The 53,642-nt window shown below is 41.3% G+C and overlaps 1 protein-coding gene across 2 annotated transcripts; it reads right to left on the bottom strand.

Annotated features, from left to right (window-relative positions):
• Nucleotides 1-15,329: 15,329 nt before the first annotated feature.
• BAALC (BAALC binder of MAP3K1 and KLF4) lies at nt 15,330-43,069 on the bottom strand. 2 transcript variants are annotated; one of them, XR_009728447.1, is made up of 4 exons: nt 42,762-43,069; nt 21,888-22,057; nt 16,492-19,244; nt 15,330-16,457 (listed from the first exon to the last, which is right to left on the bottom strand). XR_009728447.1 is itself a non-coding variant. In XM_061373371.1 (3 exons), the coding sequence occupies exons 1-3, from the start codon at nt 42,910-42,912 to the stop codon at nt 19,140-19,142; spliced, it is 426 nt and encodes a 141-aa protein (XP_061229355.1). In that variant the 5' UTR covers nt 42,913-43,069; the 3' UTR covers nt 15,330-19,139. The 2 variants fall into 2 exon arrangements, 1 of the variants encoding a protein (XP_061229355.1); XM_061373371.1 differs by having other exon boundaries at nt 15,330-19,244.
• Between the last annotated feature and the right edge of the window lie 10,573 nt (nt 43,070-53,642).

Below are 53,642 nucleotides of genomic sequence, written 5' to 3'. Positions count from 1 at the left end.
TCCCAACGCACTCACCCGCACCCTGCCGGAGCGACCCCTCCCCGCCGCCTCCGCTGCGAAGGCCGCAGCCGCCCGGCGACACCGACAGAATCCGGCGGCAGGGGCGCTCGCGCGATACTTGCCGCGCGGGGCGGGGCGGCCGCACCTTTCCGTGCCGGTGTGGGCGGAGTCTGCCCGCGGCGGGGCCTCCCCCCAGGAGTGAGCGGGGGTGCGGCCGCCGCCGGCAGTGGCCTGCCGGGTAGGCGCCAGCACCGCCATGGTCTGGGTCTCGAGGCACCGTTTGGGCCTCAGCTGAGAAAGGGTCCGGGGCTGAACGCAGGGTTGCAGACGGCACAACAAAATCCTTCCTTTTCATAAAAATGATCAGTATTAACTCTGTGATGCACTGTGTAAATGCTAAGGCAATGTAAAGAATCGGGAAGTCAACGCTCCCACCTGCTGAGGCTTGTTGCTAAACAAGAGCCTAAGTCATAGCTAGCTGTGCAGCCTATTAGAATCACAAAATCAACTAGGTCGGAAAAGATCATCAAGTCCAACCTTTACCCCAGAACTGCCAAGACCACCACTAAACCATGTCACTGAGGGCCACTTCCACATGGTTTTTGCACACTTAAGGGACGGTGACCCCACCAGTGCCCTAGGCAGCCAGTTCCAATGCCTGAGCACCGACTTGGTGAAGAAATTTTTCCTCATATCCAATCTAAACCTCCCCTGGTGCAGCTTGAGGCCGTTACCTCTTGTCCTATCACTTGTTACTTGGGAGAAGAGACTGACCCCCACCCCATTGCAACCTCCTGTCAGATAGTTGTAGAGAACAATAAGTTCTTTTCTCCAGGCTAAACAACCCCAGTCCCCTCAGCCATTCCTCACCTTAGCTGTTAGCTCTCTGAGGATACTATTAAAGGTCAATGTAAAATGAGTGAATGTAATGAAGGAAAGGGAAGTGATTTGAGGTATTCGACGAGGAAAGGATGCTTTGGTGGGAAAAAAGGGAACCAAGTGTTCAGACAGAAGAGGAGCACCGTGGTGGCTCTGGCAGCTGCTGCCTTCCAGAGACCCAGCTCTAGGATGTGTGAACTGACCTCCTGCTGCACCGTCTGCTGCTGGCTGAGACCACACACACATGTGCAGTAGTGTTTAGACCTGGTCACAAACACACGCTTGAGCTGATGATACCCTACAGAAATGCTGGAGCTTACTAGGCAGAGGTGAGTGAATTTCTCTTCACAGAGCCACCCAAGGTCTCATCAGTCATGCAACTTGCTCCGCACTCCAAGACTGGAACAGGAAACACCAGATGCCGAGACATGCAAACCAGATTTAGGCATGGTTTGACAACGTTCAGGAAGCACTGCCTTTCTGTTAATGAACCCCAGGAGAGTCTGTGCAGTCAGGCACATTTACCCAGAGAGTCTGACCACAGATGGTGCAGGGTGTGAAGCTGCATGTGGTTATTCAGAGCACTACAAGAATCTAGAAGCTGTCTCTTCATGCAGATATTTTGTATATGATTTCCTGTTTTACCTTACAGAAACACGACCCCTTTCCAGATCCCTGCATGAAACCATTTTAGCGCCTCTGTGAATCATGAGGAGGATTAACGTACCTGCCACAGATCCACAAAGCTCTGCCATTTGAGCAAATGGCCTTACTTGATAGCTGGAATTAAATTTGCTGCACAGACAAGCAATAGATGTTAAATGAAATGTCTACAGGTTGTGGAAGTTAATGTGCTCTAGTGTATGACAACACTCACCTACACTGTCCTTTGTCATCCCTGCAGTTTTCATCCTCCAGCTGGCTCTTGTCTTATTCACTCTCAGTAGCTCTTCCCCTCCAAGAAATACTACGTTTTTATTTTTGTGAGCTCTGAGAGGCCCCACACTCTGCAAGTCTGGCAGTGAGAGCAGCAGGAGCAGGCAAGAGGGAGCTTCCCCACTCTGTCTGCAGAAGCAGTTCTAGGGAAGTTCTTGCTCAGCCCTTGATGAAGTTGCTGGGTTGCTCTCAGCTCCAGCAACACCATCATGCGCATTGAAACCTTGCAGGGACAGGTTGTGTTCGGTGCAGATTTACACTCCAGCAGATTTCTACTGAATTCTCTTTGCTTTCTAGTTTCATTGACTAAGTCCATGGCATTTGCATGGAAACAGCAGTAGAGCTATTAGGACTACCTATACCAAGTGAAAAGCCAATGTTTTGCAGTACATAGTCAACAGATTCTCAGACAAGCTTCTGTTATAATTTTAATATGGGAAAACCAGTATGTCTTACATGATTTTCATGAAGACTTCATACAAAATTTTGCTGAAACAACCAGACAAAAATCCAAAGTGTGGAAATTTCAGCCAAACTGCAAAAATTCATCAAAGTCACAAGCACCTGAAAATAAGCCATTGTGGGGAGTTTAGGAGCCACAGCTGTAAGCACTGCTAGTATCACACTATGTAAATATGGCCTTATATAAATTGATGACTTAGTTCCTACCACCAGAATGCATTTTCATACATAAATGAAACCTCTGAAAAACAGATATGACTAAATAACATTGCCTGTCTTCTTTAAAAGACTTGTGGTTTTCTTAGATGAAGGGAAAAGGCAGAGAAAAGGAAGGATGAGCCCTTTCTTCAGTCACTTTATTAATATACTTTCTTTGCTCACTAGTTGCCAAGCAAGTTCTTCCAGAGGCTGGTTCTCAGAGCCATGATCTAAATACATTTGTTTCTGGCTCTATAAGGAATCAGAGTGAGGAATGTGAGCACTCTCACTGGTATCTAGCAAAGCACCTTTAAGTACAATTAAGTATTTTAAGCATGTGCTCAAATAGATTGCTGATTAGGAATGCAGCTACTTAGATATGGAAGTACGTTTCTCACCTGTCACTGAAGATATTGCTAACATTTCAGTTAATGTAATATTAATTTGCTGACCTTTCTCTGGAACTGCTTCAAACAATTCTAGTTTGGCAATTTTTACTACAAAGAGTTTAAGTGATTTCAAGCCTTGTTTAAATCATAGGTCATCTTTAGATGCCTTTCAACAAATGTAGCAGAGGGGGTTTCAGCAGCTACTTGCCAAGCTCTGCTGTCTCCTACCACCCTTGCAACAGATGTGGTAGAACAGATCCTGTGCCATCCCTTCCATGCCCATGCTCTATCCAACTAGCTTAAACCTATCCTCAGCAGAAATATTGACAGCTTGCCTGGACTATGAACTGAAACACCATTTTCTCCAATTTTCTTTTTTTTTGTGGGACATCCCTCCAGGAAAGGCAAACAGCAACATGACCATGTTTACCTGCTGCAAGAACATGTTCATGCCCCACATGCTGATGCACTAGGGAGGAGGGATCTCAAATGGTTGGCAGCTGTTAGGAGGAAGCATATGTTTGGCTTTAGTGCTTGGAGTCTGCACATGAGCAGTTGTATGCTGGCTCGAGCTTTCTCCTGTTGGCATATCTAAAAGCTTCATAACTGAATTATACTGTTGTACCGAAGTTTGACTTAATGTAATTTAAATATTATAGATTTGTCAATTACATAGTTTGATGTTGGATGATTCAGTTATAAGGTTCATAGTGTTCTTATTATTCTGCATGTAAAACACATTATTCATAATTTGGTGAAATTTAAAAAGACTAAATAGCCAGTAGATGGCACCAGTAAATCCTGTTGTGAGATTTCAAAAGTGTAGTTCTTGTTTTATTCTCAACTGCATTTTTGAAATGAAAAAAGCCAAACACCCAAACTAGACAAAACAGCATTACTGATATAATTTATACTTATTAGTTTACAGGGAAAACCAGTTTACAAGTATTAGTTTACAGTCAGGGAAAATATTTAAGTTTGTAAACAGAATGTGTTTCCTAAGTCAAAACTCCACCATTTAATTGTACACATAAACTCATGAGAAAGCCTTGGTAAGAACACACACAGTAATTTCCTAGTTATTTAGAAGATGGAGTCTTTGACAAGTTAATGCTTTCCAAACACTTCTCCAATCTCATGCAGCTATATCAGCTTAAACTTTTCTTTATAATCCATTTTTTTCTTTTCCATAAAGCCTTTAAACTGTAACAGCCCCACCCCTCAACTTCCCCCCCCAACCCAAAACAACAATGAGAACATGAGAAGGAAGCACGCTGAGAAAGCCAGAATGTTGACGCATTGCCATGTGCTAACTGTATTACTGGATCCTTGGAGCCCACATCATCCTCTTCCCTGAACAAAGTCTGACCTGTTTAGACATATTATAGCTATGTGGGTTGTGGTATCCACACATAAGAAGATGTTGATTTCCTTTATGCTAGAAGGATCTCATCTTTCATTTCTCTGTAAATGACAACACTGTGCCTTCATAGCATTGCTTTAATAAAACAGTGATTATGCTAATAGTATTCCTTCCCAACAGGTTACCTCACCTAGCCTTGGATGTTAAGCATAATGTAAACTAAACAGGAAGTACGCTTGTAAAGGGTAAACTTTCCTAAGAATGATCAAGGATATTTCATTCCTTGTGGACTTTTAGCAGCCACCTTCACTCCTGATAAATCTGCAGCCCCTATTCTTGGGTGACAGTAACAGTAGCAGTGATGGTGAGTGGTTTTTCCACTGCAGCCCCTCTTATCTCACTGGTTCTGCAGCTGGGGCAGTGCTTGCTTTAGCCAATGTTGCAAATGCTGGGGAAAGGCAATCTGTGATAGAGGGCATAAGACGTTTCTCATGGAAAAGACTGACATAAACCAAGTACTCTGTTAGAGTAGACAGCCAAGATGCTGATAGCAAAACAAAGAGTCCTGACTTAATGAGGTATGTTGTAGTTCCATTCTTTGATCCCTCCAAAACACTGATGCATTAACTTGAGTTGAACCGTCTATATCGATACACTGTGCAATTACAAAAACGGGATTGACTTCTCATACATTTTGAATGCTGCTTATTAAATTGGTAGTTTGAGATATTTGTTGAAACATGAGGATTCCAGGAATATAAGAGCACAACAGTTTGGAAGCTCAGGCACTACTACAAGGTGGTTCCAAAGGTACTAATGAACATGTTGGAGGCAGACTAATGAGCATCAGTGGCACTATTGGTAATTACACCCATCCCACAGCCAGCTAATGCATACTGTCTTCCCATCGTAACAATCCTGTGCTGCAAGGACTTCCCAGATTCTGGGGAACTACATAACAGTGTACCTTATACAAAACCACAGATCTGTCTGTAAGCCCATCCTCACAACTCCTCCTAATAGGATTTCTGGAGTGGCCAATTCACTATTTGCTGAAGTATGAAGGAAGAAGTTCAAATGGAAAGTAAATTTTGTTTGCTGTTAATTACTTCACAATTCCAGATTTGTCTTTAATAGCATTTTTTTGAAACTCTGTGGAGTAAAGTTATTGTTAATATGCAAAAATTAAATAGAAAGTACCATGATGGCAGTATGCATCATCTTTACAAATAGAACAGCAAGTTGCTTTCTGACAGTATTTTTGGTTAGTGTTTATGATAACAGTAAAATTATTTCAATTGTGGTTTTAATACTCAGGAACAATGAATAAATCTGCTTTTCCTGAGCTTCTTCACAGGTACTCGCAAGCTATTACAAAATGGAAACATCATGTAAAATATGATGAAAACATAGAGACGTACAGTTCCACCTGAGATCAATGCGGAATACAAAAATGAGTCACACTTTAGATCTTAGGTAACTGCAACCACATAGCAACTCATTCCTCAGGTTACTAAAATCTGCTGCTCTCCAGGACTTGTGTCAGCATTACTGGTTTAAACCAGGATTTGCAAAATATGGTTATGGAACCAGTTACACCACATCCAGTGAGATAGTGCTGACCACTGTTAAGACTTACAAATTATATGAACCTCATTTTCTCTGTCTCCTTCAGTGTCTTTTCATTCTTGCTGTTTAGGATTAACCATTATATTACTGGTCAATGACTGGAAATGAAGCCTTTCCATCCACGAATTTGTAGTCGGAAAGATTATGCAGCCAATCATGTGTGACAGCATCTCAAATAGAGATTATGACAGAAAAAATGAAATATTAAACAATAACAACAAAAAGAATAGACAAAGCCAATAATGATGAGAAAGGAAAGGCTTTGGGATGTGTCAGTAGTAATCTGAGTAGGTCATAAACAGAACAAAACAAAAACAAAACAAATGCTTCATTAGCAAGGAACTGATTTTAAGCACAAAAATATATTTTCTTGACTACATCTAGTTAACATTCAAATTTTCTTTCCACCTGGTTCAGCAGAGTTTTGGTACTTCACAGCTATCATCAGCTATGATTGACAGATGATTTGAGAGAAGGGGAGTCAGAGAAGGGGTTAACCCCTACTCTGCTATGTTTTTTATATTATTTTTGTAACAAAGTGTACTGGTTCCATACTTGTGCCTTCATTTTATTTCTCGGACTTTCTGCCATGTAATTGAATGTGTTCAACTTGAAGGGTAAAGAAGAGGCCAAAAGCCAAAAAGTAAAACTTCAATAGAGAAAGAAGTCCAGGAAGCAAGCAGGAAGGGACAGAGGGACGAGGTTCTCCAAGGCAGTGGGATGAGAAGCACAGGAGAAAGGCCAGGAGGCTCTTTGCTTCTCTGATCAGGGCAGACAGGAGGCTGGGCAAGAGTTTACTTGTTGGGTGGAGATGGAACTTACAAAACTTAGGTCTGGGCAATTGCTAAAGATCTTGTGAAGCATCCCGAATGGCAAAGCAAATAAAAAATGCAGCATATAAGCAATAGGAAAAGCGAACCCTGAGATGTGAGGTGGGATTTATGTGTACCCATGACATAGGAATCATAACCCACCTTTCTCTGAGCACTGGTTCATGGTCTGTGGCCTTGGTTTCCAAACTGTGAATATGGCTGAGAATTACCCATAAAGCATCCCCTCTTACAAAGGGAAAGTGGAAAGCACTCATACCATGAGCTACTAGATCCCAGAGAGCTTCTGTGAGACAGAGAGACACTTGATGTTCACAGGAAACTTCTTTGGCCTTCTTTGCCAAGAGCAGTCTAATGATTGTGGTTTTCTTTGTCCTCAGAGGACCCAAAGTGCCCTTGAGGGATAGGGATGCCCATGTCTCCTTCTATGGAGACACTCATGTAGATTGGTACGATGTCCCTGTCCCACGGCAATGGCTAAGTATTCATTATTGGTTTTAACTGTCTTGCAAGTCTGCCTCAGGGCCTTAATTCCAGTCCTGTGCTGCTATTAAGTTGCTTTTATACCTGTGCTGGGTCATCTGGGCACAAATAATGATTGTGAGTCATCACAGGCACCTGTGGTTACCCTATGCACTGATGATCCTTTACTCAAGCTTTCAGGCAGCTTAAGGCCCATCTGAGAGATTCAATTGGGATCATGATATACTAGAAGTTCACTTTCTCTGGGAGCACTGTTTTTAATGGTTTCATTAGGGATAAGTTTGGGGTGAGATTCTATGTCTGGTCCAACTCTGCAGTGGTACCGTACTGTAGGACCAATAGCTTTCATAGTGAAAGGCAGATAAGCAAAAGAATCCCAGCATGATGAGGCCATAGGTCTACTGAGCATCTAGAAGGAGAGGCTGATCATGGCTGGTAGCCTATACAGACCTAAAGATACCAATAGCACTTCAGGGACTAGGCCAGCTGAGCAGTTCATGCCTTTAAAAAGGGGAGCAGGGACATCTGGGAGTGGCAGCGTGTTTACAGAGGTCAGAAAGAGAAAGGATATTCCATACCAGAAGTACTCTAACGCAGCTTCCAGGACCTTTTCAAAATGTCAGCAAAGCAAAATGGATTGGTAGGACCAAAAGCAGTTTAACTCATCCAATTCAATTTCTATAGGAAATGCAATTGGAGTAATGTAGCTAGGATTTTAGTCTGGCCCTTGGATTCATAAATCCAATTGTACTGTCTCTTCTTTGTCCATCAAATTCCATAACAGCTAGCATAGAGTAAGACCTGAAAAGAAGTATGGAGGAACTTCATTCTTCACCAGAAAAAGCAGTAATTTGCTCCTGCGCAAAGGAGGACTGAAAATAAATTCAAATCAGTAACAGATGATAGTTGTTTCTTTTCTCCTTTTTGTACTTGCATTATACTAACAGATGCCTCCTATCTTGCACCAGATTAGTTCAACTTCCTTTGCAAAACTCAGATGAAGGTGTTTAAGCAAGTGTTGTGGAATAATTTGTACTAAAACCAGATACTAACATTTTTATTAAAAGGCAAAGAAGAAATTCTGTTATCGTATCAAAAATGTTAATGTTTTCATTGATTTGCACTGATATAACTAGGTGCAAGGATTTAATCAAATAGACTGACATTTTCATCATTCCATAACTCCGATGTTTACCTCCTTCCATTCTCCTCTCTGTGCCTGATTTGGCAAGGTACATGTTTCTGCATCTCTGCCAATTGCATTGCGTCTTTTCTTCAGCCCCTAGCAAATACAGGGTTTCTACTCTCCTGGGAGTAAGAGAATAATTCAGCTAAGGTTTTGTTTGAGCTCTACGTGAGCTGTCAAATGCCAGGAAAGAATTCTCAAATTTCGACCAATTAGGAAGACTCTAAAGCTGCTTTATAGTCAGGATCTCTAGCTGTGTCAGTTCAAGTGCTGGTTTTAACCTGTTTCTGAATTTGAAAGCAATAAAAGGCCGGAAAATCAAACCTGTGTTACTGGAGCTTTCTACTTTCATACTAACTCATGGTAAAGCAACATGGTTTCTGGATTATGAGCTGTTGTAGAAAAACAGCAGCAGCATAATACATGTTGAATTAATAAAGAAAGAGGCTGTTTTCACTGTGAACACATACAGAAGTAAATTATTTTTATATTGTATAAAATTACATAAACAAAAACCTTGGAAAAAATACAAAACCACTGATTTTCACCCACAGTTGAGTCACCTTATACCTCATTGGCAATATAAAGGGATTCATGAGAACATGCAATAAACACTAATTTTAAAGCCTTTATTCTAATAAAGTAGACAGCATGGTATGCAGTGGTCTTAGTAGAAGTGTAGATCAGCGTCACTTGAACCAAAACTTACCTTTGGTAGTTGCAACTGAAGATGTCAGTGGAGGAAGATGTCACTTAGACCTATCCTCACTGAGTTTTAAACTGCTATTTTAAATATATGGAAGAAAATCATAGAGTAGAAACAATTTATACTAAATTGCACTGGTGTGGCTAAGCAAAGCTTGTCTGTCATGTGAAGAAGGAAATCATCATTCCTTTGACCTCAAAGACACCCCGAATACCCAGCAGAAGTGGAAGGTGCTATTACTTTTTTCTAAGAGTCCAACAGGCAATCTGAGAGTAGTGTCAAGATGTATTTATTCATTGTACTACAAAAAGCGGTCACCTGGGTTTACTCAAGCAGATCTCCAACAGGTGTTTGACAGGACAGAAATACATCTCAGAATTTAGAACCACTGACTGTTCAAGTATGTGGGATAAATGCCATTTGAATCTGAAGAGAAACACTTCAAGTGAGAAGACATGAATCAGAATATCCTCAGCTAATAAGAAAACATCATTAATTTACCGCTGGAGAAGTCTGCAAGGTGATAATAAATGTGGTGAATAAGAACCAGAAGAGCTTCCTTTTAAAGAACGGCCTTCCAGCTACCACAAAAGCATACAAAATAAAAAAACCTCAGTTATTAATACCTGTAAAGTGGACTTCCAGGATACAGTGTGCTTGAGACAGTAGTAAAGACTTCATTAAACTGAGTGGATAACCACAACTATTCAAATGCATTTGAGAAGTTACCACTGATTGGTTCTGAATGAGAAACCTCCCACTTGAGACAAGGTGACTGACCATCCCCAGTCTGACTGACCATCCCCGGTCACTGGAGGAGAACAACCTCTTAGGCTGGGTTAAACCTGTTTTAGGGATAACAAAGAGAACAAATAATGAGCCTCCAACATAAGTAAAATATGCTGTATAAAGTAAATTCAGACTAACACTGAATTGCAAATCAATGAGGAAAGAGCAAGTAAGCAGACTGTGTTAGGAAACATATAAAAATTACTCCAGACAGACCCACAGTGAGGAGGAAAAAGCCCTCCAGCATCAGTCATACTCCTGGAGAAGATGAGGTGGAAAACTATGACCATTAACATATTCCTCCCAGGCTCCCCACTTTCTTCTTGGAGAAGACCAGTGCCATTGACCTAGGATGCAAGGGACCAGGCAGGATAAGGACAGCCCCAGACAGCAGGGTAGGTACTGAGAGCAGGTATCTTTCCTGGGAAAGGGCTGTAATAACTGCACTGTTTGGACTATCGGTGTATCACTGTGTAACTGGGCTAACAGTGATTACTTTATTGGACCATTAACATTTTTATTAGGCTAATTAATTAGAATAATACATTCTTGGTTGTGTATTTTTTAGCCTCTGTAAGCTGTACTGACTGTCCTGGAGGACTGGCAGTTACAGTTCTGTACACCCACTGACACAGAGAGCCTTCAGAGAGCCCTGTGGAGTTTTGTGAACAGCCCCTTGTAGCCCCAAGCCTGCAGTAATGACACGAGATAACAACTGATTTTACCCAGACTGGAATTTCTGACACAGTGGGGTAGTTCTTGAAACTTGGGCACAGTGACTGTGTATCTGAGAGCACCTGGGTATATAGGTGGACAGAAATGTGTGATGAAAGAAAGTGGAAAGAGTGGTGTATCGCAGTGAAATGTGTGTGAACAAATCCAAGATCCCAGGAGGGCTGAGCTAAGGAAGAAACAAGGGATGTGTGTGTGGGGGGGTGTTCTACTTGGAGGAGGAGGACATAAATGCTAAGAGCTTGGACTGCTGTTGGGCTGCCCAGGTGGTGTTCCCCAGGAAGCTGGAAAGGAAGAGCTGACAGGAACTGGCTCTCACAATCTGTGAAAACGCCTTTCTCAAGAGTAATTAAAGCATAGATCTCAGAAGGTGTTTATAACGTTATTCTGATGCTGTGTGAGATGTGTCCTTGGGCATAATGCAATGGTGCCCATGGGTGTGCCAGACTGGGAGGCCTGTGGGGTGGTAGAGGTCTCTGTAGGGCAGACGGGGAGACACAACGTAACCCATGCTGCCTGCAAGTGCAGCTCCTGGGCCAGCCCGGCTTTATCACAAAGGGAACTGGTTTTGTTTCCCTGTTCACCGAGAGTGAACATGCACATTTGTGCGGTGCAAATGGTCTGGGACCAGCATCCAGGACCAAGAATTAGAGCTAAGTGATTTGGCAGCATAGATTTGCCCTGTGATTAAAATGCATTTGTAACATGAAATACCAGTGAGAGCTCATTAGAGGAAATTGAAAAATACCTATACAGGGCAGGCGTAAGAAACTGCTTTCTTACCGTGGGTACAAGTAATAAATGCATTGCAAGAAAACACAGCATACAGACAGGTAAGCAGTGATGACAGCAATTTCCTGCTGGAAAATGTAGCCTAGTCTATATTCTGTAAGTTATTCTGTTGTACTTATTAATTATTCTTCTTAACTGTCAAAAGATTGCCATGATGTCAAGCACAGACAAGGGACAAAAAAATGCTCATTTGTTAGGTGTGAAATCCCAGCTAAAGCAGTGAAGTACTACATTCCAGAAGTGGGTGTACTCAGCAGTGATTTTAAACATGTTAGCTCATCTTAAAGATGGTTTTGAATCAGAAACATGAATAATCACAGAATGGTTTGGGTTGGAAGGGATCTTAAAGATCATCCAGTTCCACCCCCGCTGCCGTGGGCAGGGACATCTTCCACTAGACCAGGTAGCTTAAAGCCTCATCCAACCTGACCTTGAACTACCAGGGATGGGGCAGCCACAGCTTCTCTGGGCAACCTCTCCCAGTGTCTCACCACCCTCACAGTAAAGAACTTTTTCCTAATATTCAATCTAAATCTATCCTATTTAAAACCATTTCCCCTTGTCCTATCACGGTGAGCCTATGTAAAAAGCTCCTCTTCAGCTTTCTTTTGGGGCCCCTGTAGGTACTGGGAGGCTGTTATGAGGTCTCGCCTGAGCCTTCTCCAGACTGAACAAGCCCAGCTCCTTCAGCCAGTCTCCATAGGAAAGGTGCTTCAGCCTTCTGATCACCTTGGTGGCCTCTGGACTAGCTCCAACAGGTCCACATCCCTCTTGTCTTGTGGGCCCCCAAGCTGAATGCAATACTGCAGGTGAATATAATTTCCGTAGAACACTATACCTGTCCATTAATATTGAACTCCCTATGTCCCAGCAATTCCCAGAAGTAATGATACTGCTTGCGTGGGGTAGTGGCTGGACAGTGAATCAGTGAAAACTAAATTTGCTTCTGTGCTTGGCAGTTTTGATCATGAGCTTTAGCTTCCCAGAGTCCTTGTTTGAATCAGTAAAATTAAGCTCTCTACAACGTGTCTAATAATATGCTCAAAAAATTACGTCACATTAATACTCTGAATGAAGTGGAAAAATAAGTTCTGGAGAGGGAACTAATTTGAAGGTAAGGTAGATGCCCAGCACTGTAAAAGGGCTGGTTTAGGGGTATGGGCAAGACTCAGCACCTGAACATTTTACGTTAAATCGGCCTTTCAGCCCTTGAGTCAAGCAAACTGAACATTAAGCCACTTACTAAAGCGTGCACTGGATAGTTCTATCTGCCTTACGTGAATAAGCCCAATAGCTTTACTCCCTGGTAAGAGCAGATACAAATGACCATACATATTTTCATGCATTTTGCATTTGACAGCTCCTCATAGCTGATAAATTATAGGCTGCTGATTAGCTAAAGTGCCTGCTCTTAAGTTGCTTTTGACTGTGAGCAAATTGTTCTTTCTATGCAGCAATGCCCCAGACATATTTTCCTGTATCCAAACATGTGGGTGTTTTGCAAAGGTTAATGGAAATTAAATTAAAGCTGAATAATACTGATTATAATGCAGGAGTGTGCAAGCAAGGCTAATTAATACAACTGGCAGCACAGCTCAGTCCTGACCTGTGACACCACTCTTTCTTTTCCCTCAACCCTGTTTGTTTCCTAAGTGGCACCCACAGCAATCTAAAACTGCTTGTTTCAAAGAGTCTATCAGGGACAGATTTACAGAAGCATCCCACTTTTCTCACTCTGGTCTTAAGATTATGTTAAATCATCCAGAAAGAAAAGCTATTACAGTCTCCCTTCTTCCTTCTTGCTTATGAGAATCCTAGTTCTACCATTAAGATCAGAGTATTTCCCCTGTTTTAGTGTTCAATGAGCTTTTCTATACAAGGAGCTGTTGCAAATAAATTTGAGGTTTATCTTATGAAAGTGGCATAAGTCAACAAATGTCTTTTCTGGTGAATCACCTCACGTTTTATCCTATATTAATGATCCAACTTTGCCATTAGTTTACTCATGAGCAGGAGAATGACTTTCAACTCTGGATAATATGCATAGGCTACCTAAAAAGTAAAATCTGAAAATCAGACCCAAGGACTTGACAACCCCAGGATGAAAACAGGACAGATCAAGAGGTCTTGCACCCCTGCATTTTAGACCACCACATCTTATTCTTTCCTGGTACCTATTCCACATTCTTCACTGATTAAATGTGGAAAGGAAGCACCAGGAAGGCAGTAGTTGAATGGGGAATGCTTGGCCTAAGGACAATGAAGGTTTAGTTTTGAAAAACTGCAATGTATTGAGTTCTTCAAAATATGAGGCCAAATTTGCCCTCCTGTGGAATGAAAATGTACTGTGGATGCACTGTGTATACAGTGTTGTGGATCATGTAACACCTCCTAAGCTTTACTTTGATAAATTCCACCTTGCACATATTCACCAGAGGTGAGAGAGGAACAGCGTTCATCAAATCCCAACTGCTTTGGTGGCTTGGCTTGCAACAGGTTTCCCCCATCCATCACTGCCTGCAGCAAAAAGGGCTCTGCTTGCAAGGCAGGCTGCCCTCTGAATTTGAAGGGTCCTGTTCACAAGGTCCTCATGAGGTCTTATATGCCTGACTGCTGGACTGTGGCTTCCTTGGCTTCCTCATGTTCCCAAATCCTTTTTTTTCTGGCACATCTGAACGCCGTTCCTTAGATACTATTCTTCCTTTTCCACAGGAAACAAGCCAGTTGCCATGTCAGCATCTTGGCCAGGAATCAAAGAGAGCAAGCTACTTGTCAGACAACACCGGAGGCACAGGCAAATTAGGATAGGGATGATATTTCAGCAAGAGTAACCCTTTCTGGCTCTAAGGAAAAGTTCAGTGTAATTCTGGGGGAAGGAAAGTATTTTTTTTCTGTGGCACAGGTTCAATAACACAGCGGCTACTTTCTCCACCCTGTGCTTCTCAGTTCAGGCAGGAGTATTTTATTAGCTGTGTATTTTAGTTGCCTCATGCATTTACAACACCTGGACTGAATAAACAGGGAGAATAAACCATGGCCTCTTTACTCCCAACCTTCTCTGATTCTCCTGCTGGATGTGAACCAGGCCTCTGGCTGCTAGTCCATTGCTGCTGGAATCCTGGAGACCGTGGATCTTCTCAGTAGGCAGTTAACAGCTTTGCTGCTAACATTTGCCATTTTCTGTGGCATTGTACTTGGCTGCCTTTCTTTCCATGTACTGGATCTTTTCGCTTTTTTAATCTCTGCACAGTTACTGACTAGAATTTGTCACCATTTCACCGACTTTTTTTGTTCAGTGTCACAGAAAACTAAACACCACACATCTTGCCTTCAGTGGGGCCCCGATCACAGCCCTAAGTAAAGTCTTATCTATATTGGTATGTCACTGGAGTACATATGGCAGAGCTGTTTGCACCTCTGTGTGTAGCAGTGAAGCCCTCAGGCAGGATTCTCTTTGTGCTGTCTCTTAGGGTACCTTTTAATCCTCCTCTCACATTTGTCTGCTTTGTAGCCCTTATTGCACCCCCTTTTCCTTTCTTTTTCTCCTTATTTTTTTTTTTTCCTGCTGATCTACTCCGTTCCCATGTCTTGTCTCAGAGAGCACTCTGTGTCTCTCAGCCTGTGTTCAGACACAGTAATCTCAGCATTGAATCTTCTGGGTGCAACTGGTAAAAAGTGACAAGAGAGGAAGAAGGACAAATAGGTATCATCACCACCCAAGAAGCCGGGCTTTCATTATATGGGCATGTCATGCCTGATAGGAGCATGTCATGCCTGATAGGAGCATGTCATCCCTTGTCCCACAGTCATTATATTTGGATGAGCACTGAGTAGCACGAGAGTAATACTGTGTATGAAATGCCTTTTTTATTCTCAGGTTACCTCAGAGTCTTAGCTCTTGAAGGGAAATCAACAACAAACACAGGGATGTAAAATGCATGGAGTAATAAACAGACACTTTAAAAATTGTCTTTATTTTCATTTTCAGGTTTGAGGTCGACCTTCAATAATTTGCAGATAAAATTAGAGTACAAAAATGCTCCTGTTAGTCGAGTTTGAATTTAGGTAGGTTATTAATTACTTCCAAAGAAAACTAAGCTTGCTTTTTCAAACACCATTTCTGTGCACAAGTTATTTAGCTCATTCTTTTCATAACATAGGTAAACCAGATTTCAGTTCAAACATTAAAACATTTTACACTTGGGTGTCAGAATTAAAATCACAAGTAAAAAGTTCTCAGAAAACCATGCCTGAACTGCAGAACAGAAATATGCACTAAAGACATTCCAATGTACACATGCAGAGACATGCGCCTGTGGATATGTATGTATATGAACATACCAGGAAGATCAAAAATACCTGTTTTCTGGTTTGTATGCAATCTCAGTCATTTGGCTAACAACAATGCATGTTTAACCCAATATTCATATATTGCTTACACAATAATTATACTTCCCTATATTTTCAGTATCATTGCTGTCACACAGTAAAATTGTGTGCCTTCCAGTTCATGTCCTGCAGAAATGGCAAAACGATGAAATACACTAAGGAAGTATAAGGGCAAAATGAAGGAAAACTAAAAGAGAAAATTGCACTGAGTCTTGGGAAGATAAATCTAACTAACATTGTCTATTGGTAACTGTAAATTCTCTTCTTTAGCTAATGTCCACTTTCTTTTGAGTGATTATATTTCTCACATAGTGGAAGAAAATGTATTTTGCATGTATATTCACATCAGAGGAAAATCCTATCTGTATGTTGGACTGGAATTATGGAAACATGATAAAATAAGTTTGTTTCTGATTAAAACTTGGACCCTTGTAAATGACAGAAGCTCACTGGGTGCTAGCAAATCACTCCACCAGAAAGCATGCTGTTTCAGTGTAGCTGTAGAAAACCTCATGTGCAACCAAGGGACATTAAACAAACTAAGTGGTATAATCTTTTGGGGAAAACTACATTTCAAAAATTCATATAAAAAGACAGAGATGTCTGCAAGTCAATTATCTAAAGGTCTGTGTCTCGTGGTTATTTCCTGTATTTAAGCTGCTTATGTTTAAAAGATGCTACTCAAAGAACAGACCTTGTAAATAAGACTTCACTCTTAGGAAGCCCACCTGCAGTGAAAATGTCCAGGTGATCCTTTGAGCTTGCTTCTTCCACTAAAACCAGTGCAGGGATCTATTTTTAGGACTTTAAATTGTCTTAAGCAGTATGGACTACGTCCTGTCACCCTTAATTATACAGTGGTATATTATCTTATAAAAAAATTAGCTGTTTCTACTAGTGTTTCACTCTAGCAGAAGGAAAGTAAAGACAACATGAATATAACCCTATCTATGTATAAAGGCAGGATCCACATCTCCACAACATGCTCTTAGTTTTGTTAAGGTCACTGGAAGGTTACACATCAAGAATTAAGAAGCCATCTAAGAGAAAATGTAATTTCTTTTCAGTTACCACCTAATGAATAAGAACAGCAATGTGTCACATGAGAAGAGTGCATAAAGTTGCTTTTCATTAGACATGGTTTGTACCAAAGCAGCTGGATCCAGCCTTTGAATGCCCTACAGCTAGGTTTCAGGATATAGACAGGTTTAGGGGATCTTGAAGTATCTCAGGAAAGTTATCATGAACAGAGAGAGAAGTCATAGAGGGCAGTCAGACTTCACCACTCCACAGTTGCCACCCTGTGGGGGAATGTGGTCAACATAAGCAAGGTCTGTAGCATTGCCCAGATAATTGTGTACCAAGGCCATCTCCTGCTAACCATCCTGTCTCATCTCTTTCTCTGGATACAAAACTCCTGTCTGCTGACTGCTGACATGCAGCTAGGGCTGTTTCACGTACCAATGTGCTATGCAGCATTGCAGGCTTGCTTCTGTTGTGTGACTCAAGACATTGGATGCATCTGGTCAGCACAACATTACAAAATTTCTTAGCTAATAAATAATCTCACCATCAGGACATCTTTGTTTTGGCATCCAGATGCCCTAAATGTGGTATCCACCCAAGGCAACTATCTGTGGAACAGCTTTTAACACAATGAACCTTCCCTTCTGCCTTCCTTCAAAATTCCTTCTGCTCTTTCATACACCAGCATCATCAACCACTTTCTGTAGCTTTCCTGTATCATAAAGGTTTACACTGCACTCTCTCTGCCAGTAAATCCTTTGAAACACAAACGGGTTACAAGTCTGGCACAGATCTGAAACAGTTCATCTTCTGTTATATGCAAATGATGCAGGATCCTGACCATGTGCTTTCAATTAGGTCAGTACATGGCCACCAACAATGGCTATCCATTTCTAAATTAATATTGCTGAGCTGCTACAGCCACTGTTTATTGTTAGAGGGAGTCAGGTCCCTTCCTGTCCTATAATGTTGCTAGCAAGTTGGCAGAAAGCCACAAGTTGGAAGGACGTGTGCAGACTGCCATGGTCTTACCCATAGAGCACTATTTTCAAACTCGTTTAGATCTTCAGTGGAAACTTACAGCACCAGATCTCCTACCAGGTAACACACTGACCTGCAGAAAGCTTACCCTAAATTTTTGCCCCTTTTTAAGACATCTAAATATAAATATTTCTCAGCCTATATCATTGTATGCAGCAATCTCACTCTGACTCTGGATTTCAATTTGCATTTTTGTTGGAATAATTAATAAACGATTCCCTACTGCATAGATACGTTGCACTCCAAGGAAAGTATTAAGTACTCACACACCTAGCAGCAAGTTATTGAAATGATCCTAATATGGAATAATTTATGATTCAGGCCCACATTTCTATTTATGCTTATTTACCTAGTGTGTAAAAAGGACTTTTTACAGCTCATACATGGATTTTCTTCCCAGTGTCACCTGTCTTTTATGAACAGCTTCTGAATAGTTACTTTAAATGGCCATCTAAGGATATTCGTATGTCTAATGGGGGAGGCAAATAAATTTAACTCTTATCTTCATAAACATACAAACTCACAGAGAACGTGTATTATTACTTCTATACTGAGAAGCAGTAAATTGAATTAATTCCTGGTCTTTGCTACACTGAACATTGATATTCCTTTTAGCTGTGTATTTATGATAAACATGAAGTACTATGATACAGGTAAGTGTCTGCATAGCAAATCCGCTATGTCTGATCAAGTAAAGTTAATTTTTGGAGCTGTCATTGCGATATGAATGATACTGGGTTTAAGACCTAAATCCTGCCAATACAGAAAATAAATTAAAACTAAGTAATGAAAGGATTAATATATAAAAAGGTTATTATATGACTTCAGTATATATAATCAATATATAGTTTAAAGGAGATTTAGTAGGAATGGCCTTTGTGTCAGTTTCTGGGTTTGAGTTTTATGATAGTGAGCAGTTTAAATTAATTTTATGACTAAAAATGCAGATTAATTTCTTCATTTCCTGGCTTAAATTGCAATGAAGTGTACCTCTCATCCTCCAGCCTCATCCTAATAGTAATGAAGAACAGGATGTACAAGGAAATAACACAAGACTTAGTAAAAACCAAATGACACAAATTTTGTCACATGTCTGCGCAGTGCCATTGCTTTAGGCAAATGACATCCAAATATCCTACAGTGTCTGCAGCTGGCTTCTACACGACATGCTTCTGAGGGTGCTCAGCAGCAGCAGCATCCTGCTGCATTCAACTTGGAACATCTGGAGATCTTCGTATCTTCAGTGACTGATGACATTTAAATTGCAGTGAAGCCCTGTTAGGTCCATCCTCACCTGTGCTTTTCCTTATTAATTGACACAATTCTTTGTTTTCCTTCTGTCGCTTTGTCTGATGTTTTTTGTAACATTAATGGCAACTTCTTTTGTGGCCATTTTCTGTGTGTCCCATTTACTCTGAAAGTTTTAAAGAGTACAGTGAGTTCCACTGACAGCACAAAGAGTCATTGATGATTACCTCCTAATTTATGAGAACAGTTCTACTTAATCAACAGAATGCCTCCAGCTTTCTTTACACAGTATTGTGATGCAGAGCAACTTTCTCATTCAGCATGGATGCAAGCTTTTATAACTGCTATAAAGGCTGCGGGTGTCAGTAAGCTTTGGATCAACCCTCTTGGCTACAATCATCATCTCTGCACATGTGTATTCTAAAAGCAAATAAATCTGGTTTTAGTCTAGAAGTGGAAATTAAAGGCTCCTTTTGATGTCATTGGGAGTTGAGTGTGCCTAGCCTTCTCTACTTTAAGTTTCTTAACTGAAAACATAGTTTCAGACTGCAAGACCCACTTAGAGTATATACCTTTCAGAGTTTCATCAGATCATTTCCAAATATTCAGAAATTGTCTGTCTTCTTGTTGCCATAAGCAACGCACTGTACTGGGCACTAAAGGGCATAGGTTTAGCAAAGGACGCTCAGAGCTAAGTTAGGTGGGTTTGATTATTGCAATTCCAGTGTTTCATATGGCAAGTTATAAGTGTAAAGAACGACAGGTAAATTAGGCATCATTTATATGGTAACAATACCAGGTGGAATAATGTCTGGTAAACTTCCACTGACATAAGTGGAAGGTACATGTTTATCTGAGAGCAAAACTTGGTGTTTATTTGCTGCTGTGCATTACTTTACATTTCTGCATCCTGAATACCCCTGCTCCTTTTCTGTCTGCTCCCCCAGTACTCCTGTCCACACAAGGACTCTCCAAAGACTACACAAGTCACGAAAATCGAATTAGGTTATTGTCAGTCAGTGACATAATCTGGATACCACCTTTGCTTTTGGGATGCCTGACCATTCTATTGCCTTCACTGGTGTTAGGAACCCTTCAGCAGCAGCATCATTTACTTCCAAGTCGTTTTGAAATTACCCTTACGAGAAGATACTAGTTTCCCAGATGCAGTCTGTGTCAAACCCTTTCTGTTTCCATACCACAGATTGTACCTTGTCAAATAGCTGATGCTAGGGGGAAGGCAATAGGACGCTTTAGAGCTTGATGCCTGAGAAAATGAGAAACAGAGAGGTAAAGCAATTTTCTCCCTACTACCCCACAGGCTGATGGCAGAAGCCAGGTCTCCTGAAAGCACCATGTGCTGCACTGCATTGTATTCTACAGCCTGAAGAGATAAAAGAAAACCTGTTGTCAGTGTGAATGTTCAGATGAATAAAATAGGCACATTTTGAGTTAGGAGGATAGTCACTCAACTCTAGGCACCCAGACTTTAGATGTCCAAATTGGAAACCTGCTCATCTTATGCTTCCCTGAAAAGTCAGTGGAAAAACAGCGATTCAGAATGGCAAACCAGAGCTGGAGCCTGACTTAGATACTACACTTTCAGTGTATGAAAATACTTTTTTTACTATAAGAACTTTAGACAGCTTAGCTTCCTTTCTTAGACATCTGCACTAGATGCATAGAATAATGCAAATGCCCTACTTATCAGAAATTTTCTTTTCGCTGGGTTTCAACAGTACAGATATGTTACTGAATCTATCTTAAGTAGAAAAGGGCAGGAGGATACATTCAAACCCACAGGTCTCCCAGTCAGGCACCTACACTTCATTGAAATGTCAGCAGGATCCATGTCACTGAGGAATATTTCTGTATTACAGCAGTGGAGAAAATAATAGAGTGAAGGTATAAAATAGACATTGTACCACTGTGCTATGTGTTAGCAAATGCAAGGTAAAGTTAAATCCAAATTCCCTTTTTCATTTACTCTGTCCCCTGCATCTAAATTTGCCTCTCTCAACGATGTAATTCCCAAGAGGAGACAGCTTCTTAATGGGGTGGATGTAGCAGTTCCACCACATGCCATGCTGGGAGGTATTCCCATCTGAGAAACCAAGGAAGCAGTAAACCAACTGTAGTTTTTGGATCACTTTAATCTGCAACAGCTCAGCAGCTGCTACACAAACAGGGCAGCAGCTGGAAACATGTGAGAGACAAGCAGGTAGGCAGCTAGGATAGAATTTTGGGCTTTGGTCTAGCCCAAAGCCTTGTGTGTTCATACATTAATGTTACACTGGATGATCCTTCTACAAGACATAGAACGTACAGGTGAGGGGGACAAGGGAGGAGGGTCTGATCCAAAGCCTGCTGAAGTTATGGTAAAGACTCCCACTGACTTTTTCAAGCCTCGCATCTAGCTCTAGGTGAACCAGGCAGGGTTCACGCAGTGCACATAATATAAGCAAAACAGCAATTAAGGAGAAACCCGTTCTCTTTCAGGTAATCTAAACAGTTTGCACAATAGATGCCACAGCTGGACTGAGCTGGAAATATATGTGTGGGGTTTTTTACTGTAACAGATGTGTGTATTACTTCAACTGCCAGATAAAACATCAAGTTTGTGGCCACTCGGTGATGAGGTGTTGTCAGAGGTGGTAGGCTCAATCATGCTCTGGTCATGGTGCAGTCATTTTTTCTTATCCCAAGGCATTAAATACAGTTTGACTGTAGCAAGGAAGACTGTAATGAAAATAAATTTGACCTGGTTGAAGCTACTGCTGAGTGTCAAAGAACATAATGATACTCTCACCTCTGCTGTCTTGAAGCCGTTCTGTCTCTGCGTTGTAGCTCCCATACCATGGACCATAGAGTTCACACACTGAGAACCACAATTGTTCTTCTTCTCGGTGTTCAGCGTTCCAGCTGTGGCTGATGCTGCAGTTACAGCTGTCTGTGCTGATTTCCCATCCTCCAGAAGACCTAGTAGGTACACAGGAAATTGTGCTATTAATACAGATGAACGATTTGTAACTGGCTCTGGATTTCCCCTGTTTCAGCACGTTTTTGTGATAGCACAAGTCATGGAATGTGTGATATGGTACTGCAGTGAGAACAGTTTACCTCCTTTGCTTAACTTTACCCTCACACTTTCCTTTATTTAGTTTTTCTCCTTTAGTCCACTGGCCTGTGAAACACTGGCTCAGAAAACATGCAAAACTGGTTAACGAGTGAAGCATATCAGCCTTTTGGTCACTTGCAGATCTCCATTGGCTTCTTCACACACATAGCTGCTGGCATGACCAGGGTTTAACTAAGGACGCAGAGAGGCTCCCCTTTAACCTGTTTCTATTCTGGGAAATTAAGAAGTTAGATGTGAGCATGACAGATGAGATTGATATGGATAGACATACATACTGCTCTGTTCAGGGCCTTGAACATTTATTTTCATTAGAACTTGAGGAAAGAAATTCAGAAATAATATATTTCATATAGTTTCAACTATCAGTAATCAAATAAATGAGTAATTCACTTTCTGCTCTAGCTATGTGGATAGGTCATGCATTGCACAATATGATATTGGCCAGACTAAAACAATTTTCTCATCTTATTGCATTAACAAAAATCAGTTGTCCTTTATGGTGGGTTCAGAGCACTAAACATCTGGTTGCAATGCTGGGTCTGATATTCAAATACGAAGAGCAAGCAGGATGCATGACTGTAGCTGTCTTTTTTTTTGTATTATTTATTTTGGCAAAGCTCACTTATAACAAGCTTTATGTTAAAATAGAAAAAAAGTCAGATTTACTAACTGGCAATGCAGGTATCAAAACAGGAAGAAAAAGCGAGGATTCACAGATACTAAGTGAAAAATAAGTGTGAGTAAAACCAAAGACAACTCATTGCTACTTGAAGTGTGCGTTGTGTCATCATAACCTTTTGCCATGAATCAGGTGGGAATTCAAATGCAGTACTAAGAGGATTAAGAAGGAAGGAAAGTCTTGAATTATTTCCCATAAATCTGTAAGAAAGGCTGCTTTATCAGTAAAAAGCAACATCAGTAGCAACTGGGAATGACTGAAATCAATAAAGCTTCAACCAAATATTCAAAGTCTTGATATTAAAATATCTAAAGTTGTGCAAGACTCTAAAGACAAACTAATCCCTGCATTTCCCTGAGCAGTCAGGAGATGGTGTTAGTTTCCAAAGGCAGTTTAACTTGTAGTGGTGGTGACTAATAATGCTAAATCATCTACTTTTCGATAGAAAAAAAATGAGTTGTAACTTCAAAATATTAAATTATAGTTTATTTAAAATAATATTTGTCTCTGGAAGCTGCCTTTTGTGCTAGATGTAAAAACTAATGCTGTTCTCCCATGTAAATCTACAGGCAACTTCCCTGTTGGCAAGAGTAAATCTCACCTCTCCTGCATCTCCCAAAAGTCACACCTACTTGTGTTTTGGCTCTTACCTCTTCCTAACACTCCACAGTGCCAGACGAGAGGCAGAAAAATGACTTGCTGCAGAACAGTAAATGGCACAGATTGATATCATAGACAAAATCAGTTGTTAGGAAAGGAGATGGAGAGACAGTTAGCCATGTGTGAGTCAGAGCTCTAAGCCGGGAGTCACACTGTAGTCTACAGCTTCACCTCGCACTGGAGTTGTGAAAACAAGCTTGAGCACAGCTTAGAACAGTCAAAATGATGTAGGCATTAAACAGGAATTCCATTAATTGAAACTTGGATATTTCAAACATATATGAATTACAAGTTTTTCCTTCTGTGGGCTCATCCTACAGAATTACTTTCCACCATGTGTCCCTTTGGCCATCTGGCCTCTAACTAAATTGGTGAAACAGCTGTGAGCTGAAAAGACACTTTGTTGTTAAGCACAGTTGTTCATTTATCAGATTACATTGCATCTTTTGGTCTCACACAGAACAATTTTTCTTACATCAATCCATTTCTGAAGGCTGATGGAAAATCTCAATCCTGAAAATGGTGTATCTGGTTCATTTTTTGTTCTCTGTTAGGCTGCAGCTCAGCATCCTTGTTGCATCCTACATTGCAAGGGTGAGACTTTTTTTTGCACCACTTGTCAGAAACAAATCAGGTATTGGTATCTGAGCATTCAACTATCATTCTACTATATTTTTGCATAGCTGATCTAGTGATCACCATTACTAGTGGAAAAAGCAGTGCTCCTGGTCTAATGGGCAGGTCCATGAGGATTGGAGGTTGCCCAATGTGACACCTCTCTACAAAAAGCAGAAGGATGACTCTGGGAACTACAAGCCACTCAGCCTGACCTTGGTGCCAGGAGAGGTCATGGAGTAGATGGTCCTAAGTAAGATCATAAAGCACATGTGAGAAAACACAGGCATCAGGACCAGTCAGCACGGGTTCATAAAGGGCAAGTCATCCTTGACCAACCTTGTCTCCATTCTACAATAAGGTGACCCGCCTGGTTGATGAGGGAAAGAAAGGCTGTGGACATTGTGTATTTGGACTTTAGTAATTCATTTGACACTGCCTCCCACAGCATTCTCCTGGAGAAATTGGCTGCTCATGGACCTGGACAGGTGGATTCACCACTGGGTTGGAAAGTGGCTGAATGGCAGAGCCCAAAGAGTGTTAGTAGATGGTATCACATCTAGTTGGCAACTGGTCACTAGTGGTGTCCCTCAGGGCTCATTGTTAGAGCTGATGTTGTTTAATGTCTTCACTGGTGATCTGGATGAGGGGATAGAATGCACCCTCAGTAAATTTGTGGATGACACCAAGCTCGGCAGGAATGTTGATCTGCTGGAGGATAGGGAAGCTCTGCAGACAGATCTGGACAGGCTGGATGGATGGGCTGTGGCCAATGGTGTGAGGTTCAACAACAAGGCGAAGTGCTGGGTCCTGCATTTGGGCCACAACAACCCCATGAATGCTCCAGGCTTGGGGAAGAGTGGTTGGTAAGCTACTCAGCAGAAAAGGGCCTGGGGGTGCTAACTGACAGAGCTCAACACGAGCCAGCTTGTGTCCAGGCAGCCAAGAAGGCCAATGGCATCCTGGCCTATATCAGCAGTAGTGTGGCCAGCAGGGTCAGGGCAGTGATCATCCCCTTGTACTCAGCACTGGTGAGGCTGCACCTTGAATCTTGTGTTCAGTTCTGGACCCTCATGACAAGAGAGACATTGAGGTGCTGAAGTGGGTCCAGAAAAGGGCAACAGAGCTGGTGAATGGTCTGGAGAACAAGTGTGATAAGGAATGGCTGAGGTTGGAGAAGAGAAGGCTCAAGTGGGACCTTACCTCTCTGTACAGCTACCTGAGAAGAGGTTGTAGTGAGGTGAGGGTTGGTCTCTGCTCCAATTAGCAAGTGACGGGACAAGAAGTGATGGCCTCAAGCTGTGCCAGGGGAGGTTTAGACCAGATACTGGGAAAAATTTCTTCACAGAGAGGGTAGGGTGCTCAGGCATTGGAATAGGCTGCCCAGGGCAGTGATGGAGTCACCGTCCCTGGAACTGTTCAAATAATGTGTAGATGAGGCCCTCAGTGACATGGTTTAGTGGTGGACTTGGCAGTTTTGGGGTAAAGGTTGGACTTGATGATCTTAAAGGTCTTTTCCAACCTGGCTGATTCTATGATTCTATGAAGAAGCTTTTTGATTTTATTCTGAAATGTTTGGTATTCTGAAGTTAACAATTAGTTAGAATTCTTTTTCATTGCCAAATAGATGATTTAGAGAGTGGACACCAGTTTAGACTTCAGTGATTTGCTCTTGATGTATGAACACTGAGCAGAAATTAAAGTGAGAATGCCTGAGCAGTGGAAGTAAGAGCACAAAATTTGTTGGCAATTCATAAACCGACACCTATTTTATAGACTATATATTTTGCAATTAGACAAAATGCTGATTGCAAAACAGAAATGATGCTAAAAAAAGATTCCGAACACATGGTTACTTTAAAGATAACAAATATATTTGCATTGCTCTGCAAACAGGTTCAGTAATGTTGTTTCCATTCTCATGTTCTCTGCCAGGACAACCCTGCCAAAAGTCTGTGGGCCTCTTGAGACCAGGGAAAACAGCAGATCCTATCACAATGCTCTGTCAAATACACATGCTTTACTTCCAAATGAACTGGCAAGCCTAAAATATTCCTATGACTCACTTCCCAAATCTGAGTTCCTGGGTGATTAGCAAACACCCACCAATGTAATGGTGACCTTTCCCTCAGGAATGGTTAGCCAGTGTTTGGGGAACTGCCAGGCTGTTCCCATTGTGGGGAGGAATGCATGACAAGAGGCAGGTATTTCATTGCTTGTAATCAGGTTTACGTATAAAGAACATTCATGAGTTCTCTCTCAGTGGACACAGAGAGAATACCCAAGCAGCAGCCCCATTACTCATAAAACCAAGCCTATCTTTCCAGAATGAAATATACCTAAAAGAATTTGTCCTCCCATGGCAGTGCTTACTGTTGCCTTCCTTTCTCTAGCTTGCTAGGCTGCACAGGAGAGCTAATTCTTACCTTTCTTACCAGGCCAATAGAAATCCCTTAGGCTGCAGTTTGACAAACACTTTTTTCATCATCATCAGGGAAGAAAAGGGTTATGTTAAATTGAAATTGATCCCTAGACTTTACTCATAACCCAAAGATGCAAGCAGTCAAACTGGCACAACCTGGGAGGTAGCTCAGGAATCAAAACAAGCCACAGAAAGCAGCTTAGGTTGATGTGCTATCCAATGAAGCAGAACAAAACCAAACCGCACTCATCTGGCTACCCTTGTCCTTCTCATTGAGTTGCCTTGTTGAGCTACCTAAATCCTTCAGAGGTATATTCACATTGCTCCCAACTACCCTTACGTCAGGAGACATACATTTGTTTTGTCCATTTAACCCAGATTCACCAGAGATTCCTATTGTGTTACAGCAAAAGCAGTGTCCCAGAGCTGCTGAGCCAGCCGATCCAAAGGAGATGACTGATACAAAGGAGCTTTTCTGTTTCCCTGAATTCTTTTTCACTAAAAGTCTGATGATTTACACCAAATTATGGCAGATCAAATAGTCTTTTTGTATATTTTCACATGCACCGTTTGAATAGTTCTTGAAAATGTAAATTTGCCCAAGTTTGGGTGGTTGGTTGGTTGTTTTTTTCCCCATTAAAATGCTGGCATTAAAGTACTGTCTTTTGTTCAAACTACCCCAAAATATGAAACTTTGGGAAAATTTGGATATGAAAAAAATTTAACTCCAGTTATTGAATTTTACAAATCAAAACTAAGAATCAGTCCCAAAGATATCTGGGTATGTTTTAGCTGTTCCATATTATTTTTTTTTAAGTAAGATATTTAAGAACAGTTTCACCATTGTATCAATATGTAATTCACAGAAAGCTACTTAAAATCAGAGGCATCTCAGAATAAGAATTAAGACCAGCAGGACAGGACAAATCTGTCTGAAACATATCCTGTGTGGAGAACAACATGCATATTAAAGGTAATATAAACTAGAAGAGTACAAGGAGAATAGAACAAGACAGTTGTCACTTCCAACACAAAACAAGGCACTGGTATATTTATGATGCTCATATACACGGTGCAAATAAAACCAGCTCTCCCAGAACTGCTGCTACTCATAATTAATAGTTTATTGTAACACTGAATATTCAGACTGCCAGTAATTTCCAAGTTTTTCCAGTATTTTGGGGATAGCCTCCTACTCCCTTTGCTGCAAATGTAATAAAACATTCAGAATATCCAAGCAAACATCAAAATTAGTTTTTTAGAAGGAGGGCTGAACACACAAATGCTTTGTTACCTTAATTCTCTAAAATTGTTTTTACTAATTAACCATAGTTATTATCACCACGATTTTGTGTTTCAGACTACAAAATTGTGTATTATCCCAGGTACTACACGACAATTTTGTACAGAACAGAAGTTTTCTCTGCAAGAGAATTGTAGGCAGTAAACTGTCCTGTACCATTCAAAGGCATCTTTAAGTTCATAAATGCCACTTGGAAATCTGATGCAAATTCATCAGTGCATTCAAAGAAGTATCTCCATGATGCCCTTTTTTCTCTGCTGGCTGTAGCATACTTATGCCCTAAGTGCCCTTCTCTCAACATCTCCCTCTCTGCCTCATTTACCTTCCTGGCAGGCGGCACCTCACTTCTCTAAAAGCAAGAGTCACCAAGTCCCATCTCCCACCATGTTCTATGAGACCTCTTAGTACATGCTAACATGTTCTGTTGCCTACAGTCCTAACGAGTTTTAAATTTTGACTGAGTTTTCAGAAATTCTCAGATATCAGCATCCTTCAGGTATGTTGTAATTTAAGAGCTACATACTTAAACTTGTATTTTTGCTCACAGATTTGCAAGCTTGTGTCTATTCAAAATAAAGCATGCTTAAAACATGTTATAACTCTTAAAAAAACACCATTTAAATGGGGAGAGGGGAGGAGCAGCCTAAGAACGCTTTTAAAAGGATCAGCAGTGAACAGGTAGTCAAAGAAAATGTAAACCATACAATGTAAAATTTAGACATTGGACCTGTATTTCTCATTTCTTCTGTTATAATGGCAATCCTAGTGATAAAAAAAGCCCCGAGGATAAACAATGTGCAGGTGCTGCTGTATTTCTTCTTGCAGCCTCGTTACACCTAACACTTCAAATGAGTATCTCATGAAGGGGAGAGAAAATATTTATTCTTAATATTTAACTCTTTCTAACCAGATTTTAGTATGGAAATAAATATGGGGGGGAAAGACCATTAATTCAGGTTGGGATAGTAAAACTGGGGTAAAAAGCAAAATAGCATCACGGATTGACAGCTGGCACGGAGAGACAGAGATAAAAAGGAGAACTACAGAGACAGTTTTGTGCATGACAAAATATAATGCTATGATTTCCTCAAGGCTTTTTGCTACACTTTACTTGCATCTTAGAAAGCTAATATGTATTTGCTAATGACAAGGGGTAACGGGTTAAAATTTAAAGAAGGGAAGTTTAGACTGGATATAAGGAAGAAGTTATTTCCTGTTAGAGGCACTGGAATAGGTTGCCCAGGGAAGCTGTAAATGCTCCATCCCTGGCAGTGTTCAAGGCCAGGCTGGACAGAGCCTTGAGTGACATGAGTTAATGGGAGGTGTCCCTGCCCATGGCAGGGGGGTTGGAACTTGATGATCTTAAGGTCTTTTCCAACCCTAACTATTCTATGATTCTATGATTAAGAATGATTTGCTGATGATTGAGAATGAGAGAAACAAACCAGATTGTGAAATTCAGAGATAGCCCTTAATTATCAGGGCTACAGGAAACTTCTCAAACCATGGATAGCATAAAGCTGTGTCTGCCTGTACCTGTTTGCATAGACCTCATCAGAAGAGCAGCATCAGGTGAAATGAAGATTTCTGTGACTAACAAAAATCAACAATGCTGTGATAGCCAATGCTGTCAATGAATTTGGGAGGGGTACAAAGCCTCATAGTACAGAGGCAAAGTTAATCTTAGACAAAAGAATTAGGTCTTTGTGAAGAGAATTATTCCACATGTGCTTGCCACAGTATTCTCCTACCTGATTTTAAAGCAGCAAGTAGTGGCCAAAATTGAACATGAATTCTGACTCAAATAATCTATAGATCTGACCCTGAACGGTGGACCCTGTGCTGTCACATTGAATAACAAGCATGTAAATGTTTAAAGTGGGTAGCTATTGATTAATATGCTAAACTTACATCTTTGGGATTTGTTCGTAACAAACCAGTGAGGTTCAATATTCTTTTTCAGCAGCACCCTTTTTTAATTATTGTGGCTGTTATCTCATGAATAATGCAGAAGATGCTGTTTCAACAAATGCGTGCATAATAAGATATTGCACTGTAAAAATGGACTCTGAGATAACTTACAGTAAATACAAATGGAAGCAACATGCAGTTGCTTCCATAGGAAATCTGTATTTGTCACCATTACTGAGCTGCTTTTAATGCTACTGAGTGATAATAAGTATAGAGATCACTGAAATACTTGTTTTCATTATCTGAAACTTTTCATGTTAGGGAAAGCTACAAACTGGAGGCCTGAGTGCTGGTATGTACTTCTGCTGCAGAAATAACAACACACCATGGATCCCATAAAAAATTAATGGAGTGGAGGTGATGACAAAAGTCAAGTTTAAGTCATCTCCTCCAAAGCAGTAGCCTCAGGGATGAGTCCAGATGCTCAGGAAATCTGCAATAGCTTTTTTTTCCCTAACAAGAAAGCATTTAGAAACTTTCAGGCATAGCAAAGAGTGGGTTTGAAAGCCAGGACGGAGAATCCACAAGATCTATGGACTGAAAAGGCAAGAAAATGTCATCAGAAACGATGTTTTGCATTTATTGAATCAGTAAGTACAATAACTCAATAAGCTGTCTAGACATTCAGAGAATCCAGAATGATTTATCCGAACTCTAGTGTGATACGAATTTTAGACAGTGAAGCAAAACAAGCTAAATGTATTTGCATCTCCTATACATTGCGTATCAGCCATCAAAGCTCTGTGGAGTCTCTCTTTAGAGGTGCCACAGAACTGATTCCCGCAGAGGCTGGGGTGAAGGTAAGGGAGGACATCTGTCCTCCTTACACGAAGTCCCCACGCAGGCAAGGCAAATGCCTCCCACAAGCTGACTCCAGCCAGGCAGGGCTGAGCCATGTCCCAGCACACAGCAGGCATGGGGGAGCTGCAAGAGCTTTGTGTGCCTTCCTCCCAGCTTCCATGGGATGCTTGTTTGAACTCGGCTCGCCCTACACCACAAACAGCTTATTCATTCTCTGTTTAGAAGGTATCGCTTTTACTTTCAGAGGTAAGAGAAGTAGGTGATAAATAAGGGGAAATTCCCTATTTATGAAAGACAGCAGGGATCAGATAATAGCTGAAGGCAAATCAGACTCTGAGATCCTGATCTGGTTTTCTCACATTCAGGAACCTTATGGAATTATGTTTTTCTGTAAGATTATGGTATTAAATATTTAATCCAGTACTAAAAGAACTGACTTACAACTAATATATTTAATGCTTTTAAATGAATATGTGCACATTGGGGTCCTGGCAGAACTGAGAGACCAAGCATCACATCTTGTGAGAGTTTTGGCTGGCAGGTTTGCTTATTTTCCTATCTCCTGCCACTTCTTTTCTAAACTTAAACAGTCCTATAGATTTCTGTATTTCAAAACTTCTTTTACCATTGCCATTTTGAAATAAGGCGAGAGGCTCCTTATGTTAGGTAAAAGGATTTTCTAAAAAACTTTAAAACTGGAATTTAACAGAGATAAATAAGTGTACAGTGAATAGCTCTGAAAGTCTGATCAGATTTGTTACTGTAGTATGACATTTTCAACTAGAGAGTATTCAAGGGGTTTAGCAGACAAGTAGAATATAAAACAGGCAGCATTAAAGCTGCAAACCTTGGTATTCCTTACATGGCTTATTTTCCCAGGCACAAGCAGATGCTAAATCTTTGCCTATTGGTTTATTTTTATTTCAAATTATGATACAGAATCATGGTACAAGTACCTTTAAACAGACTTAATAATGTTGCAACTGCATTTATGAAATGAAAGGTGAATATAAAATTTGTATTTATTCCAAACATTGCAACACTTGTAAACAATGTGTGGTCATTCCAAAGCTCAAGACAAAGAATGCTATGTGGAAAATAGACTTCAGAAGCAGAATAAGGGGGGATTGGTCTGACTATGGAGGGAAGATAGAAAAGGTAAATTTGTAACGATGGTGCAAGGGCAGCACTTAATATCAGAAAGACTGCAGAATTTGGATAAAGAAAAATTTTAATAACCGGAACAGGAAAGAACCACCGCATTTTTGCTATATTATGGAATAGCAATTGGCTACATTTTGGAAGACAGTGAAGGCTGAGTATATTTTATGCCTCAGAAAATCATGAGATGGAATGGTTTAAGCAACTTACCAGTGCCACATGATGTGCCAGAAACACATCACTCATCCCTCCAAAGTGAAAAAAATAACCTACAAATAGCAAACCTCTGAGGTGCTTTTCATAATACTGCATTTTTGGACAGGCAGTGCAGGGATCTGCTTTTCTACGTGCAAAGATACAGGCTGTTTCAGTGCTGCCCATGAAAAATTCACCTTGAAAATTATACCCTCCAAGCGCAATACTTTATATCATGGGTGTCCAAACTAAGTCAAGTCAGCCTGTTTTCCAAAGGGTCTTACTTTTGCCTCAGTTCCTGTTTGACCTTTTCCTTTAAAATACAGAGAAAGACGTTCCCATTACAGGAAAGCACTGTTCAAGGTGGAAAACAAGCTGGCTGCCTCTCAACCATCCTTCCCACAGCTGTACCCACCCCTTCTGAAGACAGGTTCTTAGTTGTGGCTTAGATTTGTAGATGTTCACATGGCCTTTCCTCCTCTTTCACGTGGCCTTTCGTTCTCATTCAGGATGTGGTTATGACACATCACTCATGTTTTAGAATAATTTCCAATCCAGAAATGGAAAGTAGTATTATTATTCTCATTACCTAGCTAATCACACATGAAATTTTAAGATGAGCAGATAGTATCATTTCAATTAATCACACTAGGGAGCAGCAAAAATATTTAGGCAGACCAAACAGAAATCCTTATGAAAAACATCTGAAAGAAACCCAAGGTTCTGAAATGGTTCAGCAGCTGTAAATTGAAGCTAAATGTTCCATGTAAGACAGCAGACATGTATTTTAACAATGAGTGATTAGCTACTGGCCCAATTTACAAAGGCTTTGCTGAAATGTCAGCCACTGGAAAGCTGTGAATTAAGTGTGCGAATGTCCCAAAGGTATGCTCCATACAGGAATTAATTCAGGAAAGAATCTTTTGCATCTCTTCCACAGGCAATGTAAACACTCGGAAAGCACTCAGGCACCAGCTTTATCCAAGTGGCAGAAATCCATGCTTTTAACACTGCAAGTGCTTGAAGCAATTCTGATGGCCCACTTGGGAAATACTAGCAGTTTACAAGAATGACAATTGGAACATGAGGACAATATCCATATGAAACAAAGAAACACAACCATATGCATTGCTAGGAAACTGGTAAAAATTACATATATACATATATATATATAAAAACCCAAACAGTCAATCAGTGGAGTATTGCTTGATTATTTTGCTCTCAGTAGCTAGCATCCATCCGAACAGGCAAGCCTGAATACATGATCTTCCAGGAGGCCACTTAAAATGTAAGGCTCAGTCAAGCAAACAGCAATGCAGAAACAATCTGGAGGGCATTGGTGGATTCAGGAAAACCTTAATGGAAAATCCTACCTTGCAGACTACTGCTGCCCATGCTAGTCAGTAAAATGTCACTCCCCATCTACCGGTTTTACTTTTAACCTCTATTTTTCCTAAACGGAAGAGGAAAGGCAGCATGACAGTCTAGGGAAGAAGTTATGCAGGTACTCATCAAATAAAATTGAGGTAGGAACACGTCATTTATTTGCATGCTATGAAGAACCAAGGCACTTTTTCATGCGAGGCCATTGCTGAGAAATGCACACAATCACACAGCTTTCAGAACATTATCCACACAATCTAAAAGAGAGTGCTGCTTTATGTGAGTCAAACAAAAAGCCTTACAATAAACATGAAAAAATGCCTGAAAGTTCCGTACCTGACCACAGGTACAGAGAAGACAGATTTCTGTCACTTAAATGCTACATTACTGCAGTATGTGCTCTGTGGAAATTTTTTGGTATTTTAATTAACAGGCAATGAGATAAACCGCACTCTGAACTGTGTTTCCTGTATGAAATACAGCACACCATTACGTCACACTGGCAGGAACCTTCACTTTAAGCTAATTCCATTTGTAAGTGTTAGTTTTGAACTCTACATTCCTAAATTGGAAAATACAGGGTTAGAACAGACCAGAAAATGTAAATTCACTCCTGAGAAAAAGAAACAAGAATTTTTAAATGTCCTGAATTGGGATTTAAAGGGAAAAAATATAGAGCTTTTTCCTCAAGAAAAATAATTTTGCAGAACAATTTATTCCTGAGCATCCTGCAGGCAGGAACTGCCATTAACAAAACCCACTGCTCAGGTTTCCTGCTCAAAACCTTTCATTCAGACACCATCCCTCCTCCCCACTGCCTGCTGCCCAGGCAGAGGGCAACAGTTCTTCCTGTACTTAATGACAGCCCTTTGGCACCCAGCAAGTTTTTCTCACTAAAGCTATCAGTGCTGCAAGAAGAATGTTTTCCACTGGAAGCCATCTGGAGAGAAAGTTTCAAAACACCTCTGCTGCCAATCATCTCCATTGGTGCTCAAAAGCCTTCCTCCTTTCTGGTCCTGTGGAGCTAGGAAAGCCTTTCATCTAATTCAAGCATTAATGCACATCCTATTGTTAGTGAATTTATTTTATCACTGAGTAAATGATTATACTGGGGGAAACCATGGGCAATCAATTCTAGTAGGTCTGCTACAGACTGCAGGAGGGTTTAGCAGGTTTGTTGCCCATTAGTCAAATGGGAATTAATCAGAGATTAAGAGGCTTTGTGGGAAAATTATACTGTATTTTAAAATGGGTTTTTTCAGCTTTTGCAGTTTTGAAAGCATCCTAGAGGCAAAAAGTGCAGTGCTGAGGAAGGAGCAGGCAGCTGGAGAGCCCTGCCAGCCCCTGCCCTACCCTCCGGCTGCAGGGCTATTGGGGCAACTGCTCCCCCCCTTGAGACATCAGGACCCTTCAGGAAGCTTTGTCCAGTACCTGAATGTCACCAATCACCTACCATTAAACAAGATTGAAGTTTTCCCAGCAATTGAGTCTAATACATCTCACAAGACAGCCTTCCAGTATCTGAAGGGGGCCTATAGGGATGCTGGGGAAGGACTCTTCATTAGGGACTGTAGTGATAGGACAAGGGGTAATGGGTTAAAACTTAAACAGGGATATAAGGAGGAAGTTTTTTAATGTGAGGGTGGTGAGGCACTGAAATAGGTTGCCCAGGGAGGTTGTAAATGCTCCATCCCTGGCAGTGTTCAAGGCCAGGTTGGATGAGGCCTTGGGTGATATGGTTTAGTGTGAGGTGTCCCTACCCATGGCAGGGGGGTTGGAATTTGATGATCTTAACCCTAACTATTCTATGATTCTATGAAAATAACTTGTCTATCAATTATCTTATTATCTTATTATTATACTTTCAATAAAATTTTGCTTTCGATGGACTCTTCCTTGTTGTACAGCAGTTGATGTTTATTACTAGAAAACTAATTTTAAAATACTTTTAGAGGTGGTAGAGAGAGGTTGCTTAGTATGTTGTGATGGGCAAAATAAGTATCAGTGACATTTTTCAACTGAAACAACAAAATAAATACAACACCCACAAAGCATATAATTACACAGAATGGCCATAATGCAAAATGGCAGCAACATTCCCATCCAAATTACTTACATTCCCTATACATTATCTGAAACAGTATTTGCATTTTGTAACACTTGTACTTCCATAAATTAACAAAAAGCTTAAGCATAGGTGGTCTCAATATCAATAGGGCTTTTTTCCATCCTTAAAAATAGATGTTTAGATTTGAGGAGTAGGATGGGAAGGGGTGGGATGACTCGGAGATATAAAATGAAATGCCAAATTTATATGACAATATGTTGAAATATTTTGTTGGTTCCAATCTGCATTTCAGCTGTTGTTCTTAAACGCCATCTGCACCTATGTGAAATTAACACAGCATTGAACTGTCAAGTGACATCAAAGAAGAAAATGCATGGCTTGGAAGAATTAACAGCTGTGGTGGGCTGGAAAATATGGTTATTACAGAAAGCTGTATTTATCAGCTTAGTCTATTTTTTCCAATAATTTCAATGCTCTCTTGTGGTGGAGTAAATACTGGTTTAGGCCAATACTTCAATCTTTGACTGTGTTCGTGTTGAATGAGGAATGGCAATGATCAGTAGATTTGGGTCAGCAGATTGACAACCATAATTTATTACAGAGATTATCCATTTAATTTTATTATTTTCTTGTTCTGCTATCTAGGGTTATTTATAATTCCCTGACCCATAGACTGATGACGAAATGTTGGGGGGTTTCTGGCAAAAATGATTATTTTTCTGTTCCCGAGGGAGGCATAAGTCTGGGTGGTGCATCAGTGTTATTTCCCTTCCATCCCGCAACACTTCCCACTGCTCTCCGGCAGATGTGCTGTGATAAGATTGACTAGAAATCCCTACAGCATAAGAGACTGGTTAACTCCTCTGAGGCAGCAGGGGCTCTGGCCTTTTCTATTGCTTTGGCTTACCTCCACATTTGGTACTGAGTTTGTAGATCCAGTGCTGACACCAAGGTTTTCTATTTATGTGGTTTTCCAGGGTGCAGTGTGGTACGACTCAAAATGAGGTGCCACTCAGAAAGAAACCCTCTGAAGAACAGCCCTACCAAATCACGCTATTAAGAACGTGACTTTCAGAGGCCTTTAAACCCAATCTTCTTGTGCCGATGGAAGCATCTACACAAACCCCTTGTACAGAGGCACTTTCCATGTTTAAGAAGTTTATCAAACATCCATGTAAATGTTAACACAAAAAAGGTGGTGTACAAAGTAGAAAAGACACATAAGAAGGCCGCTTTCTGAAAGCTAGGTGGTAAAATACAGATGCAAAAGCATTCTGCCCCTACTCTATGAAACATCCCACAAGATATTTTACCTGTCTTCTCTTTTTGGGTGGCTTACAAAGATTTCCTTGGTACCACCTTCCATATAGAGGCTTGTGACAACTGAGGCAGATATCACATAATTAAAATCCAGAAATGATATTAAAATGCGATGCTTCAGCAAATATCATTGTGGTGGCTTGACCCTAGCTGAACGCCAGGTGCCAACCAAAGCTGCTCTATCACTGCCCTCCTCAGCAGTACATGGGAGAGAAAAATATATCAAAGGGCTCAAGGGTTGGGATAAGGACAGAGACAGACCACTCACCAGTTCTGTCACAGAGAAAACAGACTGGACTTGGGGACATTAGTTTAAGTTATTGCCAATCAAAATCAGAGCAAGATAATGAGAAAATAACCCCCTTAATTCTTAAAACACCTTCTCCCGCCCCCCTCTCCTGGGCTTAACTTCACTCCCTATTTTCTGTGACTCCTCTCAGTGCAGAGGGACAGCGAATGGGGGTTGTGGTCAGTTCATCACATGTCTCTGCTGCTTCTTCCTCCTCAGGGGAGCACTGCTCACACTCTTCTGCTCTCACAGGAGGCAGTCGTCCATGAATGCCTTCAATGCGAGTCCTTCCCATAGGTTGCAGTTCTTCATGAACTGCTCCATCGTTGATCCCTGTAGGGCTGTGGCTCTCACATATTCTCACTCCTCTCTCCAGCTGCAGTTTCTCCTGTGCAATAACATTTCCCCCCTCTTAAATACATTATCCCAGAGGTGCTACAACCGTCACTGATGGGCTCAGCCTTGGCCAGCAGTGGGTCTGTCTTGGATCCATCTAGCATTGGCTCTACTGAACATGGAGGAAGCTTCTGGCAGCTTCTCACAGAAGCTACCCTTGCTACCAAAACCTTGCCATGCAACCCCATTACATCATTATAGCCAAGGTCTTGGCTACGGTGGGATATGGAATTACTGTAATATGCCTACAGTCCAGACAGAGTCTATATTTATTCACTTTTACTGTAATTCTTTACTGTAGTAAGGTTATGTCCTGAAAATATAATATCCTGAAAATATCAGAATAACTGTTAAAATTGTTTCTTAAACATACCAGATTTAAAAGAAACCTGTTAATAAAAGAATAGTAGTAGATGGACATAAGAGCAGAAGGAGATCCTGATATACCAATGTTACACACTAGCAAAAGTGATCCCTCTTTGGCTCTTAACCTAAAGTAGAGTTTTTATTAAATACTTCTCTGCAGTCCAATTTGCAAAGAGCCATCTGCTGCACCAAGTTCTTAATTTACAACCTGATGCTTGCTTACTCATTCCTGCTAAGGTTTTACCTTTACGTACACATGGTAAATGCAACAACAGATGCCTGCAGCTGTGGTCCAGACCAGCACCAGCCCCTGTTGTTATGGCAACTGGTGTGCGCACAGCCCTGCTCTTCCGCTGTGCTGCTCCCAATCCTGCTACTGTGAAGAATGGAAAAGCAATCCTCAAAAACTTCCTGAAACCCTGTATTCTGCGCCCTGAGTCTTGGCCAGAGCCCAGCTGCAAAGATTAACCTGGACTGTAAAACTCCCCACAGCTGTCAGAGACCAGAAAAGATTAGAGCAGCAGCATAAACTGGACATGTAACCCCAGAGAAAAGAGCAAGAATTATTCATAAATGCACAACTATGTTTAACTATGCAAGATAAACTGTTAGCCAGCCATATTGCTACGACACAATAAAATTTCTCCTGTATTCTGCTAATTTTCTTTATTCATTTTACAAAGGACTTGATTCTACTCCCATTTCATAGTTATTTTGTAAATGTCTTCACCAGGGGATGAACTGATCCTAGACGTCAGATTCCATTCCTGGGAGACCCCTGGTTGTAGGTACATTTGCTGATGACATGAGCAAGTTTTTCTCCCAAGTCCCAGGTGAGTGTGTGAAACATGGATAACGTTTTTTCTTAATATGCTCCAGGAAAAAATGACTTTAGTGTAGAAATAGTGCAAATTACAAAGAATAAACAAACAATATCTGTTTTTAAAGCATTAGCCAATAGTGAGAGTCAAGTAATGATACAAACCAAATGTTTTATTAGCTGAGGAACTGAACAAGTGAGCCCTGAGGCAATCAATATGCAGCTTTTCAGTTCTGATTTGAAAGAATTATTTTTCACTTGGTTGTTGCACCATTTAAAACGTAATCATTATTATTTGCATTTCAGTAACAATGTCTAGCCTGTCTTACTGTGCTGGTTGCTGTTGGACAACAGCAAGGAAAGATCCTGTCCTAAGGCATCTGCAGCCCATGAGGTAAATCATGATTATAAGGTCTCTCTGACCATGAGGCAACATGCTGCTTTATCCACTGAGGCAATTTCAAGTATAATAATAAGAAAAACGAATACACTGAAAAATAGAAAACAATAGAAATAAAATGACCTAAAGCCTGCTTTAAAACAACGTCAAAAATATTTTGTTATAGTTGATACTGAATGGGTCTTGTAAAGCACTTTTACAGTACTGGTTTCTGGTAGGAAATTGTGCACCTGAAGTTACACACACACACACACACACACACACACACATCAGCAAGTTACCCTGATGTAACACAGCAGGCAATGCAAATGTGTTCCGAAATACTCGACAGGTTCTGTGCAGTTTTTGTTAATTGAGCTTTTCCCCTGCGGTTTGCTGTAACCTGTGGTGACTGCCCCGGGGACTCTCCTGCTCCTGCAGATTCTTACTTCCCCAGGAAGTCATTACTTGTGCTAACTCTTCCACTTAGCTGAATCAGACCCTCTAAAGAGAAGGCAATTTGTGCAAGGGATTGCAAGGATCAAAGAATGGTTACTAAGCAGAAATCTAACCTATTATTTTCCCCAGCTATAGCAGTAGCCGAATCCTGTGAAAAGTTGTTCGCTCACATAGCAGTGGATGTTCTTAAGAGAAATCATACTATTGTTTGGGCTCACCGTGAGTCTTTCCTTTTTCCCCCTTCATGGAAACCACCCAGCTTAAGAATGGAAACCACCCAGCTTAAGAACAGTACATACGCTTCTCTCCTAGATGATGTCTTTCAGTTTCACCACCAGCAGTGCTTCATGAAGGTACATACTGCTCTTCTACCCCTCTTCACAGGATCAATTTACTCTGTTCATCACTGTCAAAGCCTCAGCAGTGTACTGCAACAAGTTGCTACCACCTATATTCATGGCTGTTAGTGACTTGTGAACCTAGGAAAAGTTGTCTGTCTATATTATACAGCTATATTATAACAACTGATGCTGCTCTATATATCTTCCTGTAAAAAATAGGGAGCTTGCAATACACTTCATTAAAATTGACGTAAAAAAATCAAGTAGGGAAGTGAAATAGGATCAGTTGAAATAGGAAGGAAGGAAAAGCAAAGGGAAAATTAAAAAAAAAAAAAACCCACACCAAACAAACCAATCTCATTACCTCCTTTTCAATTTAAAAACAGTTTAACTTGTAGAATGCTTTAGTAAAAGTACAAATATTTGGCCACACAAATACATACAGCTCCAGTGAGCAAACACAGAAAGGCAGATGCTGGCTGACAAAAAGAGAAGGATATAAGGAAATTTTGGGGTGGGATGGAATTACTAAGATTAATATATGGTAATTATTAACACTTTATGATCCTGTATACTATACATTCTTTCACCCCCAAGTGATTTACTCCTCTTTCCATTTTGATGTCCAGTGTCTGGTGGGAAATCTTTTTTCCCCCACTTAACTGAAAGATGTTGACAATCACAGCTTTTTCCTCAAATCTTTCCTTCATCCTGTCTCCACTTCTCTCTCTTAACAGAATTTCACCATTTTTTCCAAGCAAAAGATGACAAAGAACATTTTCACTCCTTTCTCCCCAGCTGCCTTTTGGCTGGTCCCCCCTTTCTATGTTCCAGTTACAGAAGTTTCCTACCTCTGCTTATGCCAGTGTCACATTCCATCTTCTCATCTCCCCCATCCTGCTCTTACCCCTCCCTCACTCTTCCCTTTCATCTCTCACTCTTAGGTAATTTTCAGTTCTCACAATAAATCCATGTTTTCCTCTTCACATCTTAAACTCATACTTGACCTTATTTGCCCCTCCATTTGCTACTTCCTCTCCCTTTCATCTGTAAATTCACTGAACATTCTGTTTCTAGTCACTAGAGTACCTCTCCTTACTCCTTTCCTTTCCTACATAAAGCCTTAACCCACAGCAGCTCTCAGTGAGGTACTCGATGGTACTAATCAGGACCTGTGTGCAATCCTGCCACCACAGCTGTGTTGAAGAGTCAGTCTCACCCTTCCTGAAGTCCTACTAGTCCTTCCTTTGTTCCTGTCCTCATTCCCTTCCTCTCTAATCTCTTCTGCAAAGTTTTCTTGTAAAAGAGTTTCTCTTACCCTAATCAGTCTCTATTGGACTTCAGTGTTATCTCTTTTTATTTCTGGTATTCTCATCTGTAAACACAAACTCAAGTATCACATGTTTCTAGGAAGAATACTTACTGGTCTACTTCTTTATCACTTCCTGTTCAGTATCAAATCTTGAACTAATTGGCTTCCATTTATGTTTAGGCACCAACTCCAAGTAAACTTAGAGCAGACAAGTAGCTAAGCAGTAATAGCTAAGTAAACTAAGGAGCACAGGTAATGCTAAGTGTGCTACAGAGATAACACTCCTTGTGTTTAGCCTTCATTGCTGGAGCTTTCTAGATATCACTGCAATACACCATAATTCTAAAATATTTTAAACCCCCTGTCAGTTCAGAGCTCCTCATTCCCTTCCCCATCTCTGTCCCTACCATAATAGCTTATGTGCGCAGCTCAGAATGAGAAGAACTGGGAAATTCCAACTTGTAGGTCAGCTCCGGGGCAGCCAACCATCTGATTAGTTTTCTGTGTATCATTCTAATTTGAGGTGGTTCGGAAGAAGGCTGCATATCACCACACCTTCCTTGTTCTAAGCCTATTTCCAAATGACTTGGTTTGCAAAAAAAGCCTTAGCAAGAGCCTCAAAGACCAAGTTTACCTCTGGTGATGTTACTGCATTGCTGATGGCATGTATATGCTCTCTGTCAAGCCAAGCACCACCGGGAGAACATCTCTAGATATTGAGCAAGCTCTTAAAGAAACGCCCAGGGGCCAATGGCCTGAATCTTGCCAGGAGGCTGGGGACCGGGAGAAGCCCGGGGTGCTCAGTGGTGCCGCTAGCAGCCTGCAACGTCTTTAAGCACAGACCTTGGGGCATGCAGGTTTCTTGGTTGGGGTAGAAAAAGACGTTCTCTGCAAAGCAGGTGAAGTACATAGATAGGTGGACATGCACACCTACATGTGCTATCTATAGGTGGACATACATCCCTACATGCACTATCTACAGGTGGACATACACACCTACATGCACTATCTATAGGTGGACATACATCCCTACATGCACTATCTATAGATGAACACACACACCTACATGCACTATCTACAGGTGGACATGCATCCCTACATGCACCATCTATAGGTGGACCTACATCCCTACATGCACTATCTATAGGTGGACCTACATCCCTACATGCACTATCTATAGGTGGACATACACACCTACATGCACTATTTATAGGTGAACACACACACCTACATGCACTATCTATAGGTGAACACACACGCCTACATGCACTATCTATAGGTGAACACACGCCTACATGCACCATCTATAGGTGGACATACACGCCTACATGCACCATCTATAGGTGGACATACACGCCTACATGCACTATCTATAGGTGAACACACGCCTACATGCATCATCTATAGGTGGACATACACGCCTACATGCACCATCTAAAGGTGGACACCCACGCCTACATGCACCATCTAAAGGTGGACACCCACGCCTACATGCACCATCTATGGGTGGACATACACGCCTACATGCACTATCTATATATGTGTATACAGGTGTGCATCACCGCCCCTCCCGCCTGGCCCACCCGCGGCGGGGCCCCACTCACCGGGGCGCGGGCCGCTCGCCTCGGCGCTGCCGCCCTCCTGCGGCGGGCTCTCGGAGTCGGTGTTGGTCAGCCAGGTGGACTCGGTCTCCCGCGTCCAGCTCTCGTAGTAGCGGGGCTCGATAGCGTCGGCCCTGCTGCCTCCGCAGCCCATGGCGCCGTCCCGCTCCCCGCCGCTGCCGCCCGGGCAGCACCGCGCCACCGGGCACGGCCCCGCAGCAGCCCTGCTCACGCCCTCCTCCCCATCCCCGCTCGCCCAGCTCCGCTCGCCTTTCTCACCCTTCTTCCCGGCTTTATCATCTCCTCAGCTCCCCCTCTCCCCTCCCTCCTGGCTGTCCCCTCCCCTTCTCCTCCCTTTACCCCTTTCCCTCCTCTCCGCTTTTCCCCTCCCTCCATCCCGCCGGCTCCCAGCGCGTCCCCGATCTTTCCGATCCCAGACTCCCGGGTAGACCCTCCCATCGCTGCCCCGTCGCGGTGCTGGCTCGGCGCGCAGAGCCCCTCGGCGGGTGGGCAGCGCTGCCTCTTCCCTGCTCTGGGTATTTACACATCGAGGACTTGCACATCTATGGGCTGGCAATCAGCCACAGTCAGCACTGTGTAGCCGGTCTGCACCCCCTTTATGTATTCTGATTGGGTCTTGCACCCCATTTCACAAAGCCATCTCCCCTTCCCTTGATTTTGCCAGGAGAGCCTGGCTTCCACCTTTCTTGTTAGCTGATTTACTGCTGTATAATTGGGAATTCAAGATGCAATACTGAGTGCTCTACTCCAGAGAAACTTCTGTTCTTCCCTCTTGGATATACACTTTGGGAAGCAACTGAGAACATGAAATTCCTGCAGAACAGACTATAATTTATGCTAATGCAGGTAATCTAAATGACAGATGCAGAGGTTTGACACTGTTTTGAGTCACATTGATGGTGGCTGCAGTTTGTATTGCAACAGCTGCTTCCCAAGGCCGCAGCCAGAGCTTGAGCAAGCCTCATGAACGCTAGGCACTACGTGATTGTATCATGAGAGGAAGACTTTATCCCAAATAAATGTTTCTCTCCTGTCATCATTTTGTAGCAGAGCAGCAGGTATGACACTCCCCCCTAAGGCAACTTAGAGCGATACAGAGGTCATGTACTGCACACTTCATGTCATTATACAACACAGCTGTTGGCCAGAAAGGATGTCCCCAGTGAAACTGGGAGAAACTCAGACTGTCCTGTGCTAATAGAATTGCAAGTACAAGCACAGCCGCTCTGCAGGTAAAAGCTCCTGTTCCTAAAGGCTGGTACAAGATCTTCAAGAGCATCCAACATGCCTTAGCTTTGTATCCCAGCCAGTAGGTCCTGCATGCTGGCTCCAAAGTGATTCAGGCTGGGGTTGCTGAATCACCCATTATGCTTCCCGAAGCAGATGACTACCAAGAGGTTTCTAAGCATCTTCCCAGCCAAATACTGACTCACAATGATCCTACTTTCCTACTGAGACCTGCTGAGTTCACTCACACACAGGAGTGCTGCTGACATTTATTGCCCACGTAATTGTGCTACCAAGGTCCCAGGATCAGCGGGGCAGCGATCTTAGAGGAAGCAGCTACTTTTTCATAGAATCGTAGAGTAGTCATAGAATGGTTTGGGTTGGAAGGGGCCTTAAAGGTCACCCAGTTCCAACCTCCCTGCTACAGGCAGGGACACCTTTCACTAGACCAGATTGCTCCAGGCCCCGTCCAGCCTGGCCTTGAACACTGCCAGGGATGGGGCAACCTGTGCCAGCGCCTCACCATTTTCATCATTGTAGTAATGTTTTTGTGGATTAATAAGAATTTTTTTTTTTTTTTAATTTTTTTTTAAAAGAGGGTTCCAGCAGAGGTTTTTGTTTCAGTCAGGCTGCCCACCAGCAGATAGTCCCCAGGGCAGTGGAATATAGTGGTGCCTGAAGCCAACAAAGAGGTCTGACATACATCCCACTTCCAAGGAATTGTGTGCACCCGAGGTGAGCACGTGGCTGGTGTAATTTTTGATTGGTTTATTAAATCAGTTGGGGAGCAGTAAGACCTGATCATTTTCGTTCTCAAACGTTAAGGTTTGGCAAGCTTCAAATGAACTTTAAAAATACCTCAAAATAAAAATGTTCACATGACTATTACAAACAATTAATTCTTTTGTATCCCAGGGACCATTACTGCATGTACGTTACCTTTGATATTTGCTTTCAGTGTTACAAGCAGAAGAAGCAATAGGGAGGTTTAGGCAAAAGATGTTCTGCCTGTTTTCAGCTTTGTCAGTGGTATCTCAACTTGCTGTGTAAGATGGAGTTTAGCCAGTACACCAGTTAAATCTGAGCTTAGGCCCCAGCTTTTCTCACAAACCTGTTTGCTTCACACCAGAAAGCAGAAAGGAGGTCACTTACTGAGGGATTCCTGTGGTTCCAGAGCATCATTAGAGGGCAGAGAGGAGTTTGTGTTTCAGACTTGCTCTTTCTAGTCAGGTGTTTTGTGTATCTGAGGAGAAATAAAATTAATTAAAATGTTCTATCCATTTGACATCATCACTCCAACTTGTAATAAGCCTGGAAGCAAGATTGTCTCTGAAGATTTCACTCTGTATATTTGAGTCAGCTTTCCTCCTGACAGCAGATATTTACTTCAGTGAATGATAAAACATTCATCTTTACTGTTATGAGTACTCAGAAAGTACAATTTTCTTGCCTTGATTGCTCAAATATTTCTCTCAAACCATTTTCAAATGTATACCATATAATTTCCACATTGCTCTGCATTAATTATGCCTTTCTTTCTACAAGGAAATGATAGCATGCATCTCATACAGCCACTGAAACCAAGAAAGTTTTCAATTTAATATTCACAGCTTCCTAAACATGTATAGGTGATACTCCATATTAGCTACAGATGAAGGTTTGTTAACATGTCTCCAAACAGCTCATAAATAGGAAGAAGTTAGTTGACTTACTTTTCTACTGCATCTTCTTCATGTTTGAAGAGGACTCTGAAACAGAACCTCAAATCCTAACATTCACATAGCCAGAGAGCAAGGCTTTGAATTCCCCCATCTGAACCTGCCAATTTAGTTTTAAATTGGATTAAAAAGCCCAAAAGAAAAATTTCGAGGTTCCTAATGGTAAATAACTGTGCCACATGGAAATTTCCTGCAACGATGTATGATCATGAAAATTTCATGGTCATTTAAGCTTTCCAGCTCTCCCAGCTGGGCTTTAATGCTGCCTTGTACTTTGCAGTGGCCCCGTCTCCTTCTTCTGTTGAATAGCAAATATTTCCTAATGAGCCAACTGTAAGTTTTGCATAAGCAAGAGGTTTAGGATCAACACATGCATATTCACTTGAGGCAGATGTGCATGTTTGCACAGTGTCCATCCTGCTTTTTTGGTGTGCTCTGTGCAAAGACATCTTCAGTATGGGTGCATGGAAAGACAAAATCTTAGGTTTGCCTCCATCTAGCCTCTAAAACGTTGGGAGTTCAAATGTTTTAAAGTTACACCACAATATTTGCTTCATTTTGTGAAGTGAGAGTCAACACCTTCTGCTGCACTTGGAGCAGAGCATTACCCTGTTTGCAGTCAAGGATGGAAAATGGATTGCAACCACTCAATAGAGTCAGAGATGTGTTGAGTGATGGTGGATACTGGCTTTTTGGGAAAGTGGGATGCTACAGGGATAGCACACTTGCTAATGGCAAAGTGGAGTCTCCCACATTGGAGATATTCAAGGCCCGCCTGGACAAGTTCCTGTGTGATGTACTCTAAGTTACCCTGCTCTTGCAGGGGGGTTGGACTAGATGATCTCTTGAGGTCCCTTCCAACCCTTGGGATTCTGTGATTCTGTGTGATTCGCAGGGAAAATATCTTCTCAAATACTTCCCTGTGAATTCAGCCAAGCTGAGATCTCCTTCTTAAAGAAGGTAGAAGGTCTTGCTCCACTTCTTCTGGGTGACCCAGACCCATCCAAATAGGCATCTCAGGAAATAGCATTATTTTCTGGGAAAAAAACTTTGTCAGCTGCGCTGCAATTTATTTGAGAGTCTCTAAGTATCTATTTGCTAAGGAGCCTGAGAAGAGCAAATCAAGTATAATACCCAGCCAGGATATTAAGTGTAAGTGAAGCAAGGATAATAAGGAAAGAGGCTTGAAATCGTTATCACAGGGAATTTGTGGGTGGCACTCCCCAGAGGAAAGAGTTGTCGAGTTTATCACTAAAAGGTGCAAATCAACGGCTGCTGCCTTGCAGAAGCTGGAAACCTCAGACTGCAAACTCAGTGATAGCACTGGGTGGTGATGGATTTTTTCTCATTTACCCAAGTCTCCAAAGAGCTCCTCCGCATAAAGTCTTTATCTTGTGCTCTGCTCCAAGACTACACTTTGTCCCTGATGAAGAAGGTAAATCATAAAACTCAGTTATGAAATCAGTATTTCATGGAACTAAGTATCATACTGGGTAAACAGTTATCACTCAAGATGTTCCTGGCAGAGTGAGTCTGAAATTTTATGGCCCTAATACCTAGACCTTAATCAAAATAGATTTGACTGTTTCTTTCACATGCATTCTTTTCTCTGAGGGTATTGCAAGATTAAGCAGGTACTGATACATTTTAATTGTTTATAGGTAATTCATTTGTTTTGTTATAGACTAGATAACAGCCTAAGGCAACAGTGCAGGGAAATCTAAACGCAATGAGAAAGGAAGCAGGCAGGCACTCCATTGCTAGTGTACTGCATTAGGAAAGCTCTGCAAGTTGAGGAATTGCTAATTCTATACGTACAGGGTCCATGCAGTCACATATAAGTCTGATAAAATATATTATTTTGCCCTTCTCTTAGACTTTTTTCCATTCCCTACTGTGTCAAGAGTCTGGAAAATAAGGAGAGGGAAACTGGCAGGGTTTGATTCCTGTAGTGCAATCGGTGTGTTAGGTAAGAGTTCAATTAGGAGCAGTCATACTGAATTCTTAAATTATGTTTAAAATATTTAAATGTTTTAAAATGAGAAATAAAGATCTCAATTCAATAAGCACTTCTGAGTATTTCTGAGCTTCAGTACAACACTTTTGTTTGTTTGAGTCTTCTTTTGAGCTCCAGTGCTTCCGCTGAGGTTTTTTTAAATTAAATTGAAAACCTACCTCAATACAATTGTTCTGAATTCAACCTCATTCTTTATAAATGTTAATTCTGAAAGAGTCTGTCCTCCTGTTCGTGTCCTCTTCTATTCTGTCTAAACACTGCAGAGTCTACAGCAACTTCTTCCTAAGGCTCTTCCAAAGTTTTGACTCCTTGGTGATGTGGTCAGTCCCAGGGGTGACCAAAATAACGATAGCACACCAATGCCCGCTCCCAATGCCTTTTTACACTGAGATGTGAAATGCAACTGTAAATATTTTGAGGTTTCAGTGCTTCTAGGTCGGTACACAGCATCTGACTCACCGACTGCTGCACAGTGCCTGTGTTAGCTGTTGTGTGTCAGTGCAAGTGGAGAAAGCAGATGATACCGTTATTATGCAAAATCACTTCCACCCACCCTAGTGACTCACCAGCACGTCACCGAGCAGGATTTACATCAATTTAAAAATATATCTCAGTTATCTATTCCCACCTCAGCAGATTATTTATTTCTTCCTTCTACTCCTTCTCTGAATGACGACAACACAGCTATGCGTTTCCCCCTCAGAAGCAGAGCAGGGCTGGTGGCTGCTCCTGGCCGATTCAGGTCTGTTTGACGAAAGCAATAGTTTCTTACTTACAGATGAAGCAGAAATGCTGTGTTGCAAGGGCTGCATCTTCCCTCTCCATTGTATAACCGAGCTTTTTCCTGAGATGGAGGTTTTCTTCTTCAGCTAAGATTTTTTGCCTCTATTAAGAGCAGGTCCATTCATTTGTATCTTAAAGAGTTGACTCATCTGTGAATTAACATAAGGTAGCACTGATCTCCACTTGCAGTGATGTGCGTGTCTGTAAATGCTGACGATTCAAAGGCTGCTTAAGACAGACTGATTCGCCTCAGTTTAAGTTTGCTACAGTTTTTAACATCTTAATCAAACAAACTACAGTGGGAAGTTAGTCAATCCAAGAAAGGAAAATGAAGATAATTTCTTTTAGAATAGCTAGCTATTCCTCAGTGGTGACATGCTACCTCTATATTATGGAAACACTGCAACAGATTTTGACCTACGAATGGTATTAAATAATTACTTGCTTTCTTTCGAGGTTTTGTTTTTGTTTGTTTTTTTTTTTGAGGAATTCTATTAAGTTATTAATTTTTTGGTTCTCTGCTCTACCATACTTTGTGGCAAAATGTGAGTAGATGGCATTTAATTGTATTTGAATATTTGGGCTTAATTTAAATTGTGACAGGATGGATTTACAAATCTGAACATTTGGAGGTTTAGCTCTGTGCCTCATTTCTCAAACCCACAAAAAGGGAATTCCGGCCTTTGGGTTTCTGCTAAAGTAAATATATACATATTGAACCGGATACCATGCTGGTACACAGACTAGGATGTAGTGTATAAAAGTGAAAAAGTCTACCAAGAAGATCTATGCTCTGAAGGAGCCCAGCTGCTCTCAAGGAGGCAGGGGCACATGGAGCCAAGGGAGCATTGCCCTCCATGGTGGCTGCTGAGCCAGAGCCATTTGGCATGCTCCAGGGACCTCAGGGCTTCCCGGCTGTGTTAAAATTTGCCTTCATCAGTTTTCCCCATCACTGATGGAGCTCTCAGGTCTGGCTCAGTCTGAAGGTCCAAACCCAAAGAAAACCTCACCAGAAGCAGCTTCGATCACCTGCCCTAATAATAACAAAAACAACAACAACAAAACCACCACCACCCCTATTTATTGCTCTTATTTCAAGAGCTTCATCACCAGATATTATTAAGGTATGAAAACCCATTTCAGTATAACTAACTTTATTTATTAATGAATCATCCTCAGTTTGAAAACAATGATTTACAACTTTGTTGTCATGATGTGGTTGAATGATGTGCTGAAGTTTCTGCGGTTTTACACATGGCAGCAAAACTGCAACTTAAACAGTTACCAGATTTCACTGTAAGACATTCCTAGTGAGTGCTCCTTAGAGCACTGTAATATTGCTGTTCTCTTTCAAAAGCACAAAGCAGAGGTGCTATACACTGAATAAAAATCTGTTATTTTTAACACTGTGGTTTTCCTTTTAGGTTTTCTTCCTATCTACATTTTACCTTTTTAACCTGGCAAATCCCATCTGATATCTTTTATGTTCATTTTTAAACAGAGAGGATGGCACTGCAATCATTGAAGTGTAATGTTTATGAAGGTGATGTTTAAGACTATGTGTTTTACCAGCAAATAAGCACTAGATCAGTGAGGCATTTCGAGCCAGCAGCAGCAGCTGAAATTCTGTGAGCTTTGCCAGGCATGACTGTCCTGTTGGGCTTAAAAACATTCACACTCCAGTCTTCATTAAAAGAAATCTATAGTCATGATTGAATACAACATAAATGTTATACAAAATCTTGACAGCTGTGAATTATCCCTATCTTCTGTTGCTACTTGGTTTTAAGAGGGAAGTGGTTTGTACTAGCTGTGTACAAAACACTCAGGGAGCTGCCTGGGGAAAAATTGTCCCACCATGAGATGAGAGTTTCATTAGCTTTGGTTTTCCTGCTAGTCGTCTCCCTTGGTTCATGAGATGAACTCACAACACTAGACCTCTTCCCTTGAGAGGGCATCAAGGACTCTAGATCAAAATACAGTTATTATCTTCTTTTGAGTTATTCTATTATTCTATGACCTCCTTTATTGCTAGCCTAGTGTGTGAGAGAAATGTAAAACATTGTAGAGTCTGATCAGACCCATACTTCAAGGAGAGGGAGAGGGAAAAGTAAGCTCTGGTGATTTCTGTCAGTGAAGATCCTCATGGAATCACAGAATGGTCTGGGTTGGGAGGGACCTTAAAAACCATCTGGTTCCAACCCCCCATCACATGGGCAGGGACACCTTACACTAGATCAAGTAGCTCAAAGCCCTATTCAACCTGGCCCTGAAACTCCTCACGTGAAAACATGAAGAGAAGAGTCCTGCTCAAAAATCCCCACAGCTGTGAGAGGAGGTTAGTAAAGTCAATTCTGTCCCTGCCAAAGGAACATTTTTATTTTCCCATCCTTCAGAAAGAGAAGAGTCACAAGTTTGTGAAGATTGTATGCAGGTATTGCTGTGTGCAAATAGCATTCCCTTGTGAGAAATGATCCAGAAAAGGCAGGAGAAATTCACACATGACCTCAATGTTAGTCACAATTGAACAGGCTCGAGGCCTACTTTTAAACATGATCCTATGAGCATATTGTGTTGGTCAACCATATAGCTTTCTGTAACTGCAGCCTGGCTATAACCCTGTACTCACTAATGCCATTGCAAATCAAAGAATGGGAGAAGCCTAATTGCAGATAAAATCAGTATGTTTCTTCATCTTCACTGAGGAAGCAGAAAGATGGGGGTAAAGAGAGGACAGAGAACAACAGCTGTCATCCCAGTATAGTGACAGAAAACGTATCTCAGCCATAATTGTGAGGTTAATCAGAGCACAGTGAGAAGACAGATTAAACAGTTATTTTGGTGAAAGATCAGCCTTCTCCAGATGTCACCAAGCACAGGCAAAGTCCGTTCATTCAAACTGAGAACGTTCCCTGAATTTGGATTTATTCAGCTGCAGTTTCCAGGAGTTGTGCTACAGACCACAACACATCTGTAGGGCATTGCCTCGCCTGGCTGTTAAATCTATCCACAGCATCACTTGAGCTCAGAGATTGTTTAGTGCCAGTTTTACTCTGCACCTGAGAGTCCTCACTGTATGCCACGGGGTTATTGCACTACATCTGTGCAAGAACAGCCTGAGTCACCTGGCCTCAGGACCATGGGCCAATAGCAAGCAGGGCATCAGTTGTTTGCTCTGTGTTCCTGAAGGTAGACAGTCATGAGCCCAAATCTGCTGTCACTGATCACAGCTATATCACTGGTACCATATCAGCATGTTCAACGTTTGTCTGGGTTCACACACAACAGGATGGCAGCACCTTTGTTCCATACCCCATGCAATTAATCATATGGATAGTGATTAAAACCACAAGTGTAAAATACTTCAAGAACATCTAAAAAGCAACAGCAAAATAGAAAGCTTGAAGCCACCTGGTATAACACTGTGATTTGCAGAGAGATGTGTAAGAACTGCAGCTAGCAATGGGAGGTTGGAGACATTGTAGTATGGAAATGAAGCCCTTGGTTTTCAGTTAGAGATGAAGACATCTAACTCTGTCTATGTCTATGTCCTGTTACAGTTGGTGGGGATCTAACGAATCGCTTGAAAAGCAGTTCAGCTGCCCAGCCACAGAGGGGTCAAATCGGGTAGACAAGCAAAGCACCTAGTGATCCAGGTAAGATCCAGTAGGATATGGGCCTCCCAATGGCCCCTTGTCTTACCTTCCAGTCCCGTGGCTGGACTGAATGACTAAAGGTCTTTTTCAACCTGAATGATTCTATGATTCTACCAGGGTATTTCAGCTGCCTTACATTGTGTGAAATGGCACTGGACACCTCTGTTTATACAGCTGTGGCAAACTGTGCATCAGGCTGTCTATGGTGAGAGCTTAGACATCCAGCTAACATGCAGACAACATGATTTTCACTGTCTAGAGCTGAATCTCACACCTCCTCGTGCTTGCTACCTTCTGTCTGCTAACTCTGCTCCTCCAGTTCTTTCACAGGAGATTCTCACACATCCTGAATCCTCTGGCATCCAAAAAGGTTGGGTAGATAAAAATTCATTGCTTTGAGATATTATCATTTGCAAAGGTTTACTTAAGATACGGCAATTTGTTAGTAATTACATGAAAAAAAGAATATAGTTAGTACTGTAGAGTAGCTGACCTGCTTCTAAAGGTTGCTTTGAAGTTCACAATTATCTCATTCTAAAACTCAAATTTCACAGTTGTGGGGATTCTCTTGTGTGGTTTTGTTCATTTCTAATTGGGAAATAGTTCAAGAGGAACACAGTTCTTGCATAGTTATTTTAAAACATAAATGGATTTTGTATTATTGTTCCGGTTTGTCTATTAAATTCTTGGGGTCAGTTGTGTGAGAGCTGATGAGAGATAAGAAGGCCTCAATGAGGAACCTGAACTGTCTTCCAGCAAAGCAAAGCAACAGGAAAATTACAGGTTTTATTCAGCATTTTGACTGTAATTGTAATTCTAGCCTGATGGAAACAAGTAACAAGACCATCATTAACTGAAATGGGGACAGTATTTAACCCATTCATTTTAGCTTTGTCAGTTTTGAAGCTCTAAGAGTTGAAGCACTTGTATATTTACATGGGAAAGGTAACTTTATTATTACAACATCTTTTTTCCCCCAAGAGAACCCTTTTCTACCTGCCTTAAGTAATACCTTCTGAGAAGGTCAAAGTATTTAATGAATCTACAGCTGCCTTTTAAGAATTTAAAGGTTTGGGGCTTTTTTAAGAATGTAAAGTTATTTTTACCCAATTATCTTAAGATATGTTTCCATTAGCAAAAAATCATAAAATTATTCAAAACCACAACTTTACTGTACTAGCCACATTAACTATTAGAAAAATGCGAATACACATGTTGCCATCAGGCTAAGAAATAGTCCAAGAAATAGTTTTACTGATGTCTACAAACATTCACATGGATGAATTTGGCAAGTTAGGCTGTTGTTTAGCTATGGGAGATAAAGACAAGGATGCATCTGAATTCAGTGCAACCAAGTGGGGACTGCAGATACTTAATATTTCTAAGAAAACCACACTGCTGAGAAGAGAGAAAGAATATTGCTTAGCAACATGAAGACATTCAAAACTGCAGCCTCTGGTAC

The sequence above is a fragment of the Neopsephotus bourkii genome, unplaced genomic scaffold (assembly GCF_033783945.1).
Source record: "Neopsephotus bourkii isolate Nb327-2 ecotype Australia unplaced genomic scaffold, CSIRO-AGI_Nbou_v1 NB_1630, whole genome shotgun sequence".
Classification (NCBI taxonomy): Eukaryota; Metazoa; Chordata; class Aves; order Psittaciformes; family Psittacidae; genus Neopsephotus; species Neopsephotus bourkii.
Note: the sequence above shows the minus strand (reverse complement) of the source record. Positions and strands in the feature narration are given on the sequence as shown.

Bases quoted from the DNA above. Each gene is read 5' to 3' on its own strand.
- BAALC (XM_061373371.1), bottom strand. From the start codon at position 42,912: ATGGGCTGCGGAGGCAGCAGGGCCGACGCTATCGAGCCCCGCTACTAC. The intron at 22,058-42,761 runs GTGAGTGGGGCC...TGTACCTACTAG, and splicing joins GGCGAGCGGCCCGCGCCCCG to GTCTTCTGGAGGATGGGAAA. The intron at 19,245-21,887 runs GTGAGAGTATCA...TAAAACTTTCAG, and splicing joins ACGGCTTCAAGACAGCAGAG to AGTAAATGGGACACACAGAA.